We start from the raw sequence: 72,089 nt of genomic DNA on the forward strand, positions 1-72,089 counted from the left end.
CAAAAAGCTATTCATTAGCCTTCTGACAACAGACAGAAGAAAATTCATTCCATTCTCTGTTTCTCTTGCAGGATAACGACAGTGAGGCGATATTCAAGAGGACAATATGGGACAAGAGGTAGAGGCTGATGTTACCTTTATGTTCTCAAATAAACACTATCAAAACTAAAGCATGTGAATTACAATTTATGATCTAAATGGATGCTTGCAATCATATCAGACAACATAACCGCACACAAAAAGGACATGAGTAGCTCTTCCAGGATGGTTGTTCTTTTTACAGGCTTTAAAATTCTAGTAGGTCTAAGTTCAGTTATCAGTCATTTGGAATAAAAATACCATGTACCTATGATCCAGTGCTGCAACTAGATCTGTACGCCTATGTTGAGCTTCACTTCCAATTGCACCAGCACTTTCTTGCACTGCACTCCACACCAATTCATCAGTCACTGCCTTCAGTGTTGTTACCTTTAAGATCTTAGTCTCCTGTTCTTGCAATTTGGCTGAAGTTGAACTCGAGATCACAGTCTCTTTATTCATTGACATTATTGTTCTGCTGTTTGGAAAAAAAAAAAAAAGTACAAGCTGAGGGTTCAATTACAGAGGGCAGTTGCACTGCCCCAGGGGGTGGAGAAACCTACAAACTGTGAATCAGAGTTACAATATGCCTCCTATTTCTCTTCTTCTATAAAATCATTAATGTATCCCCCCCTACACCACCCCTATACTTAATTATATACTAAGGCATTTATAATTAATTAATTATACATGCTCTGATACAGCTGCACTGGCTGTAACACTGGGAGGGGAAAAGCTGAGCCTACCACCTGTGCAGGAGGGGAAATAATAGCTCTATTGAGGCTGCCGTTGCCTTCCTTGCTGTACCATTCTTAGCTTGTTCAGTTAAAAAGAAAAAAAAAAAAAAAAGAGAAAAAGTTAGAAAGTAAATACTTTTTCCAGGAGTTTTTTCTTTATTTTACTGGACTTCAGATCAGACTTTTTGCTTGGAAATCATATGTAGATGTAAAACTGGTTTGTCTATCGGGATATACATTGTCTCTCAAGGGGATGTGTGACAATCTGTTAACACAGTGTATAATGGAGAGGGTAGGGGGCAGATCACAGGCCAGATTGTTAGCTGGTATAAAAGAGGTGTTAATGCCATTGACTTTAATAGGGCTACGTCAATATCCACCAGCTTAAGATTCTCTGTATCACAGCCCCTAGACCACTTGCGGCTTGCAAAGCCTTTGTATTCAGTCCACAAAGGGACTTTTTAATTGTGGCTATACTTGACAGAATTATAGAAATGTACTATTATCAGTTTATCCAGTGATTCTCTAGCATTCCTAAGGATTAACCTCTCTCCTTGGAAGCACACAGTTGTGAGAAAACCTTCTCAGCTAAATCCAAGTTGAATTCAGAGGTGACCATTGGAAACTTTCATTAAACCGTTTATATTGTGATAACTCATTGTGAACCCATGCTGTCTCAAATTATTAAGGAAATTTATCTGTGAAGAACCCACCTTTGAGTAAATTAAGGAAATACGTTGATTTTTTTTTTTTAAGTAATTTTGTGTATGTAATATGTCACCTTATAATTTTCAGACAAAAAGGCTACACAGTTCATGTAATATTTTTTTTAATGCTGTTTGGAGGCTGATGTCTTATCTGTAAAAAGTTCCAGCATGAATAAAACCTTGGGGATTCCTCCTATGTATGCTAATTTTTAAGTAAAGTTCACTACAGTACAGAAAATATCTAACATGGAGGTGTTTCCGTGGAGTGAAGATTTTCACTGTTTATTTATGAGAGAAAGATGGCCTTCCTCTCTAGAAATTCGTAGAAAAAAAAAATCTGAATGTCTTTATGCAGCTAGGATTGCAACGGCTCTCTGGAGTATGAATGCATGTCATTTTTGCTTATTCTTCCTAAAGCATAGTATTATCCATTATAAGGACTTAAAGATACAGTACAGCTCTCCCAAGTTCCCTGTACAAGTTCTTTCTGCCCTCCAGATTACAAATCTAAATAATAAATAAATTAAAGAATACCTTTCTTTTTTTTTAATAAGTAGTTGTGCTTTTTGTGGCTAAAGCCTTCAGTCCTTCAAGTTTCATCCTACCCCACACACCCCCAAATAATAAAACCTTTTTTCTTCTCCAAATAAAAGCTGTATCTGCATATGTGAAGCTTAGAGAACAGCTGGGCCACTGAGAAAATATCAAATATTGTGCAAGTTGACAACATCAAAACTGTTTACATTGGAATAGCTTTTCCCCAAGAGGTGGGTGCACTTTGGCAGTCAATGAAATGATCCCCAGATATCCATCACTCCCATTGCTGTTGAGATATTAAACTAATAAGTACCAAATTCTGGCTCCAGAACATACACATGTCAAAAGCTGACATCACTGGGGAACAGATAATCCTCTGAAGGCAGAATGAGTCAATAATTTTGTTGGATTCTCTTAAAGTTGCACAGATTTCTTGGGTAGTAAGGCAAAAAAAAAAAAAAAAAGGAAAAAGAGAATGGCAAAGCTTTACTTTTATTAACAACAGTGTTATCCTAACATAGTAACTTTCAAAAATAATATGTTTATCACAAAACTGCTAAAACTTCCTGTAATTATATTTTCATCAAAGCTTTTCTTTGAAATAACTGGTGTTAACCAAATTGGCTCTAGAGAACAGTGTAAATAATTCTTTCTCTTCTTTTTTTTTCACTAGGAGTCTGCTGATGGAGATGTTCCTACTTTAATGGTGTTGATGTCTAATACACCAGAGAACAGGAATCTTTTTGTTTCTTTTTAATATGTGGATATTGTAAATCATTAATATACATAGCGATATTTCTTTCAGAAAATATCCCCAGTGCTCACATTCAGAGTGGAAATTTAGCAGAATAACCCTATATTGTCTTCCTGTCTGTTGTTCTTTCTTTGTACATGATGGATACTGCTGTTAGTTGAGACAATTTAAGATGATGGTCAGGAAAAATTTAGTACGCTTAAAAATACTTGGGTCTTAACATAAAAAGAAAAATAAATCAGAAATATCTGGCTGTAAACTCTAATGTTAGCATAGAATTTCTTCAAATCTTGCTGCTTAATACAAAACATTTTTTTTTCAGATTCATGGTAAAGTCTTCTACCAGCAGAAAACTTTAGCTGATGTAGAATTTCAAGAAAGAAACTAAAATCAATTAAAAAAAAGAAGTTACATATTAATGTACATACATAACATTATGTAACAATTTAGAACTTCACCTTTCCAGTCTGTTTAACTTTCACTGGTTATACAGGTAAGAGAGTTATGAAGACTGTCCGGAGCAAAACATGAATTTTAAGCTTTTTTTACAAGTTGCCACTCTATTGTAACATGCACATATTTCATTTTTTATAGTCAAAGACAAACAACAGAACCTGTCTCAAGTTAAAAACTCGAACAAACTCAGTCAGAATTTTGAATGGAAGTTCCAAACACTTAGCTAAGAATAGATGCAAATGATTCACTCCACTTCTCATGTAAAAAAACCTTTTTCACTGGAAAATGGAACACTATTCCATTTTATCCTTTTATCAAACTAGATAAAAAAAGAAGTGGAGTTAATGATGGTAGCTAATGAATGGTATATTTATACTTCTTACTTCTTTATGCAGTTAAAGTACTAAAAGCAACATTAAAGACTGAACAAAAACAGAACATGTAATACAAAACAAATTTCTCAGTGGTATTCTAAGTCAAGGTACATCTAAGGAATTCTAATGATGTGTAAGAGAGTATCTGTAAAGCAAAAAAGTAGTCTTCAGTGTAAAAAGTAGTCTTCAGTGTAGTCTGTGAAAGCTATCGTGACTTTAAGGAATTTACAGCACAGAAAACCCTCATGAAAACCCACAAAATGATTGGTGTTTGAAACCCTTTTTCCCTTCTGTGGTAAAAATCTTCCTAACCAGGTTCCTAACATAGCTGTATCTGGTTTTTATCATATCTCAGATAATGCAGTGGAAAGAGGATTCCAAGAATAAATACTGGGCCAAATTATCTATACAGCTATACTTGTGCAATAGTACATGCGTACTTCTCATTTTTCCAGTCTTGAAGTTTTGAAGAGGCTTTCTAGCTCAGTTCAGAAATCCTCATCTCAGTTTTCCTCTTACAGCTGTTTGGCAATATGTAATTTACTGTGTAGCTGGATATGAGTAGAAGGACACCATTCCAGAATGCACCTCAGCACAACACGGCCTCATCACTCCCATTATCTGCACCCTTTCAACTACTCAGTTCACTTACTATATGTAGTATATATATCTATATATACTTATTTATTTTTAAGAAACACTTCTTTTCCTCTTATTACGTCTTGCTTGCCTCATGAGCTAGCATCATTGCTTAAGTAGAATTGTTTTGCCAAAGTCTCCAATTTTTCTCCCTCATGTGAAAAGTCCCACTGTTTTTTGTGACTTGTGCATTCTTTCAGCTGATCTTCTTCAACTGCAAGTTTGCACTCCCTGAGGCAAATAATGTCTTGATTTAATGCTAATTCCCTGATTAAACAGAACAGGTTTTGCTGTTCATGTATGTTTTGAAGAGGGCCACTAGGATGTTATAGGCTCTACTGAACACTCTTTACAGAAATTTTTACTTCAAATAATAAATACATGCCTGGAAGAAAAGGAAGCAATATTCTGTTTTCATTCTATTCAAACTCTTTGCATATTTTTGTGCCTAAAATGTCTGATCTTTATCTTTTGAGGAAGACCACAACGTCACGTGGGAAGTCAGGATATCCAAAACCAAGTCAGAGAATTAACCCGTGGTCCAGCATTATTTTTGTAGCTAGACACCTCAAAACCTTATTTTTTCAGTCCTGCATTTATTTCTTTCCAGTCATTTTGTTTTCTGGTCTGTGCAATTTTCAAATAGTTGTTTTTATACACAAAGATTATTACAGGATGACTTATGGGAATATGTCCTTTCTGTAAATGATACAGTGCCCATGTCCCTGGAATGGAACTAGTGCTGTGGCATCTCTTCTCAGCCCGTTGTAATCCCCTTCCTATCCTTACAGAGGAATTTTCAGAGGAACTTGACGGAGCAGAAATAACACATTCTCCGTATTAATGACCCTTCTTTTATTCTAGTCTTTTAAGCAAGAATTAATGATACAACTTACTTTTAAAATTTGTTCCATTTATCTCTCTGTCAACTTCTGATAAACCCAAGATTCTGGTCAATGACAACAGAGCTCTGTAAGCACATATACAATCAGAAGTGGGACAGCTAAACAGAAAGCACCAAAATCAAAGCTCATTCAAATAGACGGGTCCTGCCTGTGTCCGTCTGGGTCTTCTCCTTCCACAAACCACTTTGAAGATGAGCTGATCCTGAGGACTTCTGAGAGAGCTGAGGACCTGCCTCAAAGTTAGGAAGAGTGATAGTAAGTCAATCTAGTATAAATAATTTCCAAACTAAAACATTACTGAGGTTCAGGGATGCATTACACTCCTTCACTTATGAACCTCACGTTTTTTTTCTGATGAAGACCGATAGCTAAAAAATGATAAGGAAGCTTATTTTTGCAAGATTTCCTGCCTGCTTATACAGATCCCTATGCTTGGTTAACTCACAAAACAGACCCTGAAATAGCCTGTACTCCACACAGATGGCAGGAGTCAAGGCAGTCACCAGGTTCTGCGTAACAGAAATTCCACACTTAAGCCGTGCTGTCAATTAGATGGGTCCCACTGTAATGATGTGTCTTCTGTCAAACATTTCTGAATAGACCCTTGTTCCATTTGATACTTTCCTGAGGGAACTTTATCACAGTTCTGATGTACGGTAACCTGATAAGCCTTCATTTAGCACCCTTCTATCACTATTTAACCTTAACATTCATCTAGAGACTACCATCAAAATGGTAGGTTTTTTGTGGTGATGGAGTGCTCACCAGTGGTTAAAACAGATTAACCAAGTGTTTTTGTTACAGAATAGATTCTGGATCCCACAGTCTTGCTAAATCCTTGCTAACAGCAGTTTCATCATCTAAAAGGCTAGCTGTTCATACATGATAAGGTTTCTAAGAGCATAAATGTCTCTATAAACAAACCAATTCTGTGAGAGAGGCATGTGTAAGTGTCAGCATTATTGTCAGATAATGCTTTAACTGAGCTATATATATTTGTCTCAGGATAGTAAGAAAACACCTTATTAGAATCATGCTTGAGAAATTCAGCTATTTTATTGAGGAAACAAAAAAAAACAACGTGTCAGCTTAATGTATTTACTGTAAATACTATTTAAATCTAAACCAAAAAAAACCCTTAACACTTAACAGAGCAAGAATATATATAGTTATAAATACCAGAAAGCTCTTTAGTTGGTTCAGAAAATATTGAGATCAATATTTTGAACCATCAAACATGTATTAATCTGTCAGTCAACAGTACAGGATCAAATGTAAAAAGAATTAAAAAGATGATGTTACAGTGAGACATCAGACTCTCTTGTCTTTTCTTTTTCAGTCAAAAGTACAAAATTAAGAAATTAAATAACATGTCTCTGTTTACTCATATATAAATAACTTCTTATATATAATATAAAGATAATATATATTTTAACCATATTAATATATAAAATATCTGTTAACTCTGTTTATTTTGTGGGTTTTGGGGGGTGTTGTTTTTAAAGCTTTCCAGTGCTCCAGGTACCTTCTGTACTGACTGCTGCATATACTAGTACTTTATTCTACACACCAGTAAGCATTTGTTTTACCTTCACAGTTAAAAAGATAGTACTCAATCCTTTACTGAGCCTAAAGCAGGTGGATCCATGTTTGTAGGGGAGCCACAGTGAGGTCAATGGGGATAAGCAAGGACACAAGAATTTGCCTATACAAAAACTCAGTAATAAAAATTGGTTTCTGTTTCTAGAGTACATGAAATCTAGGTGATATAAAAAACATTTCAATTGTACTTCTATGCCCCTACTAATTTAAGCTATTGCTAATAAACAATTGTATCTTTTTCTGGACCTAAGGAGATCTATTCAAGGAGAGAAAACAGCATTCCATGGAGTTCAGTATGGCTTTTGAATCTAATTTTAAAATAAACTAAACATTATATATTTATGTTATAGAGCATATACCTTATACTGCATATAAATACATATGCCCACATGTATGCTTATATGTGCATTTGTATAGTAACTGTATAGGAAATTAATTATTAATTTTTCCATAAATATAATTAATTTATTTCATATCTTATGAGAAAATAAAAGGGTTTAGTCATTGGCCTTTTAAATCACAGCTTTGAACCACAAGTTTCAACACCTTTTTATTTTTAACTAATTTTTTCAGAATAAAAAAAAATAAATCAGAAATAGCAAATTGCAGATTGTGATCTAAATCATAACAGGAAAGAGCTATTTTCAGTATCCATGATGTAAGGGGTTACTAATATATCCATGCAGCTGGGGGCAAGGATATGAAAAAGGGGATTAAATAAACTACATTTTTAGGACAGTAACTTGGTTGTGATTCATAGTCATAGCAGCAATTATTTTCTGATCTCAACAGGCTAAGGAAAGAGGGAGTGCTATTTATTCAGTTTTGGTGGTTGAGGGTAGTGTAAACTTTCTGAAAGTTAATATACCACTTACTCTCTTTCGTGTACCTTAAACCACATTTTGTGAGTAGAGATAAATGATAACAATGACACATAATGATATATTTTTGTGATTTTATCTGTGGTTAGCATCGTCCTCTACTCTCTCTCACTAATTGGATACTCCGTAGCATCTTCATTCTACATACTGTTGGCAAAAATGAATAGAGCAACTACCAAGTTGATTGAGAGCTCTATCACCAGGTAGTAACCTTCATCTAGTGATGTCCTGAAATAAGATAAGGGTTACAAAAATTTAAGTTTTCCTCATGAAAGGGCTTAGTACTATTTTACCCAATATATAAAATTTTGAAATCAGCATCAGCCACTGATAGAACAGACACATTTTACAACAGCAGAGGAGCAGATGTAGGAGTCAAAGTGGGCCAGTTTAGAAAAGAATAAACAGCAGGTATTTTTCTTTGAAAACTCTGTTTATTTCCCCGGAGGGGATGGAGGGGGCAGGACGGGGAAGACACAATCCTCTTCTTTTAAGAAATTATTTTCTAGTAGTAAGACTTTAAGGATCACATTGCAAAACTCAGTTAATGTAATAGTTTGTGTATTTTCCAGAACATGTGTATGAAACAATATATGCGAAATATTGATGTTTTTTATTTCCTTCAGTAATTCAGGTCTCGAGTCTAATAATAAAGTGCATAAAAACCACACGAGTTGGAAGAGAAATAATCATATTCTTTCATAATCAGTGATCTTCACAGTCTGTGACAAGGGGTTTTTTGACTGTCTGCATAGGCAGATTTTGAAATGTATCATCAGGAATTAAGAAATATTCTCTTTTGTTTATTTGGGATTTTTCCCCAAATTGGTTATGTGCATGGTTCTAATAAATAAAGCCGTTGTGAATGGAAAAAATCCTGCTTTTTTTATTCTTATAAAGAAATATATGTAACTGGTTCACCAGAATACATGAGTGTCTGTTCTTATTTGTTATATACTGGTGAAAATGCCTTTGATGAAAATTTGTCTTCAGGAGTATAAAACCCAGTCATGTATGTGCAAGGTTATATGGGACCTAAGGTACAGATTAGAATTGAACTGGTAGATTGCAACAAAAGTTTTTCTAAGTTAAACTGCTTTGCCTGTGCACACTAAGTTTACCATTGCACAAGTGAAATGTATTAATTTGTCAAACCAAAGTGAATATTTATGTACCCGAGACATGAGTTCCTAAGGCTGATTACCTTGACACTAATAAAGTTAGCATTAAGAAGAATCTCTATTACTGTAAACGATGTATGGTAAAGCTCAGCAATGTCTTATTCTGTTGTTAGTTAAATAAAGTGCTTCCAGCTGATGGCCACAGTGTGGTTTTGACCTGGCTCACCCATTTATGAATATCTAATATAAAAATTTATTTTGTGTGATTTGAATCTAATTATTTGCGAGTTCACGATAAAATATTTGCAATGAAATGTTTGAATGCTTTAATATGTTGCAAATCTTTCTATGAATTTTTGTTAGAAAGCAGAAAAATGTTTTATATGTTTATTATAACATTGATTCTTTGATGTGGAATTGATTCTTCAGGCTCTGAAACTCCATTAAAGTTATAAAAGAAAATATCTATTTTTAAACACTGTTTAATGAGTGAGTACAAGGTTTTTTAGCTAACTTCTAAAGTATGATTGCTTTGATCTTTTAGCTTTAGTCCTTTGGAAATGACAGCCCACAAAGAAACACAAGGAAGCATTCAGATTGAAAACCTACTGAAAAATATTAAGGAATGGGAGTTGTTCTTTGGCTTCAGGAGACATGCCATACTACACCACTTTACGTTAAGACACAGAACCCAGCCCTGTGTCCTGATTACTCTGTTGTAAAGCTAGACTGAGTTCCCTGTGATCAAAATAGTAAACCTATACCCATATCACTTTAGATGAAACTAGATTTGTTTGCCTTTTCCCGTAAATTCTATCACTTCTAAACGGAAAGTGAAAAGCTTTGTACTCCTATTAAATACTATGTCAAGGAGATAATAAACAAGGACATAAAAACTAGAAGTCATCCACTTATAATGCAGCAGAGGCCACTGAAAAGGTATTTTCCCTCCTGAGTGACAGTTGCAGCATTTGAGAATTGCTCCAACACCTAAATCAAGGAATTCCATCTTCATTTTCCCTTAATTACCTTGAAACCTTATGCAATATCATATGCAATTTAATTGGCAGAAAAAACCTTCTGGACAACAGAACCCCTTACTTATTCCCTTGTCCTTGTGGGCTAAGGATTACTCAGAAAAATTCTTGCTTGTTTCAATGAAACGAGTCATGATTTAGTGCTATACAATGAAAGTAAGGCATTTTCAGTCTAGTCGTTTGCCATAAAATATTAATACATAAGAAAAGCATTGATTGGCATTTATATGCTTTTGGAAGTTTGGCCTTTTTAAGTAGGGCTTCTTGTTCATCAAAGCAAAACAGCGGTGCTTGCAGTTCAAAGACTTTACTCATCAAGAGCTTTGGCAGCCAGTAAGAACTGTAGGTTACGGGAAACCAAAACCAAGAAATCCATGGTGACAATGTCTAAATGAAGTTTGGATGAAATCACCCCCATGAATAAGCCTTAAATGCCATATATGCCTCAAACACTCTTCACAGTTTTCTGATTATGAGATTTATCTTCTGTGGAGGTTCTGGGGTGCTGCTGCTTCACTCATTTGTCATATATGACCGATATTATTGCAATTTCTGCAATTTCTACATGACTAAGGCTATGCAAAACCACGGCTTTCGTGTAACTTTAACACGCAGGTGTTTGGAGGTGTATTTTTTTCCCTTTTTTTTTGTCTCATGGAAATTAAAAGAGAATGTTGGAGGAAAAAGGAAAGAAAGAAAAAGCTCTTTGAGAAATAAACAACTGCAAGTGGCAAAATAATAGCTGTTAAACCACAAGCTAAGTAACTATTATTTTCTGTCACCCTTATATATGCTAAGTATTACCTTATTCATTTCACATTCACTGAATATAAGCATGGAGTGTAAGGTTATTTGGCATGACTATGAACAGCAGAAATTGTTACTTGAGAGGTTTTAAAAAACATCAACCATAAAACTATACCCTGACATTAATTTATTTATTATAACATTTATTTAATAACTAAAAACTGAGAACTTTCATGCTTGTATCAATGTAATTTACATTTACAATTTTATATAAGACAAAATATTAAAACCCTTTACATCCACAAGCAGTACATACATTTCAAACTCCAAGCTTCCATTCCATAAATTGTACTTCAAATAGGTTAAAGATTCAAAGTCTTGCAGCTATGTTTGATTCTTTCACTTACACCTTTAAGTACTGAATTAGTCAAAATATGTGTTTATTGGAGTGCTTGGATACTCTTACAGCAATTTTCATTTACTCTTTTTATCTTTAGTTTGTTTCAGGAATATTTTTTTTTTTAGAGATCTTGATTCACTTCTCAAACCATTTTTTTCAGACTTGTTTCTTGTTTTCTATAATCTTTTATAGTTTTGAATTAACAAACCTTTGAATCTTTTACAAATGACACAGTAAAGTGACAAGATTACCACCTGGATTTTTAATTCTCTTTTAGGAAAGGATTGAAGAGGAATTCCTTGGTAGTTTGAAAAACTTCAGCCTTTGATATTCAAATCCATTAACCAAATTACTTATTTCTTCCAGCCATCTACAACTGATTTTTGCTACTTTGAGCAGTAAAAGGAGAAGGATAAGACAGTTGTTATTTTTTATGCACTGTGCATAAATAAAGTTTGGAAAAAAAAAATGAAACCTTGTCTTTAGGAATTGTTCTAAACCTTTCACTGTATTCATAATACTGAAGTCACCTATCTATTTGAAATTAAACTGATGGGGATATCAAAATAAATATTTGGCTACTTCTAAACCAAAAATGAGGAACGAGTTTAAAATATTCAAAACATTAAAATTATTCTTATAGTATAAGTACTGCATTAAATCACAAATGTACATGTTTGTCCTGTATGGGATATCATCTGTGGCATTACCCTATGACATATTTTAAAACTTATTTTTCATCCAATGATGGCACTGTTTTTTTGCTCACTGAATCTTGATGTGATTTTTCTCAATGCACATTTTGAGCACAAGGGTCAAAATAGATTTTCAGGTGTCGGCATTATGAATTTTCAGTAATCCTATTGATGTAATAGTTGCCACAAATTTAGATGGACCTCTGGACCTCACTGGAGGTAAAATATGACAAAGTATAGATGTTCTGTAAAATAAGAGGATATACACAGAGAAATACTGGACAGTTGGCTCTCAGTACTGAATAATTATTCCTGCAACATGAAAACTGATATAGAATAGTTTTAGATGTCAAAAAGATGTTTTAGATGACAAAAGATTATTATTTTGTCCCTAATTGAAGATTTTATGTCTTGCAACTGACCAAAGTCAAGGAATTCTACATCTTTATTCCGTTATAATAATTCAGACTTCCTTCATAGGTTTAATGTGGCTTTGCCTAATAATTGTAGGTAATATTTAAATAATATATTTATTCTCTACATATGCGTATACAACTATGAGTGTCTGCATGTGCATGAAAGAGTGAGTTTATGTGAGTGTGTATGTAGGCCTGATGGATAAGATCCAAAATGGAAGAAAACACCCATTGTTTACCTATTACTTTTCAGAAATTCACAGGACAAGGTGATCCAGACTATTCTGGATTATGCTTTGTTATTTCCTGATGGGACTAGGTGGAGATAAATGGAGTGAAAAAAAAGGGGATGGATTTAAACAAAAAAAAAAAAAGTTTTTCTCATGTATGTTGTTAGTTTTGAATATTATTTCTGTTTCAAAGGTAGAAGTTTGTAATTGAACAAAAGTCTTGGCCAACTTTCTACAAGCTCATGGGGCATTTAGGAACATTAAACTTTGGCAATAACTTCCAGTATGGGGGTATGAAGGGTGGGATTTGTAAAGAGAAAACTTACGAATATACTTATGGTTTTCCCAACAAGGTATGAGACAGCAATAGAGCAATAGCTGCTTTAGTGTTTTCTAAGGTTTTCCTGCATTTAGGTCTAACCTTTCAACACAATAATAGGCAGGGATAGCCAGTCTGCTGCCATTTACTAAAGTCCAGAGGAATGAGGAGCATCATGAGCTGCAGTTGCAGGATTGCACAATCAGCAGGAGCCAAGGCAGGCATGAGGTGCAGCTTGCAGAAGATGTATTCAGTGTGGCTAAGAGCAGTGGCCAGAAGAAATGGGCAACAGTATAAGGTGTAGAGTAAGATCTAGCTAACAGGAACAAGACTAACCAGGAATAGCTGTTGACATAAAGTCTGGCACTTGGAACAGCTGTGTCACACAGCATGGCACATGCAAGTGGCTACTGGGACATGGTATGACTCGCAGGGTCAGCCATTGCCTACAGGAGCAGCTCAGAGGAACAACATGTGACTGTTAGCAGAATTGGCTAAGGAAAAATAGTAAATCAATGGATCAGATCAACCTAAACTGGGCTATATTACGCAGTGGAACCTCTGTTGATAGCTACTGCAGAAGAGAAACCCTATGTTGTTCCAAGGTGCAAACCACTTTGTCTAAGAAATTCCTCTGCAGAGAAAATGATCATATATTCTTATTCTAATATTTTAGGAATGAGTTACTGTTCCCTCATTTGTCTAACATCCTAGAATTTTCTTTCCCGTCTTTAATACAAATGTGTTTTGTTAGCCATTTAATTCATATTTATGAATAGGGTAAATTACCTCACTGAACAGCAGAAAGTTGAGTATAAAGTTTGAGGTTTCTGGCCAGTATTTTCTTTTTTTTTATTTATTGAACCCCTTAAATCTGGTCATGCTGCTGCCAGTGAAGTCCTATAAGAAGGGTTACAAGTGTATTATATATTTATATTATTTAATTTACATATACACACAAATGTATACACACTTTTTTTTTTATTTTAATCATTCTACTTTTTACTGGATATTAAATTTACATTTCATTGTTAATTATCTTATGGGGTATGACCCATGGTCTCTGGTACTTCCAGCCATTTATAGGTAGTCTCTATGTTTCTGCTTATCACTGTAAAGCAATAATCCTTTGGAACTCAGTTTGAAAATCAATAGTTTGGCAGACTGTTGACTATATATTTCCATATCACTTGTACATCTGAAAGCAATTCCATAGAACATTGCATTCTTTACCATTGTAAAGACCTTTCCTAGAAGTTCAGGTATATATTAATACATTTTTCCTGTCATCACAACACTGACATATTCTTGTTTTTTATGTTCAAATTAGATGTATATTGAGGCACAGTTAGGTAATAATTATGTAAAGTGTCAGAAAAGCACTTTCTAAAAAAAGTGGGGTGTTGAGGTTTGGTTTGCTTTGCTTTCCAAAGCAGCAGCTTTGTCTTTGCATTTGTCTTCAAAGCTATGACAGAGTAGAACAAAATTTTCCTTCTTCAGAAAGGCTCTGCTCACTGCTTTTCAAGGAAATATCTTTCCAATCAACAGGAGTCCATATACATTTACGAGTCTGGTAAAAATTCCCTGGGGATTGCTGAGCAGTGTTAGTACCTTTAGCTTTGAAATGAGAGTTTTCTACTTTTATGCTGAAGCTTTTCATGAAACGTAAAAAATATTTGGCTGTTTTTGGACATGAACAATAGGTGTTGGTAAATAGTTTCCTCCGGAATAGGTATCTATAACATTGATGAAGCAGCCTTTCAGCTCAGATGAGCGCCTGATTCCTTGAATAATTTCTAAGGGATTCTCAAATAATGATGTCAGAAAGGTTATTTTCTGTTATTGAAATTAGCTAAAATTCAGGATTATTTGCTACACCAAATTCGTTCTTTGTCCTAAACAAAATTTTAATCTGTGAAATCCCATTCAGATATATACTATACTATGCCCAGACGTAGCATGGAGTTAGACTAGATGACCTTTAAAGGTCCCTTCCAACCCAACAGATTCTATGATTCTATGACACTCAGGTTTATATTCTAGTCCTTTCAATTTCTTGTATTGAGATTGTAGATTTCACTTTTCTGACACGTGTCATAATTATTTGCATAAAAATATTGTGTTTCAGCCTCTGAACATAGGCTTCAACTTGTGTACCCATTGATGTAAATTGAACTCTTCCATGTTTCCAGAACTAGCAAGTTTACTATTTTAATTTTTCATCTTTGTAACCATGAAACTTCATTGCTTCTTCATTTTCCTTGAGCGTTTTTGTTTACAAATGAACCATTATTGCCAATTTTCTTTTTGTTTTTCCTCATATGCTGCAGATAGTACTTATATTTTCCAACCTGTATTTCAGACTAAGAAAAAGGACACATATCATAGCTTATCAAAACAGCTTATATACTCAACAGATTTTTCAGTACTGAGTGCCAGTAGAATATGTTATTTGATGGTCTAAATCGACAGAGCATATGCCCCCTCTCTCCTATTGTCCAGATGCTTGGTATTGATTCACTTGTTAACAAGAGTCATGCATCTCCAGTGCTGACTGGGTAATGCAAATGAAAGGAGGATCAAATTACCAAATAAAAAAAAAAAAGAACCTTATCTTGCAGCATTTTGCAGCAAAACCGTTTCCATTTATTTTTGAAAGCCCTTTTCAATTAATTTACACTCACAAGGGTAAGCAATCAAGTTTAAAAATGCCAGTAAAAGTTTTAGTTCTCACTGCTTGCATTAATTATAAATGTGTGAAGAACTTGAAGACCTTACTGTCCTTTCAGTAAAATACAAAATATTTAATTTAACTTAATAAATAATGCTACCCTCAGATAATTTTAAAAATAACAGTGCTTAAGATTTATAACTTTCTTTGTGACAAGGATACTTCTTTAAAACAACAACTCTGAAATGTCTAGGGATGCTGTCTCTGATTCAGATATTTTCAATAAACTACCTGAACATATACATACTATTATTATGTATTAAAATATGTAAGATTCCACAAAACTTCCTACCCAAAACACTATTATTATGTATTATTATTGCATCATCATAAATCACCAAGTCAACTGAAAATGGATGCCATAGACATAAGGTGATAAATTTTAAGATCTGGTCCCAGAGTAAACTATTTATGTTTACCTCAGCAATATATTAAGTTCAAAATTACTACATTAATCCTCCAAACTATTTTTTTTTATTGAATATGTTTCTTCATTTATATTCTATTACAATTTTTTAATGTCAAACTAATCCAAAATCCCAGAGATAATGTTATCTTATTGTAGTTTATATTTTATTATACTCTCCATCTTTCTCCTTCCCCACCTTCTTTCATCCTTTGGCTCTTTATAAATAGAATTTGTGTGGCATATGCCCCATTATCTATCATTTTGTGTCAGTACAGTATGCACATTCAAGTGGGTATATTCTGCAGCTAACTAGTGTATGTGCTACACTTCTTTGCTCATTGCCTACTTTTCTTTTTTCTGGGTTTCTGTACTTGATGTCTTAGTATGTTTTAAAGAAAAGTATTTCTGTACCTTTTCTTCCTTTTTTCCTTTCTTCCTTTCTTTCCTTCTTTTCTTCCTCGCCTCCTTCCTTTCTTCCTTTCCTGTGGAAAGTAGTCTTTTTAGGCCCGTTATATAAATAACAGAAGCAAATAGCCTCTCCGTTGAAGACAGTTTAGAGCAAGATACCAAGTGTCTTGAATTGCTGTCTGGGGAAGCCTATACCAAAATGCAGGGATAAACAAAAATTGACTGAACTCTCCTAAAGAAAACTCTGAGAAATGGTTTGACACAACTGGAAGTGGATAAACTGGATGGAGTTAGCTAGATGATTCAGGACATTTCTGAAAAAAATTATTGCATATAGGAAATAAAGATGCCTAATTTAAACAACAAAGAAGAAACTATTCTTTTAACGCAGGCACCTAATGTTGAGAGACTCAAAATCTCTATTTAGGAGATAGTTCTACTGCCTCTTACTGAGAATGTCAGGAAAAATAGCAATCCATTCTCTCTGTTACTCTAAATGAAAATGGCAGAAACCTTATGTTGCTAAAAGATAAAGAAAAATGGAGTGAGATGCAAGAAAAAAATCTTTGCTGATGACACTGTGAGGCTTCAATCCTATTTAGAGCATCTAGAGCCAGCAATCATTGCGAAATATGGCAACTCATTGACATTTTCACAAGTGTTTTTCTGTTGTTGTTGTTTTTGTGTTTTTTGTTGTTTTTTTTTTTCTCTCCAGCCTCCTCAAAATGAGAAACTTCCTTGCGTCCTTAAAAAATCTGAAGTGGTAACTTGCATAACAATTCAGTCAGTTTTAAGTAAATAGGAAATTGCAGCACTGGTGTGTTGATAAGACCACATGGGACAGAAATGTCAGTGTCTAATACTAAGTGTTAAATTTCTTCTAAAATCATTTAAATTAATTTTAACACATAATAATTAACAGGTTTATTTATGCATTCTCAGAGGACTTCTTCTGTACTCTGGGATTAAGCATTGCAAATCAACAGGGGAATGAAAGCACAAAGTTCAAATAGACGCAATTCTTAAAGTCGTATTTGTTATATGAGCGCAGACTGTCACACTCTGTGCTGCTTGCGCAATAAGGAAAAGGATGTGGGCAAGGACATGCTTGATGAGGAGAATGGATTTCTGTTACGGCACTCCTCACTTGGCACTGCTGTAAATTACAGGATCTGGAGAGCTGCTCTTACTCACTGCAAGGTTCACAGCTGTGAACACAGACAATACAGAGCAAAGAAGTTTTGTCTGTGGGTTGGGAGCTTTTTATTCCTTCTCTCACATTTTGTGTTCTGGCAGTGCAGATAAGCCCTCATTAGGGATTAGGGTGCCATTTACCTAGGCATTGTGCACTCTCAAAGGAAATATATTCCATTTCTCAAAGAGTTAATTTAAACATTGGCAACCTTTAAGATACGTTTGCTCATGCCTCAACCAGGCTTGCAAATGTATACTTTATTCACATCAGATACAGCTGGGAAGCTAGTTCTGTTGTGTATATTTGGGATATAGGTGGCTACTTATTGTGCAGCTATTTACCGCTTCCATTTACTTATATTTACTACCATTATTTACAAAGGTATTCCATCCTACTATTATAATTTTTTCTACTTTACCACATAATTTCATTTGTGAGCCCATCCTTCTTTCTGTAAAAGTCTTTCCTGTTTTCCAAAATACATAATATAACTAAAATATTTAATCATTCAATCATTCATTTGTTATTCACTTCCAGACATTAGTTATGTTATGTAGCTCATGAACTAACATCCTTTCTCTATTCCCAACTGAAGGCACACTATTATTTTTTTTAAAGTACAGGAAGTAAGGAAAAATAATTAATAAGAAATGATATATATTAACATTGGCAAGACTTTCAGGATTAGTTCCGCCTATATGAATCTTTACTGCATCTGTCAATAGAACATCTAGACTGCATGACTGTGTGTATTGTCGTAACTTCCAAAATTAAAAGACTTTCAGCTTTTTAATGGATGACCAAAATATATATTATTAAAAGAATTTTTCAAAATCTGATACCTGCCTCTCACTGCTGATTTTACATTTTCTGGTATGAACTACAAAATCTCAGTAGTGAACTTCACTTTCCCATTTTTTGAACAAGTAGGGAGTTCCCGTACTAGGATTCTCACCCGATTTCATCCCCCCACTCTGAATTAGTGATTGAACTTTAAAAACAAGCCTTTAAAAATATAATTAAAATATTTGTTCACCTCACACTTGATTTTAAGCAGGAAATAAGTTCTGAGTGTGATTTATTTGTCAGTTCCATCTTAAACTCATTAGGGGGGATTAATATTTCATTTACTATTGATTGTGTAATTCTGCAATACACTTTGGTTGTCTCTATCAAGATACACCATCTTCCTGGCTTTTTGATGAATATTCCCTTATTACTTGGTCTTTCTCCAGGGGATAAATCTTCCTGGCGATATGTAGAACTGCACAGCCACAATATTCTAAAAGGTACCAAATCAGTTTTAACAGTATCTTTTCACAGGTTTTTGAATGCCGTCATTTACATCTACTTCTGCCTGAAATAATTGCTTGTTATTTAACAGTCTCTTGAGCCCAGAAATGGAAATATTGGCTTACTGCTAAGAATTGACAGTTTTTCAAGCCTCTTCAAGAGATGCATATTGTTTTCTTTCTTTCCTTTAAACCTTTTCTAATGCAATATGCCTTTCAGCATTTTATGGCATACTATGTGCCAACCATATTTTTTCCCCCTTTCTTTTATTCTTTGTACTAGCTTTCAAATTCATGCCTAAACATTCTTGATGGAAGATTGGTCATGATAACGTAATTTCCTTTACAACAAAAATTTTCAGGAAATATAAAGTGCTGAGAACCTTTAATATTATTTTTCCCATCCTTTTATTAGAATTGTTATTAATAACTTTACATCAATTTTAGCAGCCAATCAGAGCGCAGGCCTGTAAGTCTGATATACACACACATTTTAAGGTATCCTTCCCCAAAGGGCTTACAAAAAAACCAGTGACTGTGCTACAGTGCATATTTTCTTGAAGCTTGTGATTTACTAAAAATGAATTTATACAGTTTGTTGTTTTGTTTTCCCCCTGAGTGTCCAAAATTAGGGTTTGATTTTAACAATGCGATATTTAAGTACAATTTTACTTCAGGTTAGTATCTTTGTTGTTATTGTCTGCTTACTCCCTCCGCATCTTTTTTTTTCTACATTTTTTCTTTTCCTAAAATATAAAAGAATTTTATGAAGTTATAACTGAAAAAAAGTACCAAAACCATATTAGCATAATATTTATTTTATTATGTAGAGGAAAAAATCATAACCAAACAAATATCGAATATGTGATCCTTTAAAAAATATGTCATCTTGGTCTCTGAAAAATGAAATAACTTTCCAGTTTTACTTATTTGCTTTTCTTTTCTAATTTTTCATATAACTCTTTTTTTTAAACCTTATTCTAAATATAAATAGCATTTCATTGTCTCTTCTTATTGCTACTCATCTGTAATCACAATCTAATTACGAACAACCACAACTTCATTTAAAGTCATGATATATTATGGTGAAATATCATGAGTGAAATACTGTCCCTGTAGGTGTTTGTCAATGACTTCAGCAGAATAAATTTTCATGCTGTGGCAGAACAACCTGTAGCTTTACAATCTGGCTACTTTGACAGATAGGATGAGAGTGTGATTAAAAGGACAATGTGTCTTCTAAAAACTATTTTCTTGAAAGTGGGAGATGAAGAAGATCTCTTAGTTTTGAACCCAGCTCTGAACTGCAGAGTTAGAAAAGATGTAAACCATATTTCAAGATTGATCTTGTTTCTGAGTGACAACACTTGAGTGGATGGCAGTTTGATACAGAGACAGTTTACGTCTGGCACTTGTCAAAGTTATTTGTGATTCTGAAAATTCTGAACTTCCAAAAGCTATTGCAGCTGAGTTGCAGTCCTGATGAAGGTCCACAAAAGAATTCTTCCTCGCTCACAATGAGTTATTTCTGAGTTAGGATTGAAGGTGCCTGAAATACTGAATATGTTAATGTACTTTGTGTCTTCACAGGCAATCCTACTCTTTCAAGAGATTCAGAAGAAATCCAGGAATTCCATAAAACACAAATAACTGACAGGTTTACTTTTTTCATTTTGAACTTGAAAAGTAATTTCAAACTTCAAAATAGCTTTGAGGGGTGAAGCTCTTGATCAAAAAGATTAAATTCAACTATTTTTGGTCAAGCCGGTCTTAGTATGGATGCTAGGCGCTATCTTTTAAAATGAATGTAGCAATTCAACTTTGAAAAGTTACCATTAGAAGGTGGAAGAAGACATCTTTTATTTTACTTTTCACCTCCAGGTTTGTACTGGAATTATTCTTATTTTATTTTTATGGTGCTCCTTAGCATTTCCCTTACTACATGGTAGGTAAAATCTGGCCGTACTCCCAGATGTTAGGTAAACTAGTTCATGAGCCTGTTTGATCCAAAGCAATTTTCTTCCATTAACTTTGACATGTTCATTATCAATAGATTGTACAGAAGGAACTGAAGGAATGTACTAGTGTTACAAAGACATAGATGGCTCAGTATCTCCAGGATTCCTTTTCCCATATTTACTATGAGAACTCCTGGAAAGCTGAAAGCCCAGAACCACAATTCCAACAGAAATCACATTTATGTATTTAATACCTTGCTATGCACAATTGCCACATCCCTCTGAAGTCCTTTATCTAATCAAATTCTCAGGAAACATAATGTTATGTTCTCTCTCTTATCCTTCTCCTTAAGCAGAATTCAGAAATATGAGAAACATTTGGCTGTAATCATCTTATTCAGTGCACGTTCTGAGCACAGAAAGAACATGTCATTCTGATGATCTCTCTGTTACTGTCTCTACCTGGGTGGTATCAAACCTACTCCAAGGCCAAATGTTGGCCCTATTCTTCAGTCTTGAAAGGACTGGGCCATGACTCCGTCGTACCTGCTGCTTCATCTGACCCAGTGTGGCAGCTGTAGTCTTTTAGGAACTGTGACAGACGGAGACCAGAGTTAGGATCCTGGCAACTGCTTTTGTCTGCTTTCCAGACAGGGAATTTCTTTTCATCAAAAGTTAGAATAAGTTCTGGACCATAGCACCTTGCGAGTGAAAGTGAAGACCCATCTCTTTTCATTTGCATTCATGCAGTCACCTCTGAGTGACCCACAATATTCTCTTAGAGAGCAAGATGAGGGAAAAACCTGATATGTTCAGATGGCGTAAGCAGTGAGGAGTGGATAATTTCAGCCCTCTGACTGCTTTGTTTTATAAAAGGCTGTTAGTGCCGAGATTCTGCTCTGATGGATTTAAAATAAACGCAGAGATTAGATAAAATACCTTAGATAGACTGCTTATGTTTCCATTTCATTTTCATACCAAACATATTCCTGCAGCAAAACACATTCCACAGGGAAATTAGTTCATCAAGAAGAAAAGCATGCTGTGGCCATTAGCTGTTTCCCAGTTTCATCCTTTCATTCCCTTTCAATCCATCAAGCTGCAGAACCACAGTGTTTCTTTGCCCCATTTAGTTACATTCTTTATCACAGAAGATCTACAAGTTTCTGCGTGTTCTTATCTACAGCTCTATCCATTCTACCTTGTACTCAGTTAGACTAATTTTATAAAATATAGTCATTTAAGCAAAAGTGAAAACAACTTCCCCCATCTATCCTATTTAAAATAGTATGAGATTTTGTTATATTTACCTTTTTCTCTATGTCGTTTCGTGCCAATTCTTCTCTGTAAATATGGTTTAAACATGTCTACATTTCTGCAGCTTGTAAATTTTGGCAGTCTTCAGGAAAATCTTGAACTCCTCATGTCTTTCCCCAACAGAACAAGTCACAAATAATATAGGGCTTCATCTGCTTTCTTTTGTCCCTAATCAGTTTCAGTAACTTTATTAGCATGTCAAGAGTCAGAGGAATTTCCAAATTCAATATATCAACCATGTGTGAGCACAACATGGACCCTTGCAGGCAGGGGCAGAGGGGGGTCCTGTGTCTTTCTTGCATGTGTATCAATTCCTCTCATTATAACACTCAAGCGAGTTTTTCTCAAACCCTATGACTGTTCAGTTATTCACAGAAAATAAATGACTTCTTCCTTAGAGGGAACTGCAATTTAAGCAGACAGTACATTGCCTTAGTTTTCAGTTGCTTTCACTATTTTTTTAAATGACATAATCTGTCATCAAAAATATATTTACATTTGTTATATCATCAGCTGCCAGATTTGCTTTATACTCTTTCGCATGTGAGGAGGACTGGGGGTACCTACCTCGTCTTAATTAACTCCACCTGGCTTGAGACTCTCCCTTTCAACAATCTGCATCAATGCCATTATACAGGCACAGCAGGAGAAAGCCACAAATCTAGTGAAATTAAATCACTCACCATAGAAACATCTTGAACAATAGCATGAGAACATGGAGCCAACCAATCATGTTCAGGCACATGGAAGAAGGAAAAAAAAAAAAAAGTTGCAACAAAGATAAGTGTATGGCAGCAGCGGCAGCAGCAACTAATACACAAAAGGAAAAAGATATAAGCTTCACAAGGGAATTTATTCTCTAGCAAATTATTTCATAATTATTCCCACCCTTGTCTCTCTTCCTTCTCAAATAGTTGCAAAAAGTCACCACCATTGTTTGAAGAGAAAAAATACTGAAGGGACTCACCTTTTGCAAATGTTATATACTTAGGGAATGATCCAGACGTATGTCAAGCACCACTAAAGGGCTACACCATCCATAAGAGGGCTCAGCATGTCAGGGTTAAGTCTCTACTCGTACTGTAATTGGAATCAATGCCAAATTTTGTATTGCTTTCAGTGGTTCAAGATTGAGGAAGAGCAAACATAGAGGATATTTTTCTTGTTTCACAAAGAGAGGCAAAGGTCTTATCCTTCCAAGAGGACAACGCTACAGTGAGCTGCAAAAGCAATATATTTATGAAAAAAATATACAGAAAAGAATGTGCAGGTATGGTATTATTTCTAAAAAACTTAGCATTAATCTGACTGCAGACTGACAGGAGAACAACTTTTCGAAACAACAAACCTGATGTTTTCTGTTTGAAATTAAGTGTATAAACTTTCAAGATCTAAACTTGAAGCTACAGTAAAGTTGTTTAACATATATAGACAGAAAAAGAGGATTAAAGAAAAAAATTTTTTTGGCCAGTAAAACACATTAAAGGCCAGATTCTGACAGGCTTTCTCACAATAACTTGCACTTTATTGTTCCAGTAATTCTATTGATCTTACTAGGATAACTTCAGAGTAAAAAACTGGTCAATAAAAGTAGGTTGTCAGAATCTGCTTCTAAGTTATCATCTCCTTTACATTCAATCTCTGTAAGTCAGTACTGCCCCTTGCCAACTGTTTGAAGCAATCATTTGTAAAATTTTGCTTTGCTAATTTCTTAAATCAGCAAATACTGCGAACAGTTACTTACAGCATGTGTTTCTAATTGCAAAATTATATTCTTTTGGAAGGTGACACTAATATGAAAAATGTTAGTTTATCTCTTTGTAGTCTTCATGCCAGCATAATCCTGAAAAAGAAAAGGATGAGAGGTACATCTTTTTAGCAAGGTCTGCACAAGTAATTTATAATTAATAATTTCTTTAAATTTGTTTTAGTATTCTGGTGTATTGCAATATATCCTGATATTTTCCAAAAATAGTTTTGATTTTGCAGTGACATTTTATTTCTTGAGGGGAAATCACAAATTTCTGTCATGAATAGTCACAGCTATAAATGTGCAATTGGCCAAATACAAAAATCTGTAACTTAGAAATTGAAGGACAGTGAATGTTTGTGCCAATAAATTTTGACTTTTCAATGTTTATGAAAAGCAGACACATCAAGTGAGTAAATAGCTGAAGCAAAGTCTACGAAAAAAAAAAAGAGAGAGAGAGAAAAACACATCAGCCAAAATTCTAGCTAGAGCTCTCAGAACCAGAGCGCTACAGCATCACACATGGAAAACTAATATATTCCTAGGCTGAATATATACATGCATGTTGGTTTGGCATCAATGAATTCATTTATAAGAGTTTTTATCATGAAGTTTAATAGAACTTGTAAGTTAATGTACAGTAAATTGTATGAGTAGTCACCCTCTAGCTAATACTCCTGTAATGAAGGTAGGTTTTTTTTCAGCAATATGTATATTAAATCTGTTTTTAATATCTGTTGTGATTTGTTGTTGTGTATTGCCTAAGGCCTATCTCTTCTACACAGTTCCTTTTGCCTCAATGTTCTTTTGCTAATGTCAAATCATTTAAGAAAACACTGAAACACATGTAATGTTCCTACATGAATAAATTGAATATTTAATGGTTCAATGCCCTGACCTTTCAGATTACAATACAGGACAATGAGCACACTTTGTTAAACGTGAAGGCTAGTGGGTGTGCATATTCCAAGTGAAGTACTTCAGCAAGGGAGAGACAAAGTCAAGTTAGAACAAATATTCCAGTCCCAGACGGCCTGTTACTGAAATCAAATTATAGGCTTGGACTATCATAACTTATTCCTCAAAAAATGTCATGCTGTGCAAGAATATATCATGCACTTGGATAAACAAGTTACAAAGAACCAAGTGTTAAGCAGTAAAGTGTCAATCAGGCAAAGTGGATTTCTCAGACGCATACACATGCAGCCTGCACATCAGATTGCGTGCACTGTCTCACCCTTTGAGTCCTAGAATACGTTGCACCAACTCATACATGCCTTAAAACCAAACCTAACCAGTAAAGTTACCAAGTTGAAGTTACCAAGAAGCACTAATGCTGCAAGATCCCTATATCTATTCCCCTTTCTTTTTCCCAGTAACTGCCTCGTCACGCTAGAAACGCTACCTCTTCTTAGCAGGACAGAGTGTTATTTCTGAATGTACCAAATCTTTCTTCAGAGGCAGCTTGCTAACTCTTAGAACTCTTAAAAAATTAAATATTAAATTAATTTTTACATAAAGAAAAAAAATTAGATTGGACTTGTCCAATAGGAGTGGTAGATGTCATCACAGCTTTGGTCATGATATAGTTCCATAAAGAAAAGTTATTTTAGTTGAAGACCTATAAATGCTGGTCTTTAAATTATACTGTCTCTGTTATGTATCATGCAAAATTGTTATTCTGATGCAATACAATCACAGCATGGTACGATGTATCTTTCTTTTATATATTTGATAAAAGAGTCCCTTGTGTTTTTCTATGTTCTACAAATTAGTACCTTTTCTTTAGAACAAATTATAACAAGGGGGTTAGTGTGCCTGCTTCCCTGAGCAAAAGGAAAATGTACCTCAGACAATACTTCCATGTGACAATTCTGCACAAGAAGGCAATTTGATATTCTTATATTTGTTATATTTTTTATGTTTTATTCTTATTTAAAAGTGGAAACAAGTAACAGCATGGAATCTCCTTATGCTCTGTTACAATAAAAGTTAGATAATAGTCTGAAAATACAATAATAGATGTGCTACAGAAGGAAAAAGAAGTCAATCGAAAGGTTTAGATCTAGAAAAAATATTCTGCCTATTATATAGAAGCCTTCAAGGGTTCAAAACTGCAACTCTGTTAAACTAACACAAATCTGCTAGAGGGACAAAAGAAAGCTCTCATACAGTGCAGAACAGTCCATATTCTATTAATTTGCATCTGAATTATAATGCATATCATTTTAATACATAATTTAATAAATTACCCAATTGAGTCTTCTATATAAATGTTTTGGCATTTGAAAGTCTTCAAGAATAAAAACCTCCAAAAAACCTCAGTTCCTCTTAAAAAAAAAGCTCCCCTAGACAATAAAAGGAGGGTGTACCGAGTAATGACTGGTACTAATTAATGTTCTTGATTGAACAGGGGAGCTAGTGAATATTCAGGATTATTTACCTTTTCAAAAGAATGCTATTAGCCCAATTGCAAATGCTTGATTTTTATGTTGGTGACGATTGCAGTCTTATTCCTGTGATTTAAATAGAAATGGTGATGTAAACCTGTAATTCGTTAATGTGAAAAATGATTGCTTTTACCAATCAACACACTCTAAAATGTTGGTTTCATCATGAGAGTCTGTAATGCTTATGTATTGTCGTCCATCCTGTTACACAAGGGGAAACTAAAGCAAAAAACTACAGAGAGGATCTGGTGTTCATATGTGAGCTATAAATTCACTTCTGGTACTTTGAAAATTAACATGTTTATTAAGCATATGGCAGATGTATTTCTGCCCTTCCTTATATGTCAATGGGGTGACATAGGGTATAAATCAGAACAATATTTATCCCAGTGCTCTATGTGTTCTCAGGAAAAAGAAAAATTCAATACAGCAAAGCATGTAGTAAATACATTTCACTAGCACGTGGATATTTCTATGCAGATATTTCTTCATCAACGCTTTTCCTCCTTTAAGCTTTTCGGCTGAATCAAAATACAGCAATGACAATTTTACAGTCCACTCTGCTTGCCTATTCACCATTCCCTGGTCTTAGTCATGCTTTATATCTTTACATTTGGCCTGTTTGTCATAGCGTGTATTTGTCCCTGTGATAACCATCCTAACACTTTCACTATGGAAACAAGGTATTGGTCAGTGGTGAGCATGAACAAATATGCAGGAGCAAGAAAATTAATGAAGATGGGGAAGTAGGAACACAGACATTATGCATAAGAATATTTCCAACTTCTTTTTTTTGTTGTTTTCCTAACCAGATACCTCAAGTTATGTTCTGCATCTTTTATCCACAACATTAGGTTAATACAAGCTTTCTGTAAGAGCAAAATAAATTCTTCAAGCTTTTTTTAAGTTAAGCACAGAAGGATTAACATATTTCTCATGGCATCAAATACTCTGAGAGATGTACGAATGTCCCACGGAAATCGCAGCAGATCTGGTAATGGCTAGGCAGTGTCATACACTTTGTTTCTTCGTTCCAGGCCTCTGCCACTTTCCGGAGGGACATGTCAAAAAATGAAAAAGTGGGCTGAAAAAATGCCTACTCCAACAACACAGCATCTCTCATAATAGGTTCATGATTTTTTAATTTTTTTAATTATTATTATTTATTTGCTGCTGGTAAGGCTTTTGAAAATGTGAAAAGTATTTTGGAAGTAAACATGATGTGTGAAATTATTATAGAAGTAAAAATTTATAGCCCTATTGCACACCTTATCCCTTCCACCCTCTTTCCCTTCTAGTGCTGGGGAGATGGCAGACCTTGCAAAAGTCTAGAGTAGGAGTCAGCTGAGGAGAAAGAGAGTGAAAGAAGGAGGACACTGATGGTACTGCTGAAGATTGTGCATCTTGGGAAAATGGCAGTGTGAATTGTTCACCTTCTGCAAAAGTTGTGCATTCACAAGATGTTCCCAGATGCACAACACAACCGGTTTCAAGTTATGTGAACTGATTTCTGGGTGCTAAAATCTTTCCAACACAAGGTGACCAGCATGGATTGTAGCCAATGGAAATGGCAATGGTGATCATTTACACCCCTAACAGAACTTTGATTTAAATAACTTCTGATAAATGTCTCTAACAGATGATGGTCCCTGACACTCCTGAGATGTCTGTAAAACTGTATGAGACTCAGGCAACTACAAATTGATAGCAGTGGTGAGAAGCCTGTTATTTCATTAAGTGGGTCAACAGTACTTCTTATGGAGAAACTACTTATTGATAAGATCCTTTATGGAGCATTTCTCAATGAGGTGCATATGCATGGCATCCTATAGGACATGCAGGTAAGTTGACAAAAAGTGTTGTGGGATACACACTAAGAGTTTGCTCAAGGAGCTTTGCAGTGTGATGCAGGAAGTCCACTCCACAATAAGATAGACCAGGGCAGTGTGGAAGTCTAGCCTTCGGCAGATCAGACCAGTAGGTCTGTCATTGGCAGGTTGCCTTGGCAGTAAGATAACCTTAGAATGAAAACCAACCAACCGACCAAAACCTCTTACAAATCAAAACAATGAAAACGTAGCAATGTAACAAATATTAAAGCTTCTAAATTAACGTGTAAGTACAAACAAAAAAACCCCAGTGAACTGAAGGTGACCATGTGAGGTGTCTTTAACTCATGATTTGAGATTACGTTTTGCCATACTAGTTAAGGCAGAAAGGCCTCAATCCAGGTCACCCAGGCAAAAAATATGTTTTTCAACTTGAGTAAAATGGAATAATTATATACGTAATATGCATATACATAATAAAGAAATAAATAAAAATATAGGCAGAGATTTCAACAAGGAGTCACTAGGAATCACTTGAATTCCTGTTAGAAGGATTTCTGGTTTCCTGTATGTACTCAGAGATTGTAATAGTGCAGCACTAGATGGGAATCAAGCACAACCTTGTTTTCTTTCAGATATTATGAACTTTTCAGCTATTCCTCTGCTTTTATGCCACTGTGGCTATTTTCAGGACAATTATGTCTCATAACTATATAGCTGCCCCAATGGCTGGGAATATGCCCTACACATTGTAAGAACATCTTAGAGAAGGCACAGAATAGCACAATGCAGGATTGTGTGCAGCTTCTCATCCTGAAATACTTTATCTTATATCACCATTCACACTATTAATATGTAATATTTAATTTGAGATGTATATGAGATTCTGAGTCACTTGAAACGGATGATAGTTGAGAGATTTGAATCCACAAAATTTATTCTGAGAACAGTTTCTATACAGAGTTTTAAATTACTCATTTTTTCCTTATGTAGTTTTTAGTATTATTTACACTTTTAAAAGATCACTCGTGACAAGTAATGTAAATATATGCCATTTTTCCAGTGAATATTATATCTTCAGATTTTACAACGAGATTTTGACTTTTCTAATTGTTATGAACAACACCATTCGTCAGAACTGTTTCTGGGATAAGTTTTTATTCTGGCCTTAAGTTTAAAAAGAAAAGTTTAATGAAAGTAGTTATTAAAATGTATAGATTATTTCAGTACTTAAGAAGTATAGAAAAGTTATATGGAATGGGAGCTTTAACTATTTCACTGCTAGGAGCACAAAACAATTTTAGTTATGACACACCTGCAGATAAATAGTAAGTCTTATGCAATCATATTCTTTATCAAGCTCATCAGTTCAAATGCAAGGGAGCATTCCCATATTAAATAAGCCTACATAAAATTTATCAAATAAAACCATTGACTTTGCAGAAAAAGAGTGAGAAAAAGTTAATTAAATGGGAGAAGGAGGGGAAAAAGATCAAAAACATGTTGTTAAAAATAAGTGAAGGAATGTGATCTCATCCAGATGGGCAGTTACAACTCTCAGAAGTGTTTTAACTATCTCAAACAGCAATTAACATGTAAGGGATACAATATTCTGAAACATGGATGAGAAATAGGCGAGAGATTTCAAATAAAGGTATATCTACACCAGTTTTATCAGTAAAAATATATCCCATATATTGTATATCACATATTGTAGTTTACTGAACTAGGGTGAATTGTCACATGTGAGTCCTAACCCACCATCTCTTTAATCCAAGTGTACTCTGACAATTTAATCTAAGCATAAGGATTTTATAAGAAATGTAATGTTCAGTGCTATTTAATCACTCCCTAAAGATGTTTAATACCTAATAAATATGTCAAGAGGTATTTTTAATTTCCTGGCACTTTGCTAGCCTTCTAGTTTAGCAGTAACAATAAACCAACAAAATCAGACATTGGTGAGAAAATCTGCAGTGCCAACAGTGTTAGGAAAGTTAACTATGCTCTTACAATAAGGCAGCACGTCATGTAACAAACGTAAGGAAATAAAAATAAAAATTAGTGTTAGCTGCTAGGTAATGCTTTCTATTAAAGTTCCGGAACATATTAACATTAACATTTTAGATAATTGTTGTTATTTTAAATACCACATGATTATCTAAAACATGTTTATTGGACGTTTAACCATTATATGATTTCTTAAACCTCAGTGTGTTTTTCGTAATAAAATTTTAGATAGGAGCGTACTACAGAAATCTTCATTCTGCAACCAGCCCAAGAATCTACCTGTTCTGAAGTCTTCCTTCTGAATGGTGTCAAATGCTGAGAAGACACTTTAAAAAACATAAAATATCCAATAATACAAATTCTTTTTTTTTTTTTAACTCATCTTTTGCTTCCCTCTCTCCCCCACCACATACTCATTGAAGAATAAAAATGTGATCACATGCAGCCTCTGGGATCTGGGATGCCAATCCAATTTCCAGAAAACAGCAGTTCCATTTTAGAAAATAATGATGATGATAATGATGACAGCAACAAAGGCAGCAATAACAGTATTAATAAAGATGGTGGCAGTTAGTGTATGTTAAGTACTAATTGATCACAGTTACGTGGTTTTAAATTCAGTTTACAAAAATACATAGGAGAAGTCAGACTAGACCTTCCTTGTTTAGAGTTGAGACTTCATCATTAATTTTCTGTATACAGAAGTCAGCCCTTGGCACGTACTTTTATCTTCTGTGTATATGTATGGTACCCAAGTGAATGCTTCCAACACACTATTTATGATCCGTGAGCCAGCTAACAATAAACAACAATTCCTGCAGCATTTACTGTCCCCTAATCTTTCACAGTTTCATTCCAGTCAGGGCTGCTGTCTCCTGTGGTGTAGGTAACCACCATGTATGGCATCAGGAAGCAGCAGACCAATTAGCATCGGAGATCACCAATGGCACAACAGTATCTGGAAATCCCTTTTGGCCAGCAGCCTACACCTCCACAGTCACTGTTTCCCCCAAGCCACCGCTGAGACAAAGCGGCTGAGCCTGGGAAATGTGTGAAACAAGCAGCTAACCTTTCAGAGTGCAACCCAGACAGCTGGGTGGGTAGGGGATGGGGGCAGGAATAAATGAGATTGTTGGAACATGTAAGACAATGGACACGCCGTTTTTACTACTTTGAACTGATTTCATCTCAGGACTTCTTCATTGTGACCAGTCAATATCCATGTGCTTAGAGAAAACAGAAAATATATCATAGCAAAAATTTCCTTTATTATAAGATAAACATTTTCACACTTGGTATTTTAATTTTTCCCATTGCGATATTTTCACCAATAACACATAGACTAACCTTAAAAAAAGAAATAGTCAAATGCTTAAGGAAATAATTTTTAATGGGTCACTTTTCAATCTATGTCTAATAAAAAAGAGGCACCTGCTTTCTAAATGAACTATGGATAATCCTACATGCAAGTAGTCATTCATTTTATGCATAAGATGTATGAAAATAGAAAAATACTGTGGCACTAGCCACACAGAAGACAGTCAAATAAACCGTTGTCCTGGATTGAGCAACACAGGACTAACTTCTCTTCTAATGCTAGGGAGAACTGCACTTTTAGAAGACTCTAGTATTTGAATTTGTGAAAATATTTACTTTATAGCCAGCTAGGCTATGTGGGATTCGAGGTCTTGGTGTTTTTAAGTCTTACCAGGTGCAGGGATGAGGAGGAGCGAGGCCTGGGCATTTGACCCAGGCTGGCCTAAAGGATTATTTCATACCATGAATGTCACATTCTATATAAATCAGAAAGTTTGCTGCATAGTCTGTCTCTCCCTTGATGGTGGCAGTCCAGAGAAACTCCTTGCTCCAGTGCCGGAGCCCTGAGTCCTTCCCTTCCTCCCGAAGCTGTTACGCTCGCAGTGTCCGACATTTACTGTCCACTGCTGGGAGTGCACGGCTTCCTGCTGATATAATTGGCTGAGTATAATTATTGTATATTTTATATTATCATCGGGATTAATACTGGGTCTTTAGTATTATTGTTAATTATTTAGTCTTATCCTATTAAATCTATTTATATTTCAGCCCTTGTGTTTCCTTGCTTTCCCTGATTACTCTTTCTAGGTGGGGAGGGGTCATCGGGTGATAGAATAATTGTCTAGATGACAATAAATTGTTATGGGTTTTCTCAAACCATAACAACAGTCATTGCATTGCAACTTTCTTTCGTCCTAAACTCGGCTTGCTTAAAGCCCCTGTTCTTATATCCTAGACATAGTTATAAATCTCAGTCCAGAAGACTTCACAACTCCCACCAGCTTCAGCAGAGACAGAACTGATCTTGCCTCTGTAACATGGGATCACATGTTCTGTAAGTTTGAAGAGCATATAGATGGCTGTTTCTTACATGCTGGATATGAACCAAAGCTCGTTAAAGTAAAAAAGATTAGTGTTGTTGGACTTAATGGGCTTTGGTTCAGGCCTGACAGCAGACACTGTCTGAAATATTTCTGGTTCTGTAAAGGATCAACATATAGATTTCATGGTTCCACCACTGATTTCATTTGAAACATCTTAAATGCTTTATTGTTTTGTCTAAAAAAAAAAAAAGGGAAACATTTTTAGGAAGACACATTGAAAACAGTATTTATATAATCGCCTGTCCTCTATGTCAACATTTTCTGCAAAGCAAGTGCTGTGACCAGTGTCAACAAGCAACACTTTAAAATACATTTCTTACTAATTCAGAATGGTTTCTGCCACCCCTGGGGACACTATTTGTGTCTGGCAAGACCATTTCAGTCTGACAGTTCCTGATTTTCAACAGGGAGAGGAAAAAGGCAGAACTAATGGATGTGAATGAGCTTAAAAGCTAGTGAACTTATCAATCATAGAAAACAACGGTATTTTAGGAAGCAAATAGAGGTACTTTGGCAAACAGGGAAAAAAATGCAATAGGTATTCTTTCAGACACTGATCAGTTTTTGGTCAGACTATTTTTGTCTCATAGTACTCTTGTCAGCATTGATTATTACGTAAATTTTTTCATGCACTGCATGAAATGTATCATATACAGTACTACAGACAGGTCAAATTCGCAGGTCCCAGTTTAGTTTTTAACTATGATAAAATGTTTTTTTCATTCAATAGGAGGCTGTTTCAATAACAACTGAACAAAACTGAATGAAACCTTAGGGTTTTAACCAAAGAACCCATTTATATTTACACAGTTTTTGCACAGCTAGCCTATTATTCAACTAGGTGAACATGTTTAAAGGCTTGTATATTTTACATCATAAGGAATCTGATACCATATTGCTTTGTTTAAGCAATACTTTGACTGTTCTTTCCATAGGATTTACATGAATGAAGTAAAAAGGGAACTCTGATCTCCTACTGTAATAATTATTATCTGAGTTGCTCATTTTTTAATTTGGCACCTGATCTACTCAGGAATCATACACAAATATAAAAGAAGTTAAAGTTACGATGGCTTGAAGAATGAGATGGATTATTTTTAACTCACCCTAACTATGCTTAAGATATTGAAAACTTTCTCAAACCAGACTTCGGATAAAATATTTTAAGATTCAGGGGAAAAAAAAAAAAAAGACCTTTAAAACGAAAAGCCTAAAAAGTAAAATTCAATAAATGTCAACCTTTTACAGCTACAATTAGCTTAATTTACAAACAAAATAATTTTGAACCATAAAACTTGACATTTTCAATAAAAATGTCAAAATAAGGTATTCTGATAATTTTCAAAGCTTATTTCCCTAATGTTCAGAATTGACAGAAATAATGAAAAATGGTTTTGGCAAATCAGCATTGTCAGTGACAAATATATGATGAAAAAAAATCTCAGACTCCCTAATATTCAACAATTTATCATCTCTGCATGCTAGAAAACTTGGTGAGATACTTTTTCTGTTTTTGTAAGGCTTGATTGTCATCTACAGGAAGCACTTTCTAGAAACTTCTGAGGGAAAAATAACTGCTCATTAGAATTTCTATTTGCTTTAAAGTCACTTAAAGTTGGCAAATTCAGTACAAGGTTTTAAATCTAAGCAATCGGGTTTAAATATATAAATTAATTTATTGTCAAGTATTTGTCAGTATATTACATTTATTGGCATTTACAAAACTTTTATTTACCTCATCTAAAAAAGGCTTGCTTTATCCCATTTTCACAAACCAATACGGAGTTATTTCCCTGACTGCACTCCTTGGACTACGCTTTGTCTCCACAAACCCTCAGTTTCCTCTCTGGAGCAAGTTTTACGAAACAAGATCCTGATTTACAGCCCTCTCCCACTCCTTTTTTTGCCTGTGGCTGTCGTAACTTAGATAGTGCTCTGGAGTGGATCATTTGCTACCAGTTGAATGTAGTTTTAATCTTATTAACTCATCTATTTTTTTTTCTACATACATATTCCTTATGGCTACCATGAGCATTGTAGATACAACACTGACTCTCTCTTAACACACTCTTTAATTACAACACAATCAACTCCAGAGAAAGGCTTCCCAGGCACGTTAATATTCACAAGAACGCAGAAACAGGCAGCTGAGCCTGCCTAGGTGATTACTGAAGAAAGTGAACCTTTTCATCACTAGAAATGAGTGAATTCCTGGATGCTGCAGCTGAAAGTGATCAGTCAGTGACGGGGAGCCAGAGGAGGGGAAGGCAGACATCAGGGTCGCAATCTCCCAACTGTGAAAAAGACAATGCGTCTGTGCTCAGCTTGCACTGAGCTGCCCTGAATAGGGTGGCTTTTTGTCTTCTCATCCTGCTGTAAACTTCTAATCTCTCTTAAAATCTTCCCGGGGGGTGCTGAGGGAGGGGTTGGGAGGCCCCAAATTCACAGCATGGCTGTAATGACCTTGCTCTTGAATGATTTATCTTTGAAGCTCAAGTTGACTACATCCAACTGCTTTTCTCACCAATGGTTCCCTGTTTCTGAATTCTGCATCTTAAAGTCCTAGATATGTTCAGAGCAGCCAGAAGTGCTCTGCATGCTATTAGCGTACTCTGCGCGTTTCTTTTTTTTTCCCTCAGGGCAACCTGAGGTGCTACCACCCTCCACTCGAAGCCAGTGCTTTAAAGAAGCTGTGTTACAGGTAAACAACATGGAAAATAAGTCAGAAGAGAAAAATAGAGAAAAATCTGAGTTTGTTTTGGTTGTTTTTTTTTTTTTCCCCGGCGGAATAAAAAGGGTAGATAAACAGTATAGAATTGTTTCTGTTCTCTTAATGGAAATGTTTCCTGAAATATTATAAGTTTATCCTGTTCCCATTTCCACTCTCAAAAAAAATCACAAGTTTTCGCTTTTTCCACACGATTTCATAAATAACAGATATTTTTCTCTTCCTCAGAATACCACTGGACATGAAGTCAAGTTTCTTTTTTCCGTACCTTGTTTTAAGTCAAAGCATAGATGCAAGCTGTTTCACTCCTGCTGAATGCATGCTTTAGAGCAACAATAGTCCCACCGAGACTAGAGAGACCTCATGCTGGGGAGAAAAGATGAGGAGGCAGACAAACACACATACACATGCACACACACAGATCTCTGTAGAAATAATAGCAGTCCTATACATTTTCAAGGTATGCCTAGAAATCACTGAGAACATCGTGCTGTCCGGAAGTGCTGGAATGTCAGTTTTCTTATCATATAAGCTGGGTTTTGTGGTGAAAGGCTTACTGTTCCCGTTATCTAGGGGCTACTGGTCAGTAAGCGATAGCAGGCCATCTCCAGAAGTCACACCTGGCAAACGTTACTGTCAGGATTTTCGGTGTACCCTCAGGCTTATTGCTGACCTTTACTGTTGAACCCGTTAATCTAAATGTGTCTGACAGGCAGCCCTGCAAACATTACAAGCCGAGGTTCAGATTAAGGAAAATATTACTCACTTTCACTTATTTGTGAGATCTAATTGAAGTATACAGTAATTAATGGCCACTAAACCAACTCAGACTAGACTTTGCTTTTAGGCCTGGGCCTTATCGTCTTTCCCACCATTAGGTGAACTTTACATGCATTTAAGGTTTCCAAAAACTATCAAACAATACTTCCTTGTTGCAAGACACAGTGTTAAGAGGTTGTGGGCTATTTTTACACCTCTAATTTTAAGGCCACATTTAACCATCTGCTATGCCCAAATAAAAATATAAATATATATTGAGAATTGTTCAAAATGCTAGTTGAATAAATAACGTCCTAAACTGAGTCTGGTTGAAAGTGCCTGACCTAAAGGCACTTTCCATAAAGGATATTTTCAAGCTGCCTTGTTCTTCCTTTAACAATTTTCTTTCTGTTTTACTTTATTTTTTCCACAGGTACTAGACTTAAACGCTATCAAGGGGTTAGTGTTTTGCAAAGTATTTTTAATTTGAACCGAATGTCTCGCCTGTCAGTGTCGAAGAAGCTTTGAAATAAGGTAAATGAAAGTATTAAGTTTTGCAATTTTAATGGGAGCTCTCTCATTAAGACAGTAGCAACAACAACAAAACTAGAAATGACAAATTTGTCACACTACACCAGATGATATTCTGCATGGCACCCACAATTAAAATATACCAGTATATACATATATAAATATATATATGTATATATGTTTTAAAAGGCAACATTTTCCCCCTCTGTGACCTACCATGTAGGTCATTGTTCCAATGAACCTGTTTTAGATGTCAGGAAATTAAATTATCTCCTTTGGGGTATTTATAAACAGCATTTTTCTCACTTACTTAGTTTTAACATAAAACTCAGAAAACAAAATTCTCTAAGAACCAGTTACATTGTTCTGAATTTTTAGCAAATGCATTTGTTGTAATTAATAGAGATATTTTTCCCCTGATTATTCTGCCTTTCTATTAAGCATTGTCTGACAGTAACGTGCTTTAAAACCAGGATACGATTTTAGGGTTCCTTCCTCCTCCCCAATGTTTTTAAGAAGCATTGTACATCTAAAAAAGCAATAGCATGTTCTATCACCAAGTGGGACTCTGCATTACAGACTTAATTCAGCTATTCACAACTAGGTCTAAAGCAGCTGTAAATGCAATGTATAATATAATTTAGGAGTTAGGAAGTAGAGTGGTGATTGCTGAATTGAGATAAAACAGGAAAGCTTTTACCCCTTTCACCTTTTTTGTAACTGAAACCAAGGAAATTCAGTGCAAAAGCAATATATATTAACTTAATACTAAGTTGGATAACATAGAATACTAAAGTTCTTTTACTGATGGCAAGTAGACTTGATGTACATATGAAAAATACTAAATTATTAAAAATATAAATGTATAAATACACGTATGAATGCATAATTTGTTATGCTAGTGTAATAGAAAATATTTATTTCCTGTGAATTTAACTCTTTATAACCTGTGTATTGTACCTTCCTGTGTAGACAGTTGTGCAGCAGCTAACCTTTCATGTTTTGTCCAGGAAAAAAAAACTATTATCAGATTGATGTTTCTCATGGAGATTTTAAATGTTCTCTTAAATTGTGTTGAACTAAGTCTGTCAAGATCAAGAAGTACTGCATGTGTTGTATGTTTTTGGAAACTGTAACAAACTCAAATCTAAATCGCATTTAATACTTCACTGACTACTGACTTAACATACTACCAAACTCGATGTTTTCTATTGTTTTATTTTAAATGAAGGATTTGGAGCTAAATAGAAAAGAGATGTGGGGGAATTTATCAAGTTGCAAAAAAAGGGGTCTTTTTTCTAATTGTGACATCCATGTTCTCTACAGATAGTGATAATATGAAGACTGGTAAAGAAGTATAAAAATGTCAGGAAGAAGTATTCCAAGTTGCAAATAAGTTTTGGCACAGTTAAATGAAAGAATCATGATGCATGGAAGTCACTACACAGAATATAAATACCATGTGTTAAGTCACAGCATTAAATGCTAACAAAAACATGTAGCATTGCAAAATGATTAATAAATTCTTGGCTATATGAGAATTATGTTGCTACTGGAAAAAGATGACAGACAAACGTCAACCTAAGAGAAAAGCTATGTCAAAGCAAAGTTTTCCTTCATTTAGGGACACAGAATATTAAAAACAAAACAAAACAAAAACCCACACACGAAAAAACCCCAAACCCAAACAAAAAACCCTCATATCCCTCTTGGTCATATAGGCATTTGCAGCATTTTCATATCACAGTGTTTTTTATGTCTTTCACTCCACTGACTCAAAGACGACAATTACTCCTATGGCAGACTTGATAATCCTTTGCTCTCCCCAGTGTTTTGAGCTCTTTGCGCTAAATCTTTACCTTAAGTGGCAAAGTTTCCATCTTTCTCCAGGTGGTGCTGCCAGTCAACTCCCAGACTTGAAGGCTCCCACTGTGATTCTAGTAGTTGCATGCACTCTCCTCTTATCTATCACACTGAGACAACATCTACAGAAACAATTAATGTGGACCATTAGAAGTGGATTTACAGAGCAGAGCAGTTGGTGCTGAGGACCTGATGACCACAGCATAGGCAACATGGAATGTTTTTACTTCAGAGGAGCTCTCATCTGGTCTCAAGGGTCCAAATGCCCATCTGCAGCTGGAGTGCACTAGGTGAGCTCCCCAACACATATCCCTCTACTGTTTCAGTAGAAGTATATGAATGCCTTCTCATTGACACAGCAATTCCATGGGAGAGAGTACTGGCTTTTCAACAATCCAGCAATTATTTTGGGGGCTATTTGTTTAAAGTTGGTCCAAAAAACTATCACCAGTTAACAACAAACCTTTTATTACAGACGCAAGCTTCAGAGATTTTCCACAAAGCCAATTGCTATTAAAGTATTTCCAGGAAAAGTACCTATTGATAGTCATTATTCAGTAACTACAACATAAAATAGTTCCAGCTACTGCACTGAAAATGTCTTGGCCTCTGTATTTCACATTCAAAAGAAATTTATCACCTTGTTGTTCTTGCCAGAAAGTCTAATTAATATTAAATCTTTTGAATTTCTCTGGATAAAACTGGCATCTGAGAGCCTAGTATGGTATCACTGTGCTTTAAAATAAGTCTATAATAGAGATTAGTACCTCTTGTGTAATACTGTATGCGTTGCATTTTGTTACATTTATTATACAAATTGAAATGAATAACAATATGCAGTTTAACATCCCATGAATATTTTTTAGTATTCTCCAACACTAGTTAATATGCTAACCAACTTCACTGAAAGGCATACAGATGTGGAAAGAGTCTATCTAGGGACTTTAATTATCACCTTGTCAAATTCAAATTATTATCTTGCGAGTTCATTTCCATAAAGTATCCCCTTTGCTGTTGGATGATTTAACATGTGTCTGCTTTTTCTTATCTTATTTGTATCTATCTGGAGGCTCTAAACCTTTCAAAGTAGGCTAGCTCTTTGTCAGATCATGATGTTTACCATAACTGATTTTGTCAAATACATTTTTGCAAACACTCAATTTTGCCAAGGATGGGTCTGTAAAATGTGAAGAAGAGCTGGCATGCACCACCAATAATGTTACATAAATCAGGCTAAGACTTCAGCTATTTCTAAACAGGATTATCTTACAGTGAAGAATCAAAGAGCCTGGGGAATGATTTACCTGACAAAATTCTGGAGACAGTCATTCTTGGTTGGTAAATCATTTCAGGTTTCAAGAACCCTGGAGTAATTCCAGCTGTAAGAATTAGGTGGACATAATTTTCTATGCTGGTCTGGATCACATGACAGGGGAAAAATATCCTATGAATACTAATGACTGTTTCTTTAACCTATTCAAAGGCAAAGTAGCAGACATGAAAATAAAGGAAACAGAAGGAAAATATCCTATTGGATAAGGCTTACATCCTGCACAACTGAAAACTTACCATAATTTTTTACATTTGGTAAAGAATCAAATGAAGAACAAATGTAAGTATAATGCCTTTGATTTGGTGATATAGACATGGAATGGATAAATAAAACAAATTTCTATTTTAAAAAACAAAGTAAAAAACCTGTATGTTAACATAAAAGTCATTAGCCTGCATATGAAGTCCACTAAATCTGAGAAAGTTCATACAGTGCCTTGGAAACAAAAAATATGTTACCTTTTATGAATTTCAAATTTCGAATTTCAATTTATTTGCATGTGAGAGCTCATGAGTATTTTTTTACAGCTCTTGGTGTTAAAATGGATTTAAATTTTTAATAATAATAAACAGAAAAAGAAAAATGCCATACTTTCAAAAAGTAAAAGCAATAACTGAAACGTAAAACTTGTAACTCCCAACTTATTCATTGTAAATATGCCTATATATAGTTGGAAAATTTCAAAAGCATGCATGGACATTTCTTGTTCAAAGGCCACACTACTCAGTTGTTTTCTTTGTTTTTTTTTATCCTTCTTTCTTACATCTGTGGTACATCGGAGAATCATAGAATCATAGAATCATTAGGGTTGGAAGGGACCTTAAAGACACCTAGTTCCAATCCCCCTGCCATGGGCAGGGACACCTCCCACTAGATCAGGTTGCTCAGAGCCCCATCCAGCCTGGCCTTAAAAACTTTCAGGGATGGGGCTTCCACCACCTCTCTGGGCAACCTGTTCCTGTGTCTCACCACCCTCATGGTGAAGAACTTCTTCCTAACGTCCAATCTGAATCATCCCATCTCTAGTTTTAATCCATTCCCTCTAGTCCTACCGTTACCCAACATCCTAAAAAGTCCCTCACCAACTTTCTTGTAGGCCCCCTTAAGATACTGGTAGGCCACTATAAGGTCTCCCCGGAGCCTTCTCTTCTCCAGGCTGAGCAACCCCAACTCCCTCAGTCTGTCCTCATAGGAGAGGTGCTCCAGCCCTCTGATCATCCTCGTGGCCCTTCTCTGGACACGTTGCAGCATGTCCATATCTTTCTTGTAGTCGGGGTGCCAGAACTGGACACAGTACTCCAGGTGGGGTCTCACAAGAGTGGAGTAGAGGGAGAGGATCACCTCCCTCGACCTGCTGGCCACGCTTCTCCTGATGCAGCCCAGGATATGATTGGCTTTCTGGGCTGCTAGTGCACACTGACGGCTCATGTTGAGCCTCTCATCCACAAGCACCCCCAAGTCCTTTTCTTCAGGGCTGCTCTCAAGCCAGCCAGAAGACCTTCATGCATTTTAGCAGAATAAACTGCACTCCTAAATAGATATGTAATATTGGATAAGTATTATGTGAATAAAATACAATGCTGCTCTTTCAAACTCAAGGCATAAAATAATATCCACAAAGGACACTGAAAATGTGTAACAGTTTTGGATAATTCTCAATAATTCTTAAACTATTAGATCGATGCCCTCTCCTTGTCAAAAGTATTCCACTGATGTTCCATCATGACTGCATTTAACTTCCTCTGCAGTTGTCTCTCTTCTGATCTTCTTACAAGTTTTGTTAAAGTCCTTAGGCCTGGGTCCTTTGTAACTTCAAAAGTGGAGGTGCTTTGTCCTTTTTAATTTCAAAAGTGGAAGTCCACCTGATCATGACAAAATCATAAAACCATAGAATCATAGAATTGTCTAGTTGGAAGGGACCTTTCAAATCACCGTGTCCAACCATCAACCTAATACTGACAAAAACCACCACTAAACCATATCGCTAAGCATTACGTCTGCCCATCTTTTAAATACCTCCAGGGATGACAATTCCACCACTTCCCTGGGCAGCCCATTCCAATGCTTGATAACCCTTTCAGTGTAAAAATTTTTCCTAATCACTGAATAGTAGGGGTTGGAAGGGACCTCTGGAGATCATCTAGTCCAACCCCCCTGCCAGAGCAGGGTCACCTACAGCAGGTTGCACAGGAACGCGTCCAGGGGTGTTTTGAATGTCTCCAGAGGTGGAGACTCCACCACCTCTCTGGGCAGCCTGCCTGTTCCAGTGCTCTGCCACCCTCAAAGTAAAGAAGTTCCTTCTCATGTTTAGGTGGAACTTCCTATGCTCAAGTTTGTGCCCATTACCTCTTGTCCTTTTGCCAGGCACCACTGTGAAGAGCCTGGCCCCATCCTCCTGACACCCACCCTTTAAGTATTTATAAGTATTAATAAGATCCCCCCTCAGCCGTCTTTTTTCCAGACTGAAGAGATGCAAAACCCTCAGCCTTTCTTCATAAGAGAGGTGTTCCAGTCCCCTAATCATCTTGGTTGCCCTTTGCTGTATCCTATCCAGCAGTCCCCTGTCCTTCTTGAACTGGGGAGCCCAGAACTGGACACAGTACTCCAGATGTGGCCTCACCAAGGCAGATTAGAGGTGGGATATCCAATCTAAACCTCCCCTGATGCAACTTGAGGCAGTTTCCTCTTGTCCTGTCATCTATTACCTGGGAGAAGAGACCGACATCCGCCTCTCTACACGCTTCCTTCAGACAGTTGTAGAGACTGATAAGGTCTCCCCTCAACTTCCTTTTCTCTCCAGGCTAAACCCCAGCTCACTCAGCTGCTCCTCATAAGACTTGTTCTCCAGATCCCGCATTAGTTTTGTTGCCCTTCTCTGGACCTGCTCCAGCACTTCAATGTCTTTTTTGTGGTGAGGGACACAAAACTAGACACAGTAGTCGAGGTACGGCCTCAGCAGTGCTGAGTACAGGGGGACAATCACTTCCCTAGTCCTACTCACCACACTGTTCCTGATACAGGCCAGGATACTGTTGGCTGCCTTGGCCACCTGGGCACACTGCTGGCTCATATTCAGCTGGCTGTCGACCACACCCTCAGGTCCTTTTCTGTGGGGCAGCTCTCCAACCACTCTTCCCCAAGCTTGTAGTGCTGCATGGAGTTGTTGTGGTCTAAGTGCAGGATCTGGCACTTGGCCTTGTTGAATCTCATACCACTGGCCTTAGCCCATCGATGCAACCTGTCCAGATCCCTCTGCAAAGCCTTTCTACCCTCAAGCAGGTCGCCACTCCCTCCTAACTTGATGTCATCTGCAAACTTACTGAGGGTGCACTCAATCCTCTCCTCCAGATCATTGATAAAGATATTAAAGAGAACTGGCCCCTGGGGAACACCACTTGTGACTGGTCGCCAAATTGATTTAATTCCATTCACCACCAGTTTCTGGGCCTGGCCCTCCAGCCAGTTTTTACCCAGTGAAGAGTACTGGGTCCAAGCCATGAGCAGACACTTTCTCCAGGAGAATGCTGTGGGAAATGGTGTCAAAGACTTCATTGAAGCCTAGGTAAACAACATCCACAGCCTTTCACTCATACACCAAGCAGGTCATTATGCTTGGTCTGGAGATCAGATTTGTCAAGCAGGACCTGCCTTTCATGAACCTATGCTGACTGGGTCTGATCGCCTGTTTGTCCTGGTTGCTACACAATGGCAGTCAAGGCGATCTGTTCCGTAATCTTCCCAGGCACCAAGGTCAGACTGACAGGATTGTAGTTCCGTGGATCCTCCTTCCACCCTTCTTGTGGATGGGTGTCACATTTTCTATCTGCCAGTCAACTGGGACCTCCCGGGTTTGCCAGGACTCCTGGTAAATGATGGAAAGTGGGTTGCTGAGAACTTCTGCCAGCTCCCTCAGTACCCTCAGATGGATGCCATGCTGACCCATAGACTTGTGTATGTCCATGTGTTGGAGCATGTCCCTCACCATCTCCCTTTGGATTACGATGGCTTTATTCTGCTCCCCACCCTTATGTACTAGCTCAGGGATCTGGGTACTCAGGGAACAATGGATTCTACTATGAAAGGCTGATGCAAAGAAGACATTAAGTACCTCAGCCTTCTCCTTATCCTTTGTCACCATGTTACTGCATCCATCTAATAAGGGATGGAGATTCTCCTTAGTCATCCTTTTGATGAGAGCTGGGCAGAGAAGAACCTAATGAGGTTCAACAAAAGCAAGTGTAGGGTCCTGCACCTGGGAAGGAAGAATGCCAAACACCAGTATAGGTTAGGGGCGGACATGCTGGGAAGCAGCTCTGAGGAGAAGGACCTGGGGGTCCTGGTAGACAGCAAATTATCCATGAGCCAGCAGTGTGCCCTTGTCGCCAAGAAGGCCAATGGCATCCTGGGCTGCATAGGGAAGACTGTGGCCAGTAGGTCGAGGGAGGTCATTCTCCCCCTCTACTCTGCACTGGTGAGGCCACAACTGGAGTACTGTGTCCAGTTCTGGGCTCCCCAGTTCAAGAGGGACAGGGAACTACTGGAGCGAGTCCAGCGAAGGGCAACCAAGATGATTGTGGGACTGGAGCACCTCCCTTATGAGGAAAGGCTGAAAGAGCTGGGACTCTTTAGCCTGGAGAAGAGAAGGTTGAGGGGGGACCTGATTAATGTTTACAAGTACCTAAAGGGTGGGTTTAAGGAGGACGGAGCCAGGCTCTTTTCAATGGTTCCCAGCGACAGGACAAGGGGCAATGGGCACAAGCTAGAACATAGGAAGTTCCGTTCAAATACACGGAAAAACTTCTTTACAGTGAGGGTGACAGAGCACTGGAACAGGCTGCCCAGGCAGGTGGTGGAGTCCCCTTCTCTGGAGATTTTCAAGACCCGCCTGGATGCAGCCCTGAGGGATGTGCTTTAGGCAATCCTGCTCTTGCAGGGGAGTTGGACTAGATGATCTCTAGAGGTCCCTTCCAACTCTGAAGATTCCGTGATTCCGTGATTCCGTGATTATAGTGTATTTATAGGAATATTTTTATTGTCCTTAACATACAAAACCAGGTTAAGTTCTAGTTGGTCTTTGGCCTTTCTGATTTTCTCCCTATATAGCCTTACAACATGTGTGTAGTCTTCCTGAGTGGCCTGCCTCTTCTTCCGAAGTTCATAAATTCTCCTTTTTTCTCTGAGTTGCAACCATATCTCTCTGTTCAGCCAGGCTGGTCTTTTCCCCTGGCAACTCGTTTTTCAGCACATGGGGACAGCATGGTCCTGTGCCTTTAAGACTTCCTTCTTGAAAAACATCCAGCCTTCCTGGACTCCTTTGCCCTTCAGGACTGCCTCCCAAGGGACTCTGTCAAGCAGACTCCTGGAAAGACCAAAGTCTGCCCTCCAGAAGTCCGAGGGGGCAGTTCTGAAACTTCATTGTTGGCTGGGCAAATCTTCATAAAAAATTCTCCTTAATCCCTTTTACTACGTGGTTTGGTGAACAACGAAATACATCACAGCATAAACACTGAGACACTGTTACTGGTGTTTATGTTTAGCATAGCATCTACTGGCGTGAATATATCTCAGAAAATACAGTTACATATGGGGGTTTAAAATTACCATATATATACACACTTACATTCTGGAAAATGATAATTCTTTAAGAGTGAGATGTTCTACCTAATACTAATAATCCATTTTCAAATGAGAGCGCAATAAGTACCATTTGCTTTTCAGGAAACTTTTCAGGAAAAGGAGTAAAATAGACACCTAGCTTTGGTGACTAGCAGAGGATAGGAAAAAAATGCCTTACTCAAGGCAAATTTGACTTCTGTTTGTCATTTATTCATCAGATTTTCCTTTTCATTCTATTGGTCTTAGTGTATTTCCTCAATTTAGATTCAAAATTAGTTTCATCTGGAATTTAAAGAGACCACTTATATATGCACATGTATAGATAAATATGTGTGTAAGCATGTGTGTATTAAAAACACCTAAAACTGCTTCTGCTGCATCTGTGTAAACCAGAAGTGCAACTTAAGCAGTTTAATTCTTCCATTGATTTCAGCAGAACAGATCAAGAATTTGTATCTAGAGGGTAATTATAATTTATTATGTTTTTTAAGTAAGAGGCTATGCTCCATTCTCACAAAATTCTTTCTAATTATAATTAGTGAGGACTACAGTGAATTAGTTTAGTTTGTTCGTGAGTTTGCATAGTTTTCCAAAAAACTTGCTCACTGCCTAGGAAAAACCTTAATAATGAAAGTGATGTTAAGAAAATGCTATAAAGCAAAATACAACTAGAAAGAAAATTTGAAATGTGATTGTGGCAATTGCATTTCAAACTTCTGTATGGATAAAAGTACAGATTAGAATGCAAGAAAAAAACTTTCATAACTTGAGGTTTAAATTATGGTTTTAACATTAATACATCACTGAAATGATTGAAGTTTCAGAGATATAAAACAATATGTCTTGAAGTTAGTTCCCTACACATGACATCCACTTCTCTCACTTCAGCATTACAACAGAACCAAGGGACGTGTATTTCTCATGATTCCATTCTCTGGGGCTACCGCCAAAGCACTGTTTTCTCTCATGGAGTAAAAGACTTCAGAGCAACTGTCTTCTGCAACAGAACAGGTCCTCTTACAGCACTGTGAAAGCCATAACCTCAGCCCCAAGCACAGATTTCAACAGGCTCTGCTGAAATCTTTGTAATGCTGCCATCCTTGCCCATCGTACAAGTGTTCATTCTGTAAAAATAGTTTCCCTGACATTTGATATAATGTAATGGCTACAGAGTGATGTGTTTTAAACAGTGGTTAAACACAGATCATTATCTTCAAAATATATACTGTACAGAAGAATGCCTGTGAGCCAACAACATAATTCAGATGCTATGGTCATACTGTAATGATTGCACCATAGGGGGAAATGCATGTATCCACATCACAACACCTGACAGACATATAAATGTCCAACCAAAACTGATTTTACAGCTTTGGTCTCAAGGTGGGCACTTATTTAAAATCAGGGTATTCATGAGCAAAAGAGGGAGAATAGTTAAAATACCTGACAACACAGACACCTGATTATTTCATGCAAAAGTCACAGGAAAATAATGTTAAAAAAACCTACAGAACCTAGTACCAAAAATTAATATGTATTCAGAAAGCATTTAATTTGTCGTTCTATCAATTCAAGCAGTACCCCATTTGGATCCTTTGAGACACAAAGTGACTTTTAAACATTGTTTTTACTAAAGTAGTATTTTCAGTGAAGATAACATGTTACTGCCACGTGACACAATGACTACACTATATGGACTCTCCTTTGGGATGTTTCTTTTACCCGTTGGATAGGTAAGATTTCTTCATATCTGCTGTATCCTTACTGAGAGCAAAAGAAAGGCACTCCAGACAAAGGAAGCCGGGTTGTCTTCATTTTGGATATAGTCAATATGATGGTAGAAAAAAGAGTATTAAATAATAAAGAAGAAGATAAAATTAAATAAGATGCATAAATTACTTTCTTTTAGCCCCAATAGGTATTTATGATAAGCTACAATAAATTTTACAACAAATGCAGGAAGCGAAATATTACACAAATTAATCAACTGTGAATGAACGTATAAATGCAAACAGCATATTTTTGAAAAGGTATGGCAAGTGGTATTTTTGGGAGATACACTGGAGACACAGAGGTACAATACTTAATCTATACTCCAACTACCCGTAAGGAAAAGTTTTGACCCCCATTTCCTTCTCTCGTCAGTGTGAAAAGGGAACCATTGATTTCTGCCAACTGACAAGCAGTCAAGCATACAAAACAAGTAGCAGACCAACCCATACAGTAATTCCTGTTAATTCTCTCCCCAGGGTTTGTTCTGTAAGGGAAACATTGATTTTAACATGCTTAGGTGGATTTTCCAAAATTATATCTTTTTAATAACCTTTTCCTTCCCAGAATTCTTGGAATAAGATACCAGAAGCAAAAAACACATGAAACTTGGTTAAAAAAAATCAAAGTTTCCCAAGAGTTTCCCAAGAATAGCTTTACCCACTGATATTTTGTGGGGTTTTGTTTGTTTGCTTCATATCATTTATGCTAAATCCATGCCATAAAGTTGCTTAGTCTGGGGGTTTGTTGATAGGAGATTGATTAAGTGCAATGAAAACCTAATTTGTTTTTGTCATTTAACAGCACTAGGTCTCTATTTTCCCCCCTCTATTAAAAAACAAAACAAAACAAAACAAACAAAACAAAACAAAAGAAACCTAAAAAACCCAGCCAAAACCAAAACCCCACCTGTTTTGATAAAAAGGATAGGAAAAAAACACAAGGGAAAAATGTATAGTATGAAGCTGTCATTATTTTTTTGGAAAGAAGTGCTAAATTCCAGACCTCAGGTGTGTTGCTAAACATGATTAGCATCACCCAAAGGAGTAAGAGTTCCTTTCCAAAATTAAGCTGAAGGAGTTCTGCCCTCTCATCATCTTCTTTCCAGACTCCCTAGTGTTAATCAGATTATGGATTGCACATTTTTAACTTCTGCTGACTTCAGTGTGAATGTGCAGTGGATGAAGTGACCTGGCCATCTCAGCTGTCTCTCCCCCTCTGCTGTCTCTGCCACATACCAGCTGCGATATTCTGTTCAGGTTAAGAATAGAAAATGTAGTCTCTGCTGATTGGCTACTGCTAATGATTTGTTCATCCTTGGAAGGTGAATGACTAAATGCAGAATGACTAAAGTAAATAAATGAAAACATGCTAGTCCTCAGGTGTGCTTTGTGGAAGAATCTAGATATCCATATTAATTAACTTTACATTTGTCTCTGATAGACTGTTTTGGAATATCCATTTTTCATTAATGAGATTTTCCCCTGTCCATCCCTGAAGAATTGGGAACCCTTCTCTCAGTTGTAATAAAATAAATATCCTATACCTGTTCTGCAGACAGTCTACTAAGATATTTTTTCCATTAGCTAAATTTTGGTCATTTCAAGAGTGAAATGCATTGTGGGTTGGGTATTTTTTGCTTGTTTGGTTTAGTCTGGTTTGGTTGGTAAAGATTTGAGTAGGAAGAGGGAGGAGATGGAAGTAATTAATCATGGAAAATAATTTTATGAACATAATGTATAAAAAAGTAAGTTTTAATTCTTCTCAAATCGTTCTTACTATGTTATTTCTCTTTCTCCCCTAAAAGAGTGAATTAGAGGTTGGGATTATGTAAAAGCCCTTTCTCTAGATTCTGAACAATCACTATACTGATTTCTGATCTTCTTCCATGCGCAGCTTCATATATTTTTTATGTAAAAAGAAATAACTTGTCTAATTTTGGTCATTTTCAATGCCACTGTCCTTCACTATACAGAAAGAAGAAAAACAGGGCAAAAAAGATATTAATCTTTTTTCAAACATTATTTTTATTTATTTTTTTAAGAATGTTCTTTGTGACTCATATAACTGTATTTTACTACTTTTTTTTTCCTTCTGAAAAGATATATTTGGAGGATTTTTACCTCCAAATTAATAAAAATAAAACTATACAAAAATTGATGTTTTTCCAAATTTGCTGTAAAAATAGAGTGCAAGACCTTTTCACTACGTATCAGTGTATAATACAGCTTTTGTAAAAAATTTATCAAGATCACCAACAGAAAATAACCAGCCTTTGAGACTTGCAGATAGTGATATCAAGAGGTTGTTTTTCATCTTAAAAATCCTGATACTTTAGACTTCAAGTGGATAAACCAGTAACCAAGCAATACATTTAGGTGACCATTACTCTGTGACCAATGTCAAATGTTTTTAATTAACTAGTTGGGCAAGCTTAAGAAAGCCTGCTGGGCGAAGAGGTGTGATGTCAAAGAGCTCTCTTCCTTTGCCACTTCTATTAGGCAGAGTCAGAATTAGTAAAATCGATGGCAAAGGAAGAAGAAAACCAAACCCTTTCCTCTACAGCAGAGGTCAATCTGTTTATAGTGGAATTAAGTGATAATGTTAGAATGGACATTTTTAAAAAAATGCTAACAACACTCCAAGTGGTGATAAAATGAAAGGTCATCAATGTTTATAATCTCATGTTATACTCAAATATATTTTTCATTTTAATCAGTAGTTTGGTCAAATGAAAATCAGGTAAAGCTGAGAAAAATTCAAATTCCCACTTGAAAGTCATGGAAGCTCTGCATTTAACACATATGACCAAACTGAAACAAACTAGCATCCCCATTACAGAATACTGTGATCTCTCCAAAAGATTGTGCTTCCCTACATGAGTGCTTTCCTGTGTGAAGTTCAGAAATATCTTTATTTGCTTTGGCATCTTAAAGATGAAGGAGAAGTGTGGGTACTCCTGGCTACTTGCACCCATTGCATGTTTATCAATGTAAATTAAAGAGGACATCATACATTAAAAAATGAGAAAATAGGAGACAGCATTAGGAAGCATACATTAACCCTGTCCTCCTATACTTACTTCTATTGTGTCTCCTTTGTCATATAAGTTACACCTACTCAGACATCAAAAGCCTGTATAGAAACGCTGTCGGAAATTTTGAGTTATATGCTGGCCACCATTTTTCTTCCCTAGTAAAAGATACTAATTTCTAGGTTAAGGAGGAGTTTAGGTCAGTGTCATACATTGTGCAAGTGCCTTGAAGAAAGGTTAGTCACTCTGACTTGTCTCCTCAGGCTGCCTCTGGGTTTGAGTGCTGACCTCCCCAGGGTAGCGGATCAGCGTGGTGGGGGGGAGCCGTGTGGTGGGGCGGGCACCCAGGGCACAACAACCCCACTTAACAACATTCCCTGCGTCAGCTGAGAGTACTCCAGGGCACATCGACAGTCCAAGCTGACCCTGTCCCTCTCCCCCTCTCCTGCCACTGGTCCTGAGACAAAAGAAAAAGCAAAGAAAAGAAAGGAAAAGAGAAGGGGGAATGGGGAAAGGGGGGAGCAGGCAAGCTCTGTTTTACTGCTCATTCATTCCTCTGAATTCAATCACTCCAACGCAGTAACTAGCTCAGCCCCAGGCTCCCCTTACACGCACAAAAGAAAAGCAATCCCATTGAGAAGGAGACCATGAGTTATTGATCTCATGCTGAACGTTACGTTCGGTTCAGCAGCACTGTCAGCTGCCTCACACGGAAAGCTTATGTTTCCCACCAACTCTGTTGAATGATAGTCAGCTTTTTGAAAATGAAGTGTTGGGAGCTAGGGGTCAAGGGCAGACACATCTCAGCTTTCATCCTGGGACTTCAGGACACATTCTGGGTCATGATGAAGGGTAAGCCTTCCAGGCATTTGTTGTACGAGTTCCGTGGATCTTGTTCACCAGAGGGGCAGGCAATTCATGGTTGCTTTACTTTCTAATTCAGACATTAGAAATGAGCCATAAAGGCATCATTTGTTAATATACATTAGATTTATTTTACCCATTCAAATGAATGAACAATTTTTTTTGCTAACACACTTTATAGTTCATTTATTTAGCTTAATATCCTCATTTGCAGAAATATGTAGAGGGTTTTTTTTAATCACTGAAGAGATTAAATTCAAAACTTAAATTAAAAAATTATTTCTTATAACCTGCTTCACTCTCAGAAGTACCTACAGCCTTCCATCACATGTACTAATAATTATGCAAAGTGCTACCCCATGTGTAGACACCCTGTAATCTATATAACTCCTTGACAGAAAGCAACAGGGATTTTTTTGTTCGTTACTTTCATAATCCAAAATAAAAAAAATTCAGTCCATATCAAGTTCATATTAAGTTCTCACTTAAAGACTTAAGAAATGTAATATTTGATCAATGTGTCTTTATGAAAGTTCCACATGCCAGAAATCTAATTGTGACATGAAGGTAATTTCTCATGATTTACTCAAGAAGAATTTAAATGATTTTTTTTTTTCCTTTCATAAATATTCTTTTTCAGATGTCTTTTCTTAAGAGAAGGACTGAGTAAGCATAAAAAGAAGGAAGAGCTGGATTAATATAGACACTTCAGTGGAATAAAATTAATTCACAGTAAAACAAAGAAAAAAGCCAATGAAAGTAGGAGTGCATATTTAACAGGAACCCAGAGCTGAGATTCTTACGGAAACTCCCTTACGACTTTATTGTCTTTACTTCAATGCAAATTCATTCTGTCTGAGTAATAACTACTGTGATACTGTCATTCCACATTCATGTTCATGCAGTCAGTCACACTCTCCTGAAACAAAACATCAGAAATGAGACATATGATAATTCCATCAACTCAAACTTAAAAGTTAAAAGAAGGATACGCTAATGTTTGCTGTAAATTTAGTCCTTTATTCTTCTTAAAGCACCCTGAATTGTACCCGTTTTTATGAATTTTTTTTTAAAAAATCACTGAACATATTATGCTAACCAATTCAATTTTTGTGTTGATAATGAAGTATAAACTCTTTTCACAGAATATTATTGATTCACTGTTCTCTGCATTTGATTGGTTCTCTGAAACATACGATGTTATTTTTGTCTATGATTGGATAACTAAAACTTTTCAAATGGGAAAATGTATTTTGAAGTTCTTCCTGACTAAAATACTTTTAGTGTTAGTAAGGACATGCATTCTACATACAAGCGTTATGAAATTTTATATACAGACAGACAAATAGAAAAAAAAAAACAACAAATCACCAGAGTAAATAAAATACCCTGATTTCACTAATGAAAATTATGATGAAGATTTCTAATAATCGCTCGATTTTTTTCTCAGCTGGAGATTTCTCTTCCATTTCCATTTGATAATTCTAAGATAAATATAGAGAAACACAAACTGTTCGTGGTTTGACATGGAAATGCTTTTTCATATCTCAAATGTGAGCCTCTCTCAGCTCTTAAGCATAGCTACTACATGAATGTAATTACTTGAAGGTAAGTATTCTAAGTGAAAAGTATTCTTAGTGCTGCTTAGTTTCTTCTCACACCAAGTTCTTGTGTTTTGTCTAGTCTTTGTTCACATGAATAATTCTAGTTATTTAGGAGGAAGATTCTTTTTCTTCTTACTTGGACCCTTAAGCTCTGATGAGAACAGATAGGTATTAAAATAACATAACCGCTATATTTACATTCACTGCAAATGGCTGTCCAAGGATTTTTAAATGTCTTAAGTCCACTTCTACTTAAATACATCTCAAATACCACAAACACCTGTTCTATTTTCTTTTACCAATTTCCTGAGAAGAAGATAGTTCAGGTGGAAGGAAAAAAAAAAATTCCTATATTGCACTCTTTCAGTACTCAATATCCTGTAATCATGCAGAACAAGAGCCACAAGCAAGACAGATGAGTGAATTTGTAGTCTACTGTATGGAGCTGTTAACATGTCATTATATTAGCTTTAAAACTTACTCTTCTTACATGAGAACTCCCGTAGCATTATGTCAACACTGCTAGCACTGGTGGGACTCAAGTAGCATTATGCTAACACTAGTAGCTAAAAAGAGTAATATGTATAACATTACTCATTTTGTGCTATGTGTACAAGAAAAGTTGCAATGAGAATTTTCCTGCTGATTTTTGGCCAGTGTGCCACAAAATTGAAAAGAAATATTAAGTATAAATTTATCGGATTTATCTCTCCTACTTCTATTCTCGTATCATAATTGTTCAAATGATAATAATTTATTTGCTGTTTCACATGTTTCAGTGTACACATTTTTTCATACTTCCTTCATTTGCAGCTATGGTTTAACCCATCTAGTCAACACATGGTTTAACCCATCTAGTTAACACATGATTTAACCCATCTAGTCTGTTGATTATACCAATTCTAGTAAATTGTTACAGAACACTTGAGAAAAGTTATATGGTCGTTAATTTATGTGTAATGTGTAAAAAATTTTCTGGGGAAACTGTGGTCCAATTCCATCTAATCTCAATACACAATCTAGGCTTTATTTTAGAGAAATATTATTAGTCAACATAAGCTGGGAAGTCAGAGAAGATTTCAGTTTATCTAGAATGGTTCCTAAATTCTGTACAAAATCAATGAGGAGAAGTCGTAGCTACCTTCAGTTTTGTGTAGAAGTATGCTTCCATTGACAGAAAGGGAATCAACAGAAAATGCTAAAAGCTAATATCCCACCTACTACACCTCACATTTCCACGTGATTCAATGTTTCTTGTTTTCTGAGCATCACTGCCTATCCACAAACTATCTGATGAGACGTGAGATTTCCAGCCAAATCACAGAAACTTATAATAAAACTGAGAAACTATGGTCGATACAGATTGTGTAGGTGGAAGGCTGTTCCTAAAATCAAACTAATAACACATATAAACAGGCAGAAACTAAAGTTTAATCTGAAATGCAGTGTAGTCTAAAAATGAATCTAAACCGAGTAGGAGAAATTCTTGTCTTAAAACAAAACAAAACAAAAATATTAAGATTAAAAGTAAAACATGCAAGTCCCAGACTACACACCAAAGAGTAGGGTAGAATAGTTTTTGGTAGTTAATTTTGCGTTTTCTCCCCCTTATCATTCTGAGCCTTAACTCTGATCTGAACAAAAAGTCAGGAGGTTTGATTAGCCACTGGCTTTCCTCTTGACCATAATTATGATTCCATTTATGAAATATGCCTTTTTTCTTCTCCCCAATTCATGGCTGCCGTTGCTTTTCTACAGTTTCTCACTGCTTTGCTCTGTATTTGAATTTTTCTTTGTATAAAGACAGTCTGTTTGAGTTGCCTGTCAGCTACTACCCCCTTTAACCTCAGATCATGACCTCTTGTTTTGCAGCTAGTTACTATCTCTGCTGCTTGCTGGTATCAATTTGTTTCTGCTTTATTCAGGATCAGTCATCTGGGCTCTTGATCTCTTACCGTGCCCTCACTGGCAAACATCTTTCAGTACCCTGCGAAGGGAAGAAAACCCCACACTTAAATGAAATGAAACTGTCGCAGGTAGCAAAAACATAATGCCAATCCCCCCACCTCTTTGGAGATTATTTAAGAACAGATAATGTTTATTCACAGATTGTCAGCTAACATGTGAATAACAGATCACTGTGGGGTCAAATAACAGAGTTCTTAAATTTCAAGAGGCAAATTTCAGCTGAGAGTAAGAGGTGTCAAACCAAACCCACCACCACTTCATATCTGCCTGCTATAGAAATATGGCATAAGCAAGAAATGGAATTTTAAACCTAATTTGTCAGTACACTGAAACAGTCAGGAATTCTCTTCCCTTTCAAAGTGAACACTGGGAAGTATGATAAAATTGTAGGAAAATGCTTTGAAAAGAGGAGAGAATGTATTGAAATGCTTACTTTGTATGATAAGGACCACATTAAATTACAATTAAAAACTATCTGAATGACCATGTTTAAACAAAGAAGAAAATGAATTATTGTAAGATATGGATTTTAGTGATATATTTTTAATTATTTGAATAAAACTCTGTTTATTATCTCCCATAGGTGTTTCTTATGACTCATTGGCATGTTATTTGAACATGTCAACAGAAAACTAAATAAGACATTTGGTTTTTTTAATATTCTTGTCATAAATTTGAATTGCACTTACCCAATGAATTAGCAAGACTGACACATTATGTTTTATTTGACCAATCATTGCTAAGCAACAACACTTGAATATTGAGTAATAAGCTATAGATTTTTAAGGAAAATAAAATAAATTGCTTGCTGACATAGTTATAAAAAATTAATTGAACAAATTATTTACTATGAATATTTGCTCAGTTCCAATAACAGTCCTGCCTTGTCAGAATTCAGCAAGAGGAAATTATGTAGACTAATAGGATTTGACATACCTCATTGAATTCCCAATCCTCCTACTTCTTCCCCAGTCATCACGGTTAGACTGGATCTTTCTAATCATTAGACAATACACGCTCTCCAGTCACTGGAATGCTACCTCATATACTCTTTTATTATTATTTTCTGCAGCATTTTAACTGTCATGGAAACAAGAACTGACACATATGAAAATATTTGTGTGTCTATCATGCAACATCAGTAGAATGCACTGATACTGTATCATGTACTGTTTGCAGAGGAAAAATAGTATTAGTTCAATTATATAATATCTTATTTTTAAACTATGTTTATGCCTTTAATAAGCTTTTTAGAATTTTTAGTAAGAATCAGATATTTCTAGAAATCTAAGCACAAGACTGACATACCAAGTTGTAAGGAATTCTGTACTAGTAATCTTGGTTTCTGAGAAGGTAACCTCACAGATAATATTCCTTATGTCTTTTATAGAACATTCTGATATAATAAACAGTAATCCCCATCCATTTCTCCCTTCTTTCCTGTCTTCCATTCACATATATATCTTCATCTAATGGGCACCCATAATTTATTAATCCATATATTGAAACACCATGGAAATTCTGGAACCTATTCCTGGGTAGATTTATGGTGGCTATTTTGCCTGGGGAAGGAGACAGTTTATGTGAATGGAGAGAAGTCCTGCATCGCTTGCAATCAAGGCAAGAGAATGAGCCCTTAATTTTTTTAATTTATTAATATAGATGTAGCAAAAGACTCCAATCAGGACACTCACACAGAATCCTCTATTCAAGCATAAAAGAAAGTTTAACTAAAAACTTTCTCTAATTTTATGTCATACTGTATAGCAAAGCTAAGAAATTGTGACTGGAACTTTTAAAGGAACATGCAAGCTCAAAAGTATTTGGGGAGCCACCTTTCATCCTACTTCAGGTGCCAAGTTCCTATGTTTCCATATAAAAAGGAGAGCTGATAAGTAACCCTGGCCCAGTTTTTAGCTGTTGCATAAAATCCCTTTCCTGTAGTTCTCATGCCAAAACACTGAGAGTCCCAGCATAGAAGTGCGCTTTTGTATAATGACATATAAAAATGTTTCTGAAATCCACATTAATTATTTCCACAACTACCTCTTTCTTCACAAGTTTAGTAAATATATAGTATTAAAAGAAACCAAGCAAATTAGTCATGTCCCTTACAAGTTATATGCCATTCTTTTGAATGGTTCATAATCCTATCTCATTCTAACTGTTCTTCTAACTATTGTACGCTTTTCATGTCTGAAGTTTTGAATCTTTCATAGATCCTTTCTTAAACTTTTAGAGAGAAACACATTTAGCCACCTCTGTTACTTCATTAGCCACAGTGAGTTATCAAAAATATCTGCCACTGTCTTTTCTATTTCCCCAAACATGCCACAGAACAATTTATCTGAGCCTGGTGCTTTATCATCCTTTAATCATTCTAATTTTGCAAACACTTTATATGATCTGGGACTCATAAAACTCTTGTTGTATTTCACTTTCACAGCAAATTTATTCCAGACTTTAGGTTATGGCCTACAGCTGCACTCATAAATATCAAGGCAAAGAATTCATTCATGCTAAATCACCTTCCAGAGATGTGCAGAGTTATTCATACCACTCAGAAGAACACCAAAATTCATATTTCTGCCAGGTTCCACAAAAATAGAATAGACAATATTGCCAGTTCAACCTTCTTTGCCAATACGTTTTGAAAGCATGGAAAACAGTCAAACTCTACACAGGGTTGCTGCTGAGAACACATTCAAACAGCTCTATTAATGATTGTCAGACTTTAAAACTCTACTTTATCCACATATACAAATTTTAACTGAAATCTAAATAAAAGTACTATAAATAAACTTAAGGACTTGTGGGAAAGTTAAAGCAGGAAACATGATGTCCCCATTGTAAGTACTTATTCTTCATCCTCATTTTCCAGTCTTTTAGAAAGAATGCTTTCCACTCTTCATTGGAAACTCCCATAGCAAACACAATCAGTCCCATAAATTTGTGGATACTAAACGATGTTCCATAACCATAAGAACCTTCTTCAGTTTGAGTGATTTCAAGTAAAAGTGGAGGCATCTTAAACAGTTATTATGTGCCAGTTTGTTTTTTTTTTCCATATACTCTACATACCATTTTAACCTGAAGAAGCAACAATGAATTTATCACCTCCAACTCAGACCTACCGAAAAATTACTTCTTCCTGTTTCCAGATAAACACTGCTTCTTGATAAACATGAAATACCATAATTTGTGTTAAGTTCAAAAGTTATAAGTGAAATATATTTTAAAAAAAATACAATAGCTTATAGAAGTGTAATTCAGATCATTTAAATACATACTTAGAACATCTTTCCCTTTATTTGACGTAAGTGTAATGAGAAGTCCAAGAAAGTGTCAAAATAAAACTGAAAAATAAGAATTATCAACTTGATTTTCATGCAAGCTCTAAGCTGTGAATGAGCAGAAAATAAAAACAAGTCCCAAAATGCAAAGTACATAATAGAAAAACGTGAAAAAACCCTGACTGTTAACAAAAACCAACCCCAGTAACCTAGTGGGAAGCCTTCATTGCACAGGTGTTAGTGTCAGCTAGAAAACCAACATATCTGTGTTCACTGGAAATTTGCCTCTAGTAAGGAATAACAACTTACCCCTGCAGAACGAACATAATTCTTGATAACATTCATAATTAATTTTATCCTAATGGGGGGCAATTCCTATATACTATTAGTCTTTTGAAATTATTAAAAAATTTATAAAGAGCAGAACAATCTGGAGATTAATTCACGTAACAATAGTGCCCAATTTAAAATTAAAGCATCAAACATCACAGCAAATGTTAGGGATATAATCACAGTGTTTATACACTAATGAATGCATTGGAAAGGATGAGGTTATACACGACATCAAATAACAGAGCTTTAGCTTACTATTATTTAGGGATCATGTGGTGCAAATACTTTTAAATTCAGTACTGTAATTTGCCATGTCTGAAAGTGAGGGCAAACTCGCTCAGCAGTATAGCCTGCTTATCCCATGCTGTTTCGGTGTGTAGTTCCTTATTTCATTCTCTTCACTCACAGAGCATGAGTAGCAGTAGCAATAAAACTCTGAATGTGTATGCCAGTAGAAGGTTTTTATTGCTGTTTCTGCTCTTGTTCCCAGTGAGAGCCAGGAAAAAGCGCATGTTGGGAGGGAGTCTTGGTTCTTACCGGGGATCTCTGCTTCTGAAGCAATTCAGTGGTTACAGTGCTCTTGGAGAACTTACCTTAGTTTGCATTTGCTTCCCTAACACGAATTCCAATCATTTTAAACAAGCAATTCTATATTAATATCCCCAATACTATAATGATCCATATTCTTGATCCCTAGGCACTCCAGGACTCCCAGGAATACCTGCCCCCATGCCAAATATACACAGCACATCCACCTACTGGAGACCTCCCATCTGCTGAGGTTCTACTACCTGACCCTGCTCTAATTCTCCCATGCCCGAGGTCCCTTGAGGTAAAATGGCCTTTCCCCAAATCCATTTTCTTCCTCTGTTTGCAGCTATAGAGCAAAGTATCGACTAAAATTTCTTCGGTTTACATGTTTTTAGAGAAATTTTCTGTACAGGACATGAAATAGATTGTATATGCCTATATGAGATTCAAAGCTACAATACTTTCACAGAGGAGAGTTCACCAGTAAAAAGAAACACCGAATACAAAGTGTGTCGTAAAACTTTTATAGGAGAGGAATTTAGTCAGCAATAAATAAACTCCTGTCAGCTACTATGCAACAGATTTTTATGCTGAAGGTAAATACCCGCACTCTTTCAAACAAACCAAGAACAACAACAAAAAATAAAGCTGTTTTTTGGTATGGTTTTTTTTTAATTTTTATTTTTTCCAAATACTGCTATTACTATTTATTCAGAAATAATTGTACCTTCTCTATCCCCTGCAGTAAATCAGAAACTAAATTTATCTATCTATCAAATGCTAGACCCAGGATCATCTCTCACCCTTCCCAACCACATCTCAACCCTCCCAAGATAGGGCTTGAGATGATAGATGATGAAGTATCAGATAGGGTATGACTAAATCTTAGCTAAATTGCCACAAATGTTGTCTATACAGACACTCTGACATTTTAAAAAAAAAAAAAAAAAAGAAAGGTAAAATTACCCAAAAGTCAAATGGGATGTTGGGGGTAACTAGGGAAAATATTTTCTTTCTTTTCTTTACGGTGTTTTGTTCTTAAACGGCTGCAGCTCATGGCCTGACATCTATTTGGCAGATATTCAGATAAAGTCATATGGTTCATGAGGTGAGTGGCTAGTAAGTTATTTAATACAGTGTGCATCCAGTTAAAGCAACAGGCTTATACTTCTTCACTTCTTATTTTCAGAGAGATTTTTCCGAACTTGTGCAAGGAAAAAAAAAACAAAAACAAACCCAAAAAAACCGCAAAAAAAACAATAAAAACAAAACCAAACCAAACCAAAACAAAAAACCCCAAAACCACAAATACAACGAAAGGATTTTCATTATTCCAAATTGATTCCAAATCACTCAAGGAGGCAGTGGACTATCCAGCTGTGAGGACTGCTGATCAAGAAGGATAATAACTATTAGACATGTTTTAGTGTGCTTTATCTTGAAGGCAAACACATAATACCTGAATACTTTTGTAAGAGACCACGCAAGTAAATTGGAAAGAATTTCTACAGTTGCCCCTGAAGCAACTTAGAAAAGAACTGGGTAGTCTCTGAGCCCCAAGAAGTTGGCAAAAAGGGGAAGAAAGAACATTATTTTGTCAGAATGTTCACCTAGATAAAGGAGGGGGAGGGGGAGAGAAAAAAACCCACAAACATAAATCAAACAAACAAACAAGAAGATTTTTCAGTCTTTGCTTTAAAACTTCTTTACCTTCATATGTGCATGAGCAGAGATATGGTTCCCCAAAGTCTGTAGAATTGTTCAGTTCAGGTCAAATTCCCTTCATCTAACCCAGTAGACTTTCAGTAATATTTTTTCTTCTAAGGTACGCAATCCTGGTGCACAATGTAAAGAAGAAGAGAAGGATTTAGTAATCCGAATTTCAATATCTTGCTTTGTGTACCACAATTCACAGAACATCCCAGCACAAATCATCAGGGAATCAAAATACATCACCAGTGAAAAGGACACTATTTCCGATCTCATTTCTATCAGTCGCTATTCAAGAACAACTGTAATAATGTAAAAGTATATCATGAACATTTCAATAGCATAAAGGCTATCCATCTCAAAGTAACATCTTCAAAAGCATCTAGTCACAACAGTCGCTGCTGGTCTGAACACTCATTTAGATTCAGGGATGGAACTGGAGGAGGCTGCACTAAGCAGGTTATTGGTAATGGTGCAGGCTCATCCCATCGCTGCTGCTTTCCAGTCGTGAGACACAGGTTCACTGAGCCAAACCAGGCTAGTGCATGCCTGTGGGAGGAAAGCTTCTTCTCCTGGGAAAATCCAGTGCTGGACTTTTTGCTGTGCAGTGTGTTCCTAAGGACAATAAGAATTCCATAATATCCTATGAGAAACTGAGATGTGTATTTCCACACATTAAAGAGTTAAGGCATAACTGCCTGCTGGCTGCCCCTAGAGACTAGATACAGTCTAATAAGTTGATTTCTAGTAGCACTCTGTAGAGAGAATATACAGACAGATAATATAAAGTTTTTGACTTGAAAATATACATTTTTTTTCCTTGTGACCAGGAAAACAAAAGAGACTGAATTGTTAAAAAGCAATAAGTAAGACAAAGTATTTCTTTTCTTTCACAGACACAAATAATAACTCATCTTCAAATATTTCTCATGCCTGTTTAGGCTGAAAGTGTCTTCCGAAATAAATATCAGATGTTTGATCTAACAGTACAGTATCATCTACTTTTTTGGCTGTAAGAAGATTAGAAGATTAGAAGATGAAAAGGCGTGACAAGCCACGACTACCTACCCAATATAATAAGTGGCCTTTAGGATGGAGTACTTATTACTTTGTAATAAGTAGTACACAGTGCAAAGGATATGTAAAACTTAAAGTTTCCAATACACAGATGCAGAAGAGTAACTCTCTGAAAAACACCTACTGTACAGATATCAGAAAATACAAACTGGTTATCAATGGGTTAAATACAAAGGTGCCGTTATTGTCTTGTAATCTATTGATTATTGAATTGGGAGGAGGGTGGTAATAACAGTATATGGCAACATTTCAGGTGAGGATCAGTCCTTATATAGGGAGACAGAAACAGAAATATTCATGATAATTAAGGACTACATAAAAGTTTTGTTAAACTTTTAAAAAATGTCCATATTAATACAGAATTAAAAAAAAGGGGGGGGGGCAGGAGGGGGGGAATTAAACATACTGCTAGACCGAGCCAAATCTGTGTTTTTAGGTTTGTGATATGTGCAGTTGCTTGAAATCTGCAAAACTAGATTTTGTTATTTTTTTTTTCCTTCTCCCAAAAGGAGAAAAAAAAAGAAAAATCTAAAAATATTTCTGTAATGGAAATTCTTAAATATTTAATAATAAATGCAAGTAGCAAAACATGATGCTTCAGACTGCATATAATCCAAGTAGAACCTAAAGTCTTCAAAAAGGAATAATTTAGACCAAAAGACATTTAATTTTTTAATTTTCAAAAACTGTGAAATATTCAAGAAAAATAAATATTTCCGTGAAGTATTTTTAATATGACAACATTTATTTGGATGAATTATTGTTGTTGTTGTTATTATTGTTATTATTATTATTATCATCATCATCATGATTATTTTGTTGAGTCTTTGTCACAAAACCATGCAAATTTTACCCATCATATAAGATGCCTCAATAGATTTGCTTGGTAAGGCATCAGTGTTCTAGTTGAGAAAGCAAATTAAATATATCACAAAACACTAACAAATGTTGTGGCGTTATTTATTTATTCTTGATGCTTACAGATTTTTACAAGTTTCTTACTAAAGCCTTCCCCTGACAAAGTTAGCAGGCTCTTATCCTTAATCAAAATTACTACTATCATCTATTAGCCCTGGCCCCAGGACTGAAATTAGTCTTCATCTTGCAAAATGTTCTTCAGCCAATGTAACCAGAAAAGGAAGAGAGTAAAAGTAACTACTACTTTCTAATTTTTTCACCATGTTTGGAGCTGATATAAGGAGAAAGATGGACTTGAAAAGCTTGGGAGAAAGACAACTAGAGGAACTGAGAATTTAGGGGCAGAATGACGTGTTATTATGAACAAGAGAAATCAAGAAAGCAGAAAGAAATATGATGAGCAAGAGACAGAATGAAGGGAAACATCTTGTCAGGAGGAAAAATAAACAACTGATGGGACAGAAGCCTGTGAGAGAAACTGAAGTAATGAAGCAGTAACAAACCTAAGGAGGAAGTGATGCTCGATTAGATGGCTGTGAAGCATATTGGGTACTCAGCCATGATATCAATAACTTTGCTGCTCAAATAATATCATGCCACACGCTTTCCTAAACATCACAACCCCCTGTCACTCCCCACACCCAATAAGAGACAGGGGAAATAATTTCCCACACTAAATAATAAATTTTCGTTTCTACAATTTTAACCATTTTTATGTTTAAGCTTGAACCTGAAGCAGTGCAATAGCACAGCTTTGTGACTATGCTCCTGCCTGAATTTCTTCTTTGCTCTAGTCAAGCAAAATCCTTAGGTCAGAGCCCATAATTCTTTCTTTATTCATTCCCTTTCCTCTTCTACTGTAAGATTTCTCTCTATTATTTGTTTATATATTTATTTTCTTTAGTCCAATATTCTGGTAAAAATGAACTAAAACAAGGATTCAAAATGAAGATAAATATGCAAAATTTTCAGTATCAAACAGAATGTGTAAGGTGTGTAACCTATCACAGTGTGTAATAATGTAAATAAATCGTAGTAGAAGTAACACTTTCATTGTGTTATGTAGTACTAATTATTGGAAATATAAAGTATAAAAATGATGACTTCTAAATAGTAACTGCAGTTATTTATACACTTACACTATTATAAAGATAACGAGAATTTTCTGCTCCAATGTAGCATTGCTCTCATGATTCATACTGTCCAGTAGTATAAGAAGCATACATATAAAGTATATGTAAAGGCACTTAAATTTTGTGACTTTAGGTGTAACACTGCTTGTATGAACATATCATGTAGATGAATTTCTCACTAGAACCTTTCCTTACATTATTATTTTATACAGATCCAGACCAAACAGCACATATTCACATGGCTAATCTTATGGAGGTTTACAAGACCACCTGCAATTGTACATGATTGCAGAATCAGGACTTATTCTTATATTGTAAAAAAAAAAAGACACAAAACAAAACCTGTAGAAATCTAAGTACACATTCAAACTATCCTAAGATATAATAAGAAAAAAATAATTTTAGGACATTTCCTGGTATAATTGGTATCTACCTCATAAGTATGATGAACCTTTCTATTCTCACGATTCTGTTACAATTGTGCTGCTAGTGAATTCATTCAGCTACCAGTACTTGTTCTTGCCACAATCTTTGTCATTAGAATAAGATTTAGCATTTCTGAAGCCTAATCTATCATGTTCTAATTCCCTACAAAATAGCCCGAAAGTATCTTCAAAAAGTGTCTCAGAATAAATCCATTTTCATGAAAAAAAGACTATAATGAGAGAAATTGTGCAAAATTAAACTATTCTCAAGGCAATCTTTGTACTTAATGAAAACTGAAAATAGTACAAATTTCTGCAGCCTTACGACAAAGACAGCAATGAGAATAAAAAAAAAAAGAAGAAAAAGACAAATTATAAGATTTAAGCCCCTATTTGTAAGGTTCTAACCTTACTTTTTATTTCAGTAGGCTCTTCTTGAGGGTAGATTAATACTGTGATTTTGTCGGGTTTTGTTGATTTTTCTTTTTTTTTTTCTTTTTTGGGGTGGGGAGGAGATGGTGGGGTGAGTTTTTTTGTTATTTTTTCAGATACATTTTTCTATTTTGAAATTATAGTTTATCTGCCACAAAAGGTTTAGGTATCTTATCAGGATTTTATTAACAAATGACTAATTCGAATGCATTCATGTGTATTTCTATAAACATAATACTTCATATGGACTGTCACTTTGGGAGACATATAACTTTTAAACAGTTTGGCCATATTTGAACAGCTAGAAGTCAATAGAAAGCATCAGAAATCTAAAGAACATGACAATGCTTTAGTAAACATGGAGAATAAGCTCAGTCTTTGTGTTTGATGAGTCAAGGGCCAGCTTTCTGAACAAACAAATAAAATAGTACAGATTCATGAAGCAGTTGCGTAAGCCTGAAATACGGCACTGACCATGTAAAGCTGATGATGCTTCAGGGCTTTGATTAATTTCCTCAGTTTTCAAGAACAGAAAAAATGGGATTTTTGAACTAAGATTCAAAGAACCTAATTTTTTCCACATAACCTAGAAAAATTAGAAGGTTAGAGGTTTGGTCTGCAGTCAAAAAACAAACAAACAAAAAAACCCAAAACAAATAGGCAAGAAGGTTCAGATTTGTGGCTAGGACAAAAAACAGACACTGATGCTACAAGTGCCTACACAATCTCTCTGTGACTACATGCAGGCAGAGTTTGTGTCATGGTTTAACCCTGGCCAGCAACTAAGTGCCACACAGCTGCTCACTCACTCCCCCAGTGGGATAAGCGGAGAGAATCAGAATGTTAAAATTGAGAAAACTCATGGGATGAGATTAAATCAGTTTAAAATTGGAATATAATATTAATAATAATAATAATAATAACAACAACAACAATAATAATTTATAATGAAAAAGAATATAATAAGAAATAAAAAATATCAAAGGGAGAGAAATAAAACCCAAGAAACACAAGTGATGCAAATGAAAACAATTACTCATCACCAAACGACCGATGCCCGTCCAGTCCCTGAGCCCCCCCTAGTTTTATTGCTGAGCATGAAATCGCGTGGTATGGAATATACCCTTGGTGAATTGGGGTTTGCTATCCCAGCTGTGTCTCCTCCTAACTTCCGATGCACTCTCAACCTGGTCAGTGGCGGGGTGGTGTGAGGAGCAGAAAAGGCTTTGACTCTGTGCAAGCACTGCTCAGCAATAACTAAAACATCCCTGTATTATCAACACTGTTTCCGGCACAAATCCAAAAGGTAGTCAGTCCCTTACCAGCTACTGTGAAGAAAATTAACTCTATCCCATCCAAACCCAGCACAGTTGGATATGACATACAACTAAGGCCTGATTTATGGCGAGGAGGGTTTGAACCTTCCACTGTTGTGGGAATGGGAAAGGTAAACGCAACAATGTCTGTGGGAAGAGATACCTCAGAGGCAGTAGTGGTTATGGGGCTGTTTTTGCAGGCTTCTGCTATAGCAAATGTAAGCCACAAGGATATTAGGTCTGCAGGCAAATGACTAGTCTGCTGCCTTACCCCTGGCCTTAGGTTACACTGTGTAGTAGGATGCGAAGAACTACTGAACATGAACTGTTGGACATGTCACACAACCATGTAAAAAGCTGCCAGAGGTAACTGATAGCATCATGAGAAAAAGCTGGATATCATGGGTGGGTATAGGGAAGTTACTTGAGAAATGGCTGAGTTTTGTACAGAGTTGAGGGGGGAAGCACTGGGAAACCTTTTGGAGAGCAAAATCTTTTAAGGCCAACAGTATCTAGACAACCATATCAATACTAATATACAAGGCCAACATTGCCAACATAGTAGTGTCAAAAGTATCTAATTTTACTACAAATGTGCAAAAACAAGGCCAACATAGAATCACCATAGAACAGTTTGGGTTGGGAGGGACCATCTGGTTCCACCCCCCTGCTGTGGGCAGGGACATCTTTCACTAGACCAGGTTGCTCAAAGCCCCATGAACACTTCCAATGATGGGGCATCCACAAGTTCTCTGGCCAATCTGCGGCAAAGTCCCACCACCCTCAAGGTAAAAAATGTCTTCCTTATATCTAAACTAATACTACCCCTTTTTGGTTTAAAGCTGTTATTCCTTGTGCTATCACTACAAGTCCTGGAAAAATGTCTCTATCTTTCTTATAAGTCCTCTTTATATTCTGAAAGGCTGCAATAAAGTCTCCCCAGTGCCTTCTCTTCTCCAGACTAAACAACTGCAGCCCTCTCAGCCTTTCTTTACTGGAGAGGTGTTCCACCCCTTTGATCATTTTTGTGTCCTTCCTCTCCAACAGGTCCATGTCTTTGTTGCACTGGGGACCCCAGAGCTAAACACAGTACTACAGGTGGAGACTCATGAGAGTGGAGTAGAGGGGCAGAATCACCTCCTCTGAATTCCTGGTCACACTTGTTTTGATGCAGCACAGGACATGATTGGCTTTCTGGGCTGTAAACACACATTGCCACCTCATATCCAATTTTTCATCCACCAGTATCTCCAAATCCTTCTCTGGAGGGTTGCTCTCAATCCATTCATCCCTCAGCCTGTATCAATACTGGGATTGCCCTGACTGGGGTGCAGGACCTTCCACTTGGCCTTGTTGAACTTCAGCAGGTTCAAAAAAGGAAATCTAATAAGGTGCAGGATGTTTGTATGAGAGGGGATTGGGGCAGAGTAAGGGAGATGCAAGGGCAACGAAAGGAGTGTCTATAAACAGGAAGAAGTAAAACAAAGTAAGCAAATAATGTAATCAGAACTGTCTAGAGGTAAATATCTATAGGGTAGCTCTGTCTGTGATTGCAGCAGCCAAAGCAGAACAATAAATCAAACCTGTTTCTTTCAGCATATCATATGTGTCAAACTTCAACGGTCAGGAGAATCATAGAATCATAGAATCTTCATGGTTGGAAAGGACCTTTGAGATCATCAAGTCCAACCACACACACACAAAAAAAAAAAACAAACAACAAACAAAACCCTACAATCTCTGCCACTAGAGCATGCCCTGAAGTGCCACATCTAGAGGTTTCTTAAATACCTCTAGGGATGGTGACTCAACCACCTCCCTGGGCAGGCTGTTCCAGAGCCTGACCACTCTTTCAGTAAAGTAATTCTTCTTAATATCTATCTAAACCGCCCCTGCTGCAACTTCATACCACTTCCTCTAGTTTCGTCATTATTGACCTGGGAGAAGAGGCCAACACCCACCTCTCTCCAACCTCCTTTCAGGGAGTTGTAGAGGGCAATGAGGTCTCCCCTCAGCCTCCTCTTCTCCAAGCTAAATGTGCCCAGCTCCCTCAGCCTCTCCTCATATGACCTGGTCTCCAGACCCCTCAGCAGCCCGGGAGCTCTCCTCTGGACACGCTCCAGTGCTTCTACGTCCCTCTTGTACAGAGGGGCCCAGAACCGAACACAGTACTTGAGGTGAGGCCTCACCAGTGCCGAGTACAGAGGCACGATCACTTCCCTGTTCCTGCTGGCCACGCTATTCCTGATACAAGCCAGAATGCTGTTGGCCTTCTTGGCGACCTGGGCACACTGCTGGCTCCTGTTAAGCTGTCCATCCACCATCGCCCCCAGGTCCTTTCCTGCTGGGCATCTTTCCAGCCACTCTTCCCCAAGCCTGTAGCGTTGCTTGGGGTTGTTGTGACCGAAATGGACCCGGCACTTGGCCTTATTAAACCTCATACAGTTGTGCCTTGGCCCATCGATCCAGCCTGTCCAGGTCCCTCTGTAGAGCCTTCCTACCCTCAAGCAGATCAACACTCCCACCTAGCTTGGTGTCATCTGCAAACTTACTGAGGGTGCACTCAGTCCCCTCATCCGGATCATCGATAAAGATATTAAACAAAACTGGCCCCAAAACTGAGCCCTGAGGGACACCACTGGTGACCGGCCACCAAGCGGATTTCACCCCATTAATCACAACTCTCTGGGCACGGCCATCCATACAGTTTTTAACCCAGCAAAGAGTACACTTGTCTATGCCATGATTCGCCAGCTTCTCCAGGAGAATGCCGTGGGGGACGGCGTCAAAGACCTTACCAAAGTTCACAGCCTTCTCTGCATCCAGAAGGCGGGTCACATGGTCATAGAAAGAGATCAGGTTGGTTAAGCAGGACCTCCCCTTCCTAAACCCATGCTGGCCAACCCTGATCCCTTGGCTGCCCTGCACTTGCCGTGAGAGCTCACTCAAGATGATCCTCTCCATGATCTTTCCTGGTACCGAGGTCAGGCTGACAGGCCTGTAGTTCCCCGGATCCTCCTTCTGACCCTTCTTGTAGATGGGCGTCACATTAGCCACCCTCCAGTCACCTGGCACCTGCCCTGTTGACCAGGATTGTTGATAAATGATGGAGAGAGGCTTGGTGAGCTCTCCCGCCAGCTCCCTGAGTACTCTTGGGGGAATCCCATCTGGCCCCATGGACTTATGTACGTCTAGGTGCAGAAGCAGATCATTGACTACTTCCTCCTGGATTATGGGTGGATTGTTCTGCTCTCCATCCTTATCTTCCAGCTCAGGAGGCTGAGCACCCTGGGGATAGCTGTTCTGACTATTGAAGATGGAGGCAAAGAAGGCATTAAGTATCTCAGCCTCCTCCTCGGCCCTGGTTGCAGCTTTCCCCCCAGCATCCAGTAAGGGATGGAGATCCTCCCTGGCTCTCTTTTTGCTGATGTATTTATAAAACTTTTTTTGTTGTCCTTAATGTTAGTGGCCAAGTTGAGCTCCGGCTGGGCTTTTGCCTTCCTAATTTTCTCTCTGTATAACCTAAAGAGATCTCTGTACTCCTCCTGAGTTGCCTGTCCCTTCTTCCAAAGGTGGCAAACCCTCTTTTTATTCCTAAGTCCCATGTGAAGTTCCTTATTCATCCAGACTGGCCATTTTCCCCGCCCTTTAGACTTGCAACACTTGGGGACAGCCTGCTCCTGGGCCTTCAAGATTTCCTTCTTGAAGAGCGTCCAGCCTTCCTGGACTCCTTTGCCCTTCAGGACTATCTCCCAAGGGACTCTCTCAACCAGTGTCCTGAACAAGTCAAAGTTCACCCTCCGGAAGTCCAAGGTGGAGGTTCTGCTAACCCCTCTCCTTACATCGCTACGAATTGAAAACTTGACCATTTCATGATCACTAAACCCAAGACGACCTCCGACCACCACATCTCCCACTAGTCCTTTCCTTCTCTGTTTGTGAGCAATAGGTCTAGCAAGGCACTTCCCCTGGTAGGCTCACCTACCAGTTGTGTCAGGAAGTTATCTTCCATGCACTCGAGGAACCTCCTAGCCTGCCTGCTCTCTGCTGTGTTATATTTCCAGCAGATACCCGGCAGGTTGAATTCCCCAACCAGAACAAGGGCTGAATGGCCGAATGAACAGAATGGGTGAAGGTGCTGACAGGAAAACCATGAAATGGGTGAATTAAGCATCCCAGTATCGCTTTGTCAGGACCTGTTGCAGGCCTGATGAATTTTGCATCTCTAAGACCTTCCTAGGAGATTATATGGTCATTTTCTACTATTGGCAGTCTCCTGCAGAGTAGGCAATTGGCTGTGTAGAACAGGCACTAGTGGGATGGTGGGGAATTAAAACTTACCCATGCTGAGCTCAACTTATCAAGATGTCAGAGAGGCTTCAGTTTTACCATTTGGAGAAAATAGATGGACCAGCATAAAGTTGCAGTAGTTAAATTTGTATTTGCACATAAAGAAGAGGGCAAATGAAACCAAGAGCAAAGTCCTGTAGAATTTCAGCAGAAAACAGAAATTGAGTTCTCTGAAGGATCCTTCTGAAGTTGGTAAATATGAGTAATGAACACCAAAGGAAAGGACCTGATCTGCCAGTTAACTAAGATGTTAAGAAAAAGGAGATTAGAATAAATCAGAGACTTAATCAGAACAGAAAGACTAAGAGTGTAGAAAAAGAGACTAAGAAGGGGAAAAAAGTTGTGGGAACTCTGCAAAGAAGAGTCTCAGAGCTCTGTGTCGTGGTCTTTGTCTTTAAAAGACAAATACATTGGAGGGAATAGCTGTAGGTGCAGTTGTCAGATCCAGGGAAAACATACAAACCTTTTCACAAAAGTGAACAGGTTTCACAAGCGAACAAACAGATAAATGACACAGAAAATGGGACTGAAAGACATTTCTAAGTATTAGTTCAACCCATCCACAAATGACTAAGTGTCTATCTATCTCCAATGAGCTGGGGTAAAATATTGAGTTAGTTAACTACTGTTAATTGAGGAAAGTTGAGTGAAAATAATCTGAATCTTAACTTTCAACTTTTTTTTTTTTTTTGTATTTAAATTGTAATTCAGAGTGTATTAATACTCAGGAAGTCATAAGCAAGAAAACTGTAGCACTTCTAGCCTGAGTACTAAAACAAAAACTTCCTACCCTTTCCTGCTAAAGAAATTTGCATTAAAAACCTGAAACTAAAACCAAACACATACCAGTCATGAAGGCTGGAATAGGAAATTGCAACTAAACATGTGATGAAATTTTATGCTTAACTTATCGATATGTCAATTACAACATAAACCAATAGCCAGAGAATAGGTAGACTAGTTCCTACATTGAAGAAATAATCTGGAGCAGATTAAATTGTACTACTACTGTCCACATAGACAGTAAAGACATTAAAAAAAGTAACATTCAGAGAAATGTGGAGAATTTAGAAAGTCTGAGACACAATAGCCCATAAAAGAAGAAAAGTGGACATTCTTTTGCCAGTGTGTACCTCATAATGTGGAGCATATGTGAAAGAATCAGTGAAAAGACAGTATTTAGAGGCAGTGCAAATGTTTATAAAAGGAGAACCTGAATCAAATAAGCTTTATCAAAATGCTAGGAAGTAGTCCAACCTAAAAGACAGCAAAAGTGTACAAATGTTACTCTGGATTTATACAGGGTTGGATCTTTTAATTTTATGTTAATGTGCAAACCCAGACACCAACCAAAGATGTCTAGAGACTGAGATTACTCCCAAAAAGCATGTTTATAGATAAATAAATAAATAAATAAAGAAATAAAAGCAAAACTAATGAGCAGTAGCAGATAGAGGAGAGAGGAAACTTAATGCCATAAAGACTATTTCACAGTTCCTTGTCACTGCATAAATTTCTAAAATGGTTTTTAAGGAGTGGGAGAAGAAAACAACATTTACTCTGTCTGCCTGGTTTCCTGTGGAAAGGAGGACTATGTGGTCATGTTATCTGTAGACTCTGCTCAGTAACTTTTCAGTTCACTTACCCATTTTGAACACACTTGATGAGGGCTCAGAACTAATTTAATTTCTACACATTTTTTGATTATAGAAGGAGAAACCTAAATGAGTGGCTCACTGAAGGCAAGTCAAGCAGAACCTAGCCCTTATAACTTTCTGTTTCGTGCAGCTGGCCACTCAGCACATTTTCAAATTTGAACTCTCCAAGTAGTCTTTGGTCTCTTCTATGCTGCCTTTCCTCAGAGACTGGCAGGGAAGAATAAGATACTCTATGAAGGTACAGATTACTGAGAAATGGTCACAAGGCCATAAGAAACCAGACTGTATGAGATAGCTAGTTGTAACATTTTTTCTTTTGGTGGTTTGTTTTTTTTTAATGACTAGGAAAATATCAAAGTTATGCAGAGATTTTTGGCCAAGAGGCCTTATTATAATTTTTATGGGTTTTAACTAATGGAAGCTTGATAAGCTTTTAATT

At 36.6% G+C, this 72,089-nt stretch overlaps 1 long non-coding RNA gene across 1 annotated transcript; it reads right to left on the reverse strand.

Moving 5' to 3' along the window:
• Positions 1-19,836: 19,836 nt before the first annotated feature.
• LOC128904166 (uncharacterized) lies at positions 19,837-57,100 on the reverse strand. Its single transcript, XR_008464418.1, has 4 exons — positions 57,003-57,100; positions 23,690-23,788; positions 22,913-23,165; positions 19,837-22,639 (listed from the first exon to the last, which is right to left on the reverse strand). It is a non-coding gene; the product is annotated as an uncharacterized LOC128904166 (long non-coding RNA).
• Between the last annotated feature and the right edge of the window lie 14,989 nt (positions 57,101-72,089).

Source organism: Rissa tridactyla, chromosome 1, assembly GCF_028500815.1.
Source record: "Rissa tridactyla isolate bRisTri1 chromosome 1, bRisTri1.patW.cur.20221130, whole genome shotgun sequence".
In the NCBI taxonomy this organism is placed as follows: Eukaryota; Metazoa; Chordata; class Aves; order Charadriiformes; family Laridae; genus Rissa; species Rissa tridactyla.